The sequence below is a fragment of the Zingiber officinale genome, chromosome 2A (genome assembly GCF_018446385.1).
Source record: "Zingiber officinale cultivar Zhangliang chromosome 2A, Zo_v1.1, whole genome shotgun sequence".
NCBI classification, from domain to species: domain Eukaryota; kingdom Viridiplantae; phylum Streptophyta; class Magnoliopsida; order Zingiberales; family Zingiberaceae; genus Zingiber; species Zingiber officinale.
This window is the reverse complement of record NC_055988.1, coordinates 18,313,277-18,385,365: the sequence shown is the minus strand read 5'-3', so window position 1 is coordinate 18,385,365 and position 72,089 is coordinate 18,313,277. Positions and strand designations below refer to the sequence as shown.

Here is a 72,089-nt window from a genome sequence, read left to right as displayed (position 1 = left end):
GGTACTTACAGAATATAACAATAGTCTTCCAAGAAACAAGGACTTTATCTTGTGATAGTAACTACATATCGCAAGACCTCTGAATCGAAGAAGCTTCTCAAATCCTCCAAATGTAAGTATGAAATGCAATGCTTACTTTGATTTTAGATTAAATGAATCAAATGAGAATGTGAGATATCTTATTTATATCAAATGAAGGGTTATAAGAACCTTTTAGTTCAATTAAATCTCATCCATCCAACTTGAATTGGATGATCTAGATCGCATCCCTTTCCGAGGGACACAGTGCCTCTTTATTTTCATGTCTTCTTTTTGAAATCAATGGTTGAGATTGAGTCATCCAAAGAGGCACTTATGCCTTCTCATTTGGATGAATCTGATTTGTCTATCTTAATCCGGCGATCTAGATTAAGCCAGGTCACCAATCCATGGGAAAATAAAATTTTCAATAATCTCCCATATGAATGAAAAATTAATGCATGCATATATGTTAACACCAAAGGAGAGTTCAATCAAAAGATTATTGTATCAGAAGAGGTAACTTGTGGCTTTGAACCTTCCATAGTAGAGTGTCATCATATTTACTAGGGTTCTCAGTCGTTCATGTAAACCAAGATAATGGTACCTACACAATAATATTTCTCACTTTTTTTTAGAGTTCTCACTATTTTATCTGTTTTAGCTATGGATAACATCTTGGATTCATAAATATTTCATTGAAATGGTCTATCTACATACCTTTATCGGTGACCTCCTATCAAGTGTATCCTACTTTACTTTATTTTTTCAAGTATATGCATCATAAAAAGTTTATAACTTAACCTCACTACATATCATTCCTAGGAATGAGAGTGAAACTAGTCCAAGTGTTCACACAATTTTTTATAATTTTGTTGTCTCATTGAACTAAGATCTTAGGATCTCCAATCAACATGGTTGGATTACCACTATGAATATTCTTATTTGTAGATTTTTAATATCATTCCTTTTGATGTGTAGTATATTTGATCTTTATTCAAACCTTTTGTAAATGGATATGCTAAGTTATCTTTCGATTTGACATAAGTGATAGAGATAATACCATTAGAGATTAATTGACAATTGTATTGAGTCATTGACGAATATTGTTGGTTGCTACTCGGAAAACCTAGAGGTTCCACTATATAAAAATTTTGTACAAAGGTCTGAACCTTTTCCTAGCTACCATGTGTTCTTTTAAATTAAATTTGGATCGCCTGCGGAACTTAACACGTTTGATCCAAAACTTAATCTATTTGTTCTTTTAGGTTTTGACTTGGGTCTCCTGCGGAACTTAACACGTTCGACCCAAATCACCTTAAGTTATTAATTCCATTAAATATTAATTTCCATAATTGGTTCCCAGTACTGACGTGGCGAGGCACACGGCCTTCTTGGATATGGGAGTAACCACCACCGACTAGACAAAACCTTTTATAGAAAGCTAATATTTAATTTCCTAAAATAACTTTAGGTTAACCGAAAAGAACAATCAAATCACAAGGAAAAGAAAAAACAAAAGAACACAACATCGAAAAACATATTCGAAATTCTAGAATCGTAAACCTCTTGTATTTGGTATTATTTTCATAAATAACTAGTATGATGCGGAAAGAAAAATTACTAGTTATACCTTGTAGAAAAACCTCTTGATCTTCTACCGTATTCCTCTTCTAACCTCGGACGTTGTGTGGGCAACGATCTTCCGAGATGAGAAACCACCAAGCACCTTCTTCTTCTCCTAGCTAGGTTCGGCCAATCACAAAGAAGCTTCACCAAGGACGAAGAACAAAACACCAACCAAGCTCCAAGGGATACAAGCTTTCTCTCCTCCTTCTTCTTCTTCTCGAAGTAGTATCGGGCCACCACAAAAACTCCAAGCAAGAGATAAGTTTCGGCCACCACAAAAGAGGAAGAAAGGAAGAGGATGGCCGGCCACAATAATTTTCTTCAAGGATGAATAATTTTGGCCACCACCAATGCTCCAAGGGATGCTAGAGATGAGACTTGCTTTCTCTCCTTCTTCTCCTTTCTTGATCCGACCACAAACAAAAGCTCCACCAAGAAGATAGGTTTCGGCCAACAAGAGGAGAAGAGAGAAAGGGAAGGGCCGGCCACCACACCAAGGAAAAGAGGGAGAAAAATAATAGAGGTTGTTCACCATGAAGGCACCCCTACCCCTTCTTTTATATTCCTTGGCTTTGGTAAATAAGGAAATTTATTTATAATAAAATTTTCTTAACTTTCCTTGACAACAATTAATTAAGAAAAAATTAAATAAATTTTCCTAATTAATTGTATGTGGCCGGCCACCTCATGTAGAGCAAATATGATAATTTTAATGAACAATTAAAACTTCCTTTTTTGTCTTTGGAAATTTTAAAAAATAAAATTTCCTTTTAAAATTCCTTCATGGTTGATAAAAAGAAATTTCTATAATTTTAATTTTCAACATGTGAATAATTTTTCAGAGAGAAAAAATAAAATATCTTTCCAATCTACAAATAAGGAAAGAGATCTAATCTCTTTCTTTTAATCTTTTTGTAGATCTTTTTAAAGAGAGATATTTTAATTTTAATTCTCTGTAATAAATTATATCTTCCACATAATAAAAATTAAAATTAAAATTCTTTTTAATTTAATGGGGGCCGGCCACCTAAGCTTGGGTTCAAGCTAGGGCCGACCACGCTTGGCCGGCCCTAGCTTGAACCACAAGCTAGCTTGGCTGGCCCCTTTCTCATGGGTATGAAGGTGGGTATAGGTGGGTATAATACTCTATAAATAAGAGGCTACGATAGGGGCCGAGAGGAGGAATTGGTTTTGGTCTCCCGATAAAATTAAGCATCCCGTGTTCGCCCCGAACACACAACTTAATTTTATCAATAATAATTCATTCCATTAGAGAACTATTATTGAACTACCGCACCAATCCCAAGTTACATTTTTGGGCTCCTTCTTATTATGAGTGTGTTAGTCTCCCTGTGTTTAAGATGTCGAATGTCCACTAATTAAGTGAGTTACTGACAACTCATTTAATTAATATCTTAGTCCAAGAGTAGTACCACTCAACCTTATTATCATGTCGGACTAAGTCCACCTGCAGGGTTTAACATGACAATCCTTATGAGCTCCTCTTAAGGACATTATCAACCTAGTATCTCTAGGACACAGTTTCCTTTTATAATCAACAACACACACTATAAGTGATATCATTTCCCAACTTATCGGGCTTATTGATTTATCGAACTAAATCTCACCCATTGATAAATTAAAGAAATAAATATCAAATATATGTGCTTGTTATTATATTAAGATTAAGAGCACACACTTCCATAATAACCGAGGTCTTTGTTTTTTTATAAAGTCAGTATAAAAGAAACGACCTCAAATGGTCCTACTCAATACACTCTGAGTGTACTAGTGTAATTATACAGTCAAGATAAACTGATACCTAATTACACTACGACCTTCCAATGGTTTGTTCCTTTCCATTATGGTCGTGAGCTACTGTTTATAATTTATAAGATACTGATAACATGATCCTCTGTGTGTGACACCACACACCATGTTATCTACAATTTGAACAACTACATTTATCATAAATGTAGACATTTGACCAATATGATTCTTATTTCTAGATAAATGTTTATACCAAAAGCTAGGCTTTTAGTATACACTCTAACAAATATATCATGACTTACCATTGTACATGCTATTTTGTGCCATTGTAATTATCGATTAATTATCACAATGTATCATCATGGCAGGCATTGACTTTGCCCAACAAAGGATATCCTTTATAAAGTTACGAAGCCATTTAGTTTCTTTTGTGGCTTTATCTAAGACTATAAACTCAAATTCCATAGTTGATTAAGCTATGCACGTTTGTTTCATGGATTTTCATAATACCGCTTCACCGCTAATGGTATATACATATCCACTAGTTGATTTATAATCTTTTATATCATATATCCAATTTGCATCTCAATACCCTTCTAATACCGCTAGATATCTTGTATAATGTAATCCTTACTCTAAGGTGTATTTCTGTTACGAACCGTAAATACACAGTTACGTCGTCAGTAATATAAAAGATATCGAACTCACAGAGACTGTTGATTAAACACTAGTTAACTTCACATAGTGAATTATCTAGACAATCGAAAGGTGGTTCATAAACGCTAGGAAAAGAAAGAGAAGAGAGGGGGAGAGAGAGAGTAGAGTAAAGAGAGAGTACAGAGGGAGAGAATGAGCATAGTGAAGGAAAGGATGATAGATTCTAGGATTTCGGTTTTATTATGATGATAATTGATATCCCTATGCATTGTTTATTTACCAAACTTTATGCTTATACTCGTGTAGGACTTCTAACTAGAGTCCGGTACAACCCAGAGAAAGTCACACCAGAGAGTCTATCCAAGTTCTAACATCATTAAGTAAAGAAGCTACTCTACAAAGTCCAGTTAAAAGGTTACCCTCTGTCATAGGGCCCTCCGATCATACAATCGCTAGAGTTATCTAATGTATTTTCTAACGGTAGTACTGAAGTATCTACTCCAATTAAAATGTCCTAACAAGGATTAGTCTCTATGTTAAGATATTTTGACTCTAGAAAGTGGGTAAGTATCAATGCCCTCTGTAACTAAGGGCATATATGTCCAGTTGAATGGGTATCCTCTGTCACTAATGATCCCCGGTTATCCAGTCTAGTAGCAACCTTAACATAGAGACAAATCCCTCACATCTATATAAATTAACCTCACACACATTTCTTCAAATACATATAAGATGCAACACACATAGAACATGATATAAATACTTCATTGCATGAAAAAAATATCCAAATACATAATTCATATATCACATCACATTGTAGTTACTTCTTGCATCCTAGATCTAGAGAACATACTCCATTACAAGGAATTACAATTCAAAGACGAAGAAAGAAGCAAACTACAACTCAATATATGGAGATAGAGAGAAGATATGTTTATCTTTGAAGTGTAGCGTCCTTGGAAGCGCTCCCTTACTCCAGAGAAGGGCAGATCTTGAAAAATAAGAGATTTAGGATTTCCTCCTAAGGGGAGAACTCTTCTCCAAGGAGAGGGACGAAGTCCCCCAATCCAAAGATAACTCAAAGAATGGGGTTCTTGACCCTTTTATACCTCCTCCAAACTGCCGAGGAAAATTAGGATTATAGGGGTCCGATAAATCAAGTTTTTCACCAATTAAACCCAGTTTTCTCATTGTTCACCCTGAACTAAAGTTGTATCTCTTGAAATTATCTACAATATGATATTTGGATCAAGTCTTGGCTCAAACTGAGCTAAAAGTTATAGTGGTTCACGACCGTGGCCTGCATGGTCTCTGCCAGAGAGGCACAATAGTGTGAATTCACACAGCCATGCTCTTCTTGTTCTCTGAAATTCCACACGCCCGTGTGAATTCACACAGTCGTGGTCTGCTTCTACTCTAAAAAGTCCACATGCCCATGTGGATTCACACAACTGTGGTCTTCTTCTCTTCTGGAGTGGGGCACGGTCGTGTGAACTCATAAAGTTAAAGCTTGATTTACCACGAGAAAGATCACACAATCGTATGGTTTCACACGGCCTGAGCTTGATCTTCTCTATGTTCACTCCAATGTGCATTTTTATTCCATTTTCACTTCAAACGACATCTTGTCAATCAAAACAAGCAAAGAGAAGATCTCTGAATAGAATATAATGGAAGTATGGCATTATAATGAAATAGGGTGTAATAAACATAAATTATACTAATAAAATACAAGTAGATGTGCTTCAAAACATATATAAAAGTGTATATAATTTACGCATATCAATCTTAAATATTTAAAAATCATTATTAATAGCTTCCAATGGTCATCATTTGTATTACTTGTAAATCTACTTAATTTGTTGACTGCATAGGTAATATTTGGACACATACAATTAGTGATATATATCAAACTAGCAATTATCCTTGAATATTCTAGTTGGAATATGGATTCACCATGGTTCTTAGTCAAATGCAAGCTTAAGTCCCAAGATGTCTATATAGGGGAATGACCATATACATTAAATGTTGAGAATACAATCAAGGTCATACATTGGAAATACATAGAAAAAATTATGGGTTTAAAATATGAAAGTTATCTTCATTAAAATGAGACCTTTTGGGTAACATCTAAAATAAAAAATATAAGGATTTATGTCTAAAATGAACAATATCATACTACTGTAGAGATATGTGAATTCTTTTGGTTATAACAAATGGTATCAGAGTTATGGTCCAGATCGGATGTCATGTGGGGTGACCTTAAATGAGGGGATATCCAAAGCAGGTCAAGAGTGATCGGATACTTAAGAGAGGCCCACGGCAGGTCAAAAGTGACCAGATACTTGAGAGTAGGCTAGGAGAAGGTCAAGAATAATCGAATGTTTGTGGGAAAGCCCGAAGAAAGTCAAGAGTGATTAGATGCTTAAGGATAGACCTGTGTTATGTCTAAAGATGTTCACATATTTCCACAATAGCATGATATTATCCACTTTTGGCCTAAGTCCTCATGGCTTTGCTCTTGAGTTCTACTCAAAAAGCATTATGTCAATGGAGATATCATACATCCTTTTAAACTCATGATCTTTTCTAAATCTTTTTAATGTAGGACTTTGTTTGCAACCATTGCGACCTAACAATCCCCTCCCCCCTCAAATGAAGGATCATCCCATCAAGCCCATCCGCTTGATGGGAGCAACCTAACAATCCTCTCCCACCCCTCAAATGAAGGACCATCCCATCAGGCCTTTTTGCTTGATGTCATCTGATCCTTGACCCACCAAGACTTTTTTGTCCCTCGGTCCAACCGACCTACTAAGACTTCTTTACTACCTACTAAGACTTCCTTAGCTAACCGTAACTAAGATTTCTCTGTCTGATATCTGGTCTTCTTGATCTAGATATGGGGGCCCCTACTTGCTTTCTTAAATGTTAATATTTCATTCACATGGCTCGATTGTGCCATGCCTCTTATGCACAGTCAGCGGTTAGTTCTTTTGGTAGTCCGAGCTCTAATACCAATTGTTGTATTCAAAGGATGTTCACATATCTTCATAATGATACGATATTATCTACTTTGGGCCTAAGCCCTCATAACTTTGCTCTTAGACTCTATCCAAAAGGTCTTATGTCAATGGAGATATCATACATCTTTTTAAACCTATAATATTTTCTAAATCTTTCGAATGTAAGACTTTGTTTGCAACTATCGCAACCCAACAACCTGGAGTAGGTCAAAAGTGATCATATACCTGTGGAGAGGCCCAAAGCAAGTAAAGGTTGACTAGATGCTTAAGGGGAGACCCGAAACGAGTTAAGAGTGATTGAATGCTCGAGGGGAGATCCGGACCATAAGAGTAATGGTGGTCCTCCTTTTGAGGAGAGGATTGTTGGGAATACAATCAAAGTTTCACATTGAAAATACATTAAAAAAAATCATGAATTTAAAAGATGAAATATATCTCAATTGGAATGAGACATTTTGGATAGAGCCTAAAAAAAAAATCCATATATGCTTAGGCCCAAAGTGAATAATAAGATCATACTATTGTGGAGATATGTGAATTTTTTTAGTTCTAATATTAAATTTTCTCAGTACTGTCTCAATATAATGAGATAATAAAAGGATAATTCCATCTAATATCTTATCAATCTTAATCCCGAGTATAATATTTTCTATATCCTATTGGATTGCAAGGTTCCAAACAAAGTCTCACATTGAAAATACATAAAAAAGATCATAGATTTATAAGGAAAAGATATCTCTATTAGTATGAGGGCTTTTGGGTAGTGCCCAAAAATAAAACTATGAAGACTTAGGTCCAAAGTGGATAATATCATGTTATTGTGGAGATATCTAAATTTCTTTTAGTCCTAACAATTGGTATCAAAGTCCAAACTGCCAGAAGGTCTAACCACTGACTGTGCACAAGAGCTATGGTCTACTTGAGTCATGTGAGTAAAATATTAACCTCAAACAAAGGAAGTGGGGGCTCCCGTATCCGAATCAAGAGGACCAGACACCGGGCAAAAAGACCTAGTTGTGGCTAGGCAAGGAAGTTATAGTAGGTTGGGTGGATCGAGGGGCAGAAAGACCTGGTGGATAGAGGATCGAACATGGAAAGCCTGTGGTAGTTCGTTTGAGGAGGGATTGTTGGATTGTAAGGTTGCAAACAAAGTCCCATATTAAAAATACATGAGAAATATTATATATTTATAAGGGAAAGATATCTCCATTGGTATGAGACCTTTTGGGTAGTGTCCAAAAATAAAACCATGAGGGCTTAGGCCCAAAGTGGATAATATCATGTCATTGTGGAGATATCTAAATTTCTTTTGTTCCTAACATATCTTTCATATCAAAGTTTTTGGACAACATCTTCTTAATAGTTATGATTATATCATGATTATTTCCCATGATGAGCATATCATCTACATATAGACAGATGATAACAAACGAGTTAGGTGTGCCTTTGATATATATACATTTGTTATACTCATTTATTTTAAATCCATTGGACATCATAGTTTTATCAAATTTATCGTGTCACTATTTTAGTGCTTATTTTAGCCCATATAGTGACTTCACGAGTTTGCATACTTTATTTTCTTATCGTGGAGCCACAAACCCTTCAGATTGTTTCATCTATATTTATTTCTCTAACTCACCATTTAGAAAAAATATTTTTACATCCATTTGATTTATCTCAAGGTTATAATTGCATTAATAACAATGAGTACTCGAATGAATGTAATCCTTGTTGCTGGTGAATAGGTATTAAAAAGTCAAGACCTTTCTTTTATTTGAATCCATTTGGCACTAGTCTTGTCTTGTACTTATCAATAGTTTCATTAACATTATATGTCTTATTTAGGATCCATTTATATCCTAAAGGCTTAAGCATAATTTTGCATGATGGAATCTATTTCACTATTGATGGTTTCTTTCCAAAAGAGAGCAATCGGGACTTAACAAGACTTTGCTTATTGTCCTTGGTTCATTTTTCATCATATAAGTCATGAAATTAGGATCAAATGAATTTACTATTTTAACCCCCTTACTGTGCCTTGGTTCTTCATTATTTCTAAGATTATCCATATTCGCAATTTCACAAGTTCTTTTATTTGAATTATTTTCTTTCCTTCCTTTGCAAGGAAAGATATCTTCAAAAAATACAACATTCGTTCATTCAATTGTTGTTCCAACATGTACATCAAGAACTGTTGAGCTTTTCACCAAAAATTGATATGCACTACTATTATTGGCGTATCCAATAAAAATACAATCAATTGTCATTGATCCTTTTGGTTTGCTTTGTCTTAGGCACTTCCACCTTAGCTAAATACCTTCACACTTTTAGATATTTATAAGAAGGCTTATGACCCTTCATAACACATAAGGAGTTTTGTTCTTTTTTAGAGAGATTTTATTGAGAATATGATTTGCTGATAAAATAGCTTCCCCTAATAAATTTTAGAGTAAGACCAAACATATCAACATAGCATTCATCATTTTTTAAGAGTTCAATTCTTACACTCAGCAATCCCATTTGATTGAGGAGAGTAAGGAGCTATCATTTGATAAATAATGCTAGATTCTACACAAAATTCATCATATGGGTCATCATATTTTCCTTCTCGATCACTTTGAGTTCTTTTAATTCATTGACCAATTTGATTTACAGCTTCATTCTTATAATTTTTTAATGCTTTTATGACTTCATTTTTATCTTTCAATAGATACACATAACAATATCTAGTGCAAGCATCGATGAAAGTAACAAAGTACATTTTGCCTCATTTAGTTTTCATGAATTTTAAATCACATATATTACTGTGAATTAATTCTAGAGGGGTCATGCTTTTTTCCACTGAATGGAAAGATAACTTTGTCATTTTAGTTTTAACATATATTTCACATTTATGTGTTGAATCAACATTAAATGTTGACGATAAATTTTAATTCACAAGTCGTCATAAAGTGTTATAATTTACATGTCCAAATCTAACATGTCATAAATTAGAATACTCGACCAAATAAGTAAAATTTATAATTTTATTGTCATTAAAGTCATGATATATAGCCATTACATTCATTTTAAATATATCATTTTTCATATATCCTCTGCCTATGAATTGACCATTGTTTTATTAATATATATTTATTTGACTCAAATACTGGCCTGAAACCAACTTAGACAAGAGCTGACCCTGACACTAAATTTTTTCAGATGTTGGGAACATTAAGCACATCAATTAATATCACTTCTTTGCTTGACGCCATCTTCAGTACTATTTTGCCAAGACTAATAATGTTAAAAGTTGTAGAATTGTCCATGATTAGTTTCTCCCATTAATAGGAGTATAAGTTGAAAATTGAGCCTTGTTAGAGTAAATATGTTGTGTAGCACCAGTATCGACCCACCACTACCTTAGATTGTCGACCAAGTTAGCTTCAAATACAATGGCAGCCCGGACTAATTCTAGCATGTCTAATGACACTGACTTATTTTTAATCATGTACACTTGAGTGACTTTCTATGGACATCGACAGTCTTTGGCCTTGTGATTTAGTTTGCCACAGTTGTGGCATGTAGAGCTATCAGATAGACCAACCTATGGCAGGGTGGGTCGGCCGATAGTGGGACAGTCATTTGGCGAGGTAGGGTGGGTTGGCCCGTCATCTTGGAGAATTGGAAAATCCTCAACCCAACTCAATCCAAGGCGGGTTGCAAGTTAGCGGGCTAACCTGCGGGCCCATCAAAAGTTTAAAATAAAAAATAAAAAAAGTTTCATACCTTCAACGTTTTACTTTGAAAAGATTTCATCTATCAATTATATCCAAAAATAGATATTTTAAAAATAAATGAACACAAACAAGTGCACATGTTTGATAAAAAGTACTATTTTTATTTTAAAATTATAATAAAAAAAGATAATAAATTAACATAAAACTTAGCTTACATGTATTTTTCAATCCACGAGCCAACCCAAGCATGTCGCGGGTCGACCCGACAGCAGACTTAGGTTGATAAAATTATAACTTAATCTGCTTAAATTGTTTAGCGGGGTAAGCCAACCCGACGGGCCCAACCTAAACTTACAGCTCTATTGGCATGTTCCTTAGAACTTCTTGGCCCTTCCTTGGCTCTTCCCTTTGCTGGGATACTTTCTCTTCTTATTAATGTTTGGTTCCATTAGATTTACCTTTGCAAATATAGCATTTTTGTTGATTCTGATTGCTTGTGATTAACTTCTTCAATCAGTCTTACAATTAGATCCTCAAGTTCCATCTCCTTTCATTTGTATTTTAGATAATTTTTGAATTTCCTCCACGAAGGTGGAAGTTTCTCGATTATCACAACAACTTGAAAGGACTTATTCATTGTCATGCTTTCAACATGCAAATTGTAGCTTTGAATCTTTCATAGTAGAATGCCATCAGATTTACTAGGTTACTTAGTGAACGTGATATCTTGAACTACTCATCATTCATGTAATCGAGATAATAGTACCTATATAATAACATTTCTCACTTCTTTATAGTTCTTATTGTTTTGTCCATTTTGACAATGGACAACATTTTCGATTCATAAGTGTTTCATTAAAGTGTCTCGTCTTCATACTTATATAGGTGACCTTCTATCAAAAGTATCTTACCATACTCTACTTTTTCAAGTATTTGAGTCATTAAAAATTTATAATTAACATCACTACATATTGTAGGTAGTATTTTTCATCCTAGGAATGAGAGAGGAACTAATTCAAGTGTTTACACGAACTTTCATAATTTCGTTGTCCCATTGAATCAAAATATTGGGATCTCCAATCAATATGGTTGGATTACCACTATGAATGTTCTTATTCAAACCTTTTGTAAATGGATCTGCCAAATTATCTATCAATTTGACATAATTGACATAGATAACTCGATTAGAGATCAACTTAGTTAAAAAGTTAAATATTATTAAAAAGATCTATTTTATAAAATTAATATTTTTTTTTTAAATTAAAGGTTTTAATTTTTTTTTACATATGGCCTCGAAAATGATTGAAACGACTCGGCTACCGATAACTACTATAACGTATAAAAGTTACCTAGTAGTAACTACAACTATTCTCAAGTGTTTTTTAAAAAAAAAATCAAAATGATGCCTTATTAAAAAAATGATTCTTAGAATATCCCTTATCTAACGATGTTGTAGCAAATATTAGCTAATTTAATGCGAAGAAGCTACTAGGTAGTTGCTATAATATTTATAAGTAAACTAATATCTATTACAAGTGTTTTCAAGTGATTTTAAAATTTAAGATTTAGAATTTAGAATTTGGGATTTAACTACAACTATTTTAAAATGATTTTACTTAATTTAAAATAATTGTATGAAATTTAAATAATTTTAATCAAGTTGATAAATATAATTTTGATATAATAATAATTTGTAGTATTAAAGTGAATAGTTAATGTTTCATATTGTAATAATTACCGAGAAGTTTCTACATGGTGTAGCAGCAACTAATAGTTGATGTAGCAGCTACCGATTACTACACAGATGTAGCTAAATTCTTAAAAATTTTGAATCATAAATTCTAAACTCTAAATACTATTATATCAAAATACTCTTTACCAACTTAATTAAAATTATTTAAATTTTATCAAAATTATTTTAAAATAGTTACAACAACTACTTAATAACTTCTTAGCTAAAACTAGCTACTATAATAATATTAAAAATAAAAAATAATATTATAATAATTACTGGGTAATTTCTATATATTATAACATAAAAGCATTTAAAAAAAATTGATTGGGTAATTCAAAGGGTTTTTTTTTTTTAATATTGTCCATTTGTTTAGGCTTAGATGGAACTGTTTCACCAAACCGAGGGGGATCCGACACTCCAGCAGAGGAGTTATGCAATTTCGCGAGTTCCAAGGCAAGAGGGCATTGTTGTTTGTCGGTCACATTTGCATGTCGTGGAAGACAAGCGAAACGGTGCAGTACTGCCGCGGTTGAAATCCCGTTTCCTAAATTTCTATTTATTTCTTATATATTTAATTTTCATACTTTTTAAAAGAAATATTTATTTTTTATTTTATTTATTTTATTCAATTACAACAATAGTACGTTCAAATTTTCTTTAAAAAAAAAACATACCTTAACTTCGGTCATCTACCCAACCGATCCACAGGCGTATGTACCACAGTCAGGAGGGAGGTAGAAAAGGAAATCAACCAATTAAATAAGTCATTGATCCCGTCTGAAAATTGAGTCGGATAAAGATCGATCGTGCTGTCAGCCTATCACCAGGGTTGACGGAAAGTCGCTACGAAGCCTGGTCGATCTGGCACCCGTCGGAAAAGCTTACACGAACGGATGACGAGGGGTGATGATGAAGCAAGGGCCCTGCGCACACTCGGACGAGCCCACGAGTCGTTAGAGACCATAAACCAGGGAAAAAGTCCCCTGGTCAGGCCCTCCGACGCTCAAGTCGGGTACTTTTTCCCCAGAAGCACGGAGAAAAGACGAAAAGTGAAAGACGAGTGAGCGTACCTACGTAAGGGACAAAGCATCCCTTTTTATATCGCAATGGGTGCTTCCAGATTCTGACGGGTGTCAGGGAATGTCGGATGTTAGGTTTTGTCTGGCGGTGAATGACACGCGGTGCCCTCCTATAGATCTAGGAGGAATCAGCGGGCAGTGAGCACCAGACCGTTAGCATATTCTCTGACAGGCAGTGATTATTCCTTAACAGGTTGTTACGATTCCCTGACTTGCTTGTCGTGTAGTGTATGTCTACCCCGATCTATTAACCCTGGACTGGGTCCCTATATCTGCCGGCCTCGACCTGTGGGTGTAGACCTACCTTTCCTGACCCGCGTTTGTCGCTTCACAACTCCGGCTTGCTTGTCGTATAGTGTACACCTGCCCCGATCTGTTAACCCTGGACTGGGTCTCTGTATCTGCCGGCCTCGACCTGTGGGTGTAGACCTACCTTTTTTGACCCGCGTTTGTCACTTCACAACTCCAAATCTGTGTATCCATCCCTGTTCCGCGTGTCCTATTTTGTGAACTCCTGACCTGCCTTACCTTGTAAGTCGTGACCTGTTAAGTCTTAGTCTGGTTCTGCTTATCCTGAATCTCGACCTGTACGCCTCAGTCTACTTCCGCCTATCCTGAGTCCCGACCTGTACGCATTAGTCCGATTCTGTCTATCCCGACCTGTACGCCTTAGCCCGATACTGTCTGTCCCGACCTGTATCCTTGGCTTGCACATCCCGACCTGCACGCTTTGGTTCCACTTATCCTGTATCACTCGGCTATAAATCCTGACCTGTATTCTCGGTTGGCACATCCCGACCTGCACGCTTTAGTCCCTGTGTCCTGTGCCGCAATGTTATAAGTCCTTACATGTATCCTTGGTTGACACATCCCGACCTGCACGCTTTGGTCCTTGTATCCTGTATCGCAAGGCTATAAGTCCTGACCTATATCCTTGCCTCTGAGTTCCTACTCGACACGTAGGTCTAACCTTGGAACGCCACTTGTGCCCGACTTAGACCATCTTGTGCTCGGGCCCTTTGAACTCCACGTAGGCCGGACTTTTGACCTCCATGTAGGCCAAACTTTTGACCATCACGTAGGCCTGACATCTGACCGCCAAGTGGACTTGACTTATGACCACCGTGTAAGCATAACTTTTGACCATTCCATAGGTTTGACTTCCGATCACGTCATCTCCCTGACATCATAATTATGTACCGTATCAATCATCATACGAGAGAAGATATTTTTGTCGGCTAATGGAGAATTGATTCTTATCTATTTTTGTAAATCTATTATAGGATGATCGATTCAGCTATGTCTAAGAGTTATACTAGGTTAAAAAAACAATATCATTGTGCAGTGTTAAATTTAAAAAAAAAAACATCAACGTGTACTGTATTTTAAAAACACTAATTTGATATTGATTTAGAATTTATACAATATCAGAAAGGAATTGATTTTTTAAATGAGTACTAATTTGGTCTTGAATTTTAAAATTGTGAATCATACTAATATACTGTTATTTGAATATAACTTAAAGGTACTTAGTTATCTTCTAGATATCTAGAATTCGATTTCTAACTATAACATGTTTAAAAGAATTTTTTTTTTTAATAATACTTGCAATTAAGAGATATTGGACTTTTGATCGCCTATCATAAATATTTCTTGATTTATCTTTATGACTAATGAAAAATTTTTATAGGATCAAATTGATCATCTAAATTAGACGTAACTCAATCTAATTAATCAATACTTTTTATTATTTGAATATAACACTACAATAATATTATTATTTTTTCGAATGCACTATCATAATCATAATTGATGGGAAAAATCAAATATAAAATAAGTGCGTTCTATCCTTTAAATCTAAAAGAGTAAAAGTTAATGAGAATTTATTAAAGGAGACACTAAGTTTTTTTAAATTAATCAAAAGATATACTATATGTTAGTAATTATCCAAAGGTGTACTAATTTATTTGATCTTTTTATTCTATCTCTTTGTCAATTGCATGCAACTTCGACATCTCTCTCTACTCATAGAAAGTACATCTCAAACTCTCACTCTTTTATCTATCGATTTTTATTCGACTAGAATTCATTTTTTCAAAACATCACTACTAAAAAAGACTAAAAATAATACTAGATGATATATTTGAATTCCTTACTATTAGACCCGGTAGGTCGACTAGAGGGGGTGAGCAGCTTTCGATTAAAATTAATGTTCTTGAGCTAATTTACTTAAGCAGAGACACAATGTTAGTTTAACAGAAAAACTATTAAAAAATATAAAAAAAATACTCAGAAATTATTTAGTTATAATCTAGATAGTTGTTAATCTAAGGCAAATGAAAGCGCATTAAAATTCTTCTTCATTAAAAGTGGAGAAACCTCTTACACTCTTTGATAGCTCATAAAGTAACTAGAAAGTGAATATAGAAGTTGTTATTAGATTCCTAGCTCCAGGAGATTTTTTATAGCCTTCTAGAATATGTTACCGTTGGTTGGAGGTACCTCAAGAGGGTCCAGGATGCCTACAATGAGGATAGAGTTTTATCTGAACTCCAACGATCATCCAACAGTAACCAGCAACTCAAGACGCCTCTATTGGAGGCGAAAGGGTGCCTCCAACAAGGTTGGAGGCGCCTTCTACAAAAAGGCGTGAGGAGTGAGAGAGGGATGCTTGGGTGATGCTTCGACCATACGGAATTGAGCTCACCCGAAACCAACTCTAACCTTTTCCTTAAGCAGGATTCCTCTTCAGCTTCTCGCCCCTCAGATATACCACGTGCGCCCTTCTCGTTTACCGGTATACTCTTCTGTAATTTCTCATCCCTCGGATGCACCGAGCCCGTCAACTCGCTTCCAGTGTCGTCCTTCTCGTCTGCTACGTCTTCCGCTCAACTTCCTATGTTTCTAAGCTCATGTACACTTAGATACAAGACATCAAATACTACAGAACCTAACTTGACTTGGTTTACCACATTAAAACCAACCCAGGGTACTTACACATGCAACCTCATAAATTCACAGGATCTGAAATAAGTTCACATCATGCCCAACGTGGAATTTTAGTTGATTCTTTCAATAACATTTTAACACATCCGAAAAAACCTAAATAAACAATGGATGACATATTTAAACTCTTTGCATCTTCAGAAATTCACAGGGCCTAAAATGAATACAATCAATGCTCTATAGGTCAATGAGTGAGTTTTGAAACCTACTAATTGATCTAGAGTGTTCTTATTGTATCCATTTCATGTCATGTGAATTTCTAAAGTTACAATGAGTTCAAATATATCATCCATTATTTGTTGGATCACGACGGCCGGCTAGAAGGGGAGTTGAATAGCCCTGCGAAAATAAAAAACAGCCCTTCTCGAACATTCAACAAAACACTTGTATAAATAAATTAACTAAACATAAAGTAAAAGAAGAGGCAAAGGGTTTATATTTGGTTACAACCGGGGAGGTTGTTAATCCAAGGAAAGTGTCGCACTAGTTGTTGGATCGTGATCGTTCGATAAAGGGGGGGGGGTGAATATTGAATTAAAATTTTGTCGAGTAAACATAGCGGAAAAGAAAAAACAATGCTAATAGAGTCAATTTACTTGGTTCGGAGCCTTTGACGACTCCTACTCCAAGGCTCGCACGCAAGGGTGCGTTCGATGGGCAATCCACTAGCAATTAGAATATTGATTACAATAAGTACAGAAATGCTAGAAAGAAAATACCGACAATAAACAATAAGAAGAAAAAGAGCAGAGCTTTGTCGGATGACTTTCGTAACGTCGTAGGAGCACAGGAGAGCAGGTTTTTCAGTTGTTGTTCGAGCTTCAGCCTTGACCCTCCTTATATAGGAGGATTGAGGAGCCTAGAACCTTCAGGGTGCCTTGAGCATGACGTAACTGAGTCAACCAGTGAACTCCACATGGCACAGCGACATTGGGGATAAAACTTTGCCTCCGGGCGCCCGGACCTTGATTTCCAGTAGCTTCCTTCCTGCAAGAAAACGTTAGTCCAAAGCACTTATATCTCCTGCAAAACAGATTATTAGCACAATTATAATAAACAGAAATAGTATTAATTAGATTTCGTCTCTCCGAGACCGGAATCTAGTCAAGATATCGACTTAGAGTTCCCAAATGGTTCTAAGTCAGATTGGTGCCTAAGTTCCCTTCCCGGGAACGTGTCCTCACAGTCACTCCCCTCCAGTGACTTACCTTTACTTACCTGCCAGACGTTAGGTCAGCCCTTCGACCCGTTTGGACTTGGTGCCAGCTAATTGGTCAGTCCATCGACCTAGCTGGACTTCGTGCCAAACGTCCGGCCAGCCCGTCGACCCATTTGGACTTCGTACTAGTTATCCGGTCGGCCCGTCGACCTAGCTGGGCTTCGTGCCAGACATCAGGTTAGCCCGTCGACCTGTCTGGATTTCTCCTGCACACTCGGTTAGAGTGTTAGATCAACAACAAAACTAATTTAACTTATTTTGTCATTCATCAAAACCTGGGTTAGACCGTTAGTGCTAACCGCAGCAACAATCTCTCCCTTTTTGACGGAATGACAACTTGGTTAAGTTAGTATAAAATGCAAGTGAAACAAGCATTAACAGGTTTTTAAGTTAGTTTTTATATTCACTTTGTTTTAACTAACTTAACCACCTAACCCTCCCCATTTGACATTCATCAAACAGAAACATGGATCAAATAAAAACATTCAAAAAGAATGCAAACACAAATCAAATCGACTCAGGGGAGTTAAATAATTAGAAACTTTGCTTAAAAAGTATCTCTTATCCTTTTCAAAATGTCTAAGTTATAAGAAAGATAACTTAGAAAGAGTAATTTTTAATAACTTTTCAAAATGGCTAAGTTTTGAAAAGTCATTAAGTTAGAAAAATAACTAATTTAGTAACATATCTTGCAGATTTATTTTCAAAAGATAATTATTGCAATCATAAATTTATAAAAACTAATAAGTTTATAAGAGCCAAGTTTAGACATTCTAATTTTTAAACATAAGTGTAAATATGTTTGAAACAAAAGGGTCCAGTTTTCAAAACTGAGTTTAAAAGATAAAGCACATTTTTTGTTTTAAAGATAAATTTTAACTTTCAAAACTAATTTTTAAAAAAATTTAAACACTTAGTTTTGAATTGTTAAAAAATATTTTGTAAAAAGTAATTTAAAATAAGTAGAAGAATAATTAACCTCTCCCTGAACCTGACATTACCACCTCTGTCTAACCAGTTAGCTACTTACTAACTATTCAGAAGATAGCAGCTTTCAGTTGGTTAGTCAAGTTAAGTCTAAGTATCAGTTAGTGTTTGACTATACTGAGTGACTTAATTTGATTAATATTTATTTGGTATTTAACGCCCAGACTTATATTGATGCACTGATATAAGCATCTTAAGTCCAGACAATCTGCCTATGCATCTCACCCCTTTCTATGTTTGGCAATCACAAACAAGGGAATCCTAGGGTGTTGGTGAAATGCTCAAGTACTAGCCTAGGGGAACATGTTTTCTAGGGAATTGTTCTAGTCTAAGGCTAAAACTGTTTTGAAATTCTAAAAATAGGAAATTTTGAAAACATAAAAGTATTTTACCTTAGAATTTGAAAATAACCATTTTTGAAAACCAATTTTAAAATTCCTAATCTATTAGGCACATCTCTAATTTTCTACGTAGATTGCTAAATTCACTTTCAGGGAGGAGTTTAATAAATATGTTAGCTAAATTATACTTTGACTCAATACTTGAGTTCAATATCTCCTTTAGTGACATGGTCCCTGATAAAGTGATGCTTAATTTCAATGTGTTTGGTTTTGGAATGATGCACTGGATTTTTTGTTAAATTAATAGAACTAATATTGTCAATTAATACTTTTACATTTGTAAGGTTTAAGTTAAAATCTTTTAAAGTGTGCATCATCCATAGTAATTGTGCAACATATTCTCCTATGGCTATATATTCTGACTCAGTTGTAGATAGTGTGACACAGTGTTGTTTTCTACTTAACTAGCTAACAAGTGATGGACCTAGTAGTTGACAACCACCACTTGTGCTTTTGCGGTCTAATTTGCACCCAGCATAATCTGAGTCAGAATACCCTATTAATTCAAAATTATTAGTTCTAGGATACCAAATACCTACATTTGTTGTTCCTTTAAGGTATCTAAAGATTCTTTTAACTTGAGTCAAATGTGATTCCTTGGCACAGGTTTGGTATCTAGCACACATACTAACTACAAATAAAATATCGGGTCGACTTGCAGTTAAGTATAGTAGGCTACCTATGACACTCCTACAATATTTTAAGTCAACCAGTTTTCCATTTGGGTCATTATCTAGGATTGTGTTCACGGCCATAGGCGTTTTTATTTCTTTAGTATTTTTCATTCCGAATTTTTTAAGTAATTCTTTAGTGTATTTTTGTTGATAAATATAGTTTCCCTCATTTGTTTGTTTGATTTGTAATCCTAAAAAATAAGTTAGTTTTCCTACTAAACTCATTTCAAATTCTTGTTCTATTAGACTTGTGAATTCATCTAAAAATTTTGAATTTGTTGACCTAAAGATGATATCATCTACATAGATTTGAGCTATGAAAATATCCTTTTGTATTAACTTAACGAATAGGGTTGGGTCAATTTGACCTTAGTTGAACCCTTTAGAAATTAGGTAAGAAGTTAGTCTTTCATACCATGCCCTAGGGGCTTGCTTGAGTCCATATAAAGCCTTCTTTAATTTAAAGACATAATCAGGGTGTTCTAGATTTTCAAACCCAGGCGGTTGTCCTACATAGACTTCTTCTTTTATCAGTCCATTTAGGAAGACTGACTTAACGTCCATTTGGTACAGTTTAAACCCTTTGTGAGTTGCATAACTAAGTAACATTCTAATGGACTCTAGTCTAGCCACTGGGGCATATGTTTCATCATAGTCAAGTCCTTCTACTTGACTGAACCCTTTAGCAACTAGTCTAGCTTTATTTCTTGTGATTTCCCCAATTTCAGTTAATTTATTTCTAAATATCCATTTTGTTTCTATTATCTTTTAATTTTTGGGTGGTGGCACTAAATCCCAAACTTCATTTCTTTCAAATTGGGCTAGTTCTTCTTGCATGACAATTACCCAGTTTGGGTCAAGTAATGATTCAGCCACTGTTTTAGGTTCAATTTTTGAAATTAATAAAATTTGACTTGGGTTTCTATAGGATGAACTAGTCTGAACACTTGAGTCTGGGTTACCAATTATTTGACTAGTTGGATGATTTGGGTTGACTCTAATGGTTCTAGGAGGTTGACTCTCTTGAGGTTCTTCTTCCTCTTCATGATTTAGAAATTGATTGGTTCCTTCAGAATTAGTATTTTCTTGAACAAATTCAATTGGTTGAAGTTGGGTTTGTTCTTGGTTTTGTTTGGATTCTTCAAATTTTACATTAGTAGTTTCTTCAATTCTTAAGGTAACCTTATTATAAACTCTGTAACCTCTACTATTTAGGGAGTATCCTACAAAAATTCTATTATCTACTTTCAATGTGAATTTTTCTAAGTGTTTTCTTGTATTTAAGATGAAGGTTGGGCACCCAAATACTTTAAAGTATTTTATATTGGGTTGTTTATTATAATAGAGTTCAAAACCGATTTTATTATGTGTTTTATTTAATGTTGTTCTATTTTGCACGTAGCAGGTTGTACTAACAGCTTCTGCCCAAAAGTACTTAGATAAGTTGTATTCATTCAGCATTGTTCTAGATGCTTCAAGCAGAATTCTATTTTTTTTTCTACAATTCCATTTTGTTGGGAAGTTTTTAGACACAAGAATTCGTGATGATAACTATTTTCGAGACAAAATTTATTAAAGTTATGATTTTTGAATTCTCCCCCGTTGTCACTTCTAATTCTTTTGATTTTAAGGTCTTTTTCATTTTCAACTTGTTTACAAAAGTTTGTAAATATTTCAAAAGTTTCATCTTTATTTTTTAAGAATTTGACCCAAGTGAACCTAGAATAGTCATTTATTATTACTAGACAATATAAACTTCCATTTATTGATTTGACTCCATAGGAGTCAAATAGATCTAGGTGTAGAAGTTCTAGTATTGAGTTGGTTTGTGATTAATTAGTTAGCTTGTGAGTAGATTTTGTTTATTTACCTTGTTGACAAGCATTGCATATGGTTGAGTCTAAGTTAGGTAATTTTGGTAGTCCTCTAACTAATCCATTTAGTCTGCTTATATTTCTGAAATTTGTGTGTGACATTCTTCTATGTCATAACCAAGTTTCTTCTTTTTATGTTAAGTAACACTTAATTGAAGAAGTGGTTAAGTTGATTGCATAGATGTTGTCTTTCCTGAACCCTTTTAGACTTATTGTGGGGTTTTCTAGGTGTTTGATTGAGCATTCTGAGGATAAAAACCTAACCTTATATCCAAACTTATACTAAGAAGATTATACATGAATTTTTCAACCAGTAGTACATTTGTAATGATAAAATCAATTTTTAGCTCAATATTACCTATACCAATTACCTTGAGCTTGCCATTGTTTCCAAAGGCAACTGTTCCTAGACTTTTGTAAGTAAGTTGAGTGAACTTGGTGTGATCTCCAGTCATATGTTTGAAACAACCACTGTCCAAAATCCACCTGATTTTCTACAATAGGTAGGAATTAAAGTTAGTCTAATTTTATAGTTTTAAGATCATTTTCAAGGTTGGTCATTTTATGTAAGAATTTGAGTTAATTTTCAAGCAAACGAAATTTAAGTTTAATGAATTTTTAAGAAAAAAGGTTTTAAGTTACAACAAAAATAATTAAGTTTTAATAGAATTAAGTTTTATTTTAAAATAAATTTTTAAGTTTAAGAAAATTAAGTTTAATTAAAAAAAATTAAGTTTAATAAATTTTTTAAGTTAAAAAAATTAAGTTTAATTTTAAAATAAAATTTCTAAGTTAAAAAAAAATAAGTTTTAATTTTAAAATAATTTTTTTAAATTAAAAAAAATTATGTTTAATTTTTAAAAAAATAAGTTTAATAAATTTTTTAAGTTTTAAAAAAATTAAGTTTAATTTTAAAATAAAAATCTTTAAGTAAAAAAAAAATTTAAGTTTAATTTTAAAATAAAATTTTTAAGTTTAAAAAAATTAAGTTTAAAAAAAATTAAGTTTAAATTTAAAAAAAAATTAAGTTTTAAAAAAATTAAGTGTAATTTTAAAATAAAATTTTTAAGTTTTAATTTTGATCTTAATTTTAATTTAGTTTTAATATTTTAATTTTATTTAATTTAATATTTTGATTTTATTTAATTTAATATTTTATGTTAATTTAATTTTGATTTAAATTTAATTTAATATTTAAATTTTATTTAATTTATTTAATTTAATATTTTTATTTTTATTTTAATTTAATATTTTTATTTTATTTAATTTATTTAATTTAATATTTTGATTTAAATTTAATTTAATATTTTAAATTTAAATTTAATTTAAGATTTTAATTTTATTTAATTTATTTAATTTAATATTTTGATTTAAATTTAATTTAATATTTTAATTTTATTTAATTTATTAAATTTAAAATTTTATTTAATATTTTAATTTTATTTTATTTTATTTAATATTTTAATTTTAAATTTAATTTATTTAATTTTTTAATTGAGTCCTCAGTCATCTCGATCTATGTTTTCAATTAGGGAATCCTATAATTTTGTGAGATGAATTAGATTCAATTTTAGGATTTGGTTTAATTTTGTGTTAGATTCAGGTTTAGCTTTGGGTTCAACAAATAGGTATTCTCTGGATAAACTTCTGGGCTATGGTGAGTCACTTGGACATCATTAGAGTAACCATGCCTTCGAGGTTTTCCAAATAGTCCTATCCACTGGACTTAGTACAAAATTTGGTCTAACTGGTTAGGATCTATAAAGGGTAGCTTCGGTCAGTTCCACTTAGCCAAATGCACCAGGTCTAAGCCATATCTTCCTAGACATGCATAGACAAAACTTCCCTGACGTACTATCATCCAAAACTTCACCAGTATCATTTTTCAAGTTAAACTTGAACCCCTTTCTAATTAGTCCCAAGTACCCTGCAGGTAGATTAGTTTGGGTTACCCTGTCGGGTAGGTTAGTTTTGGATGTACCAGCTATTCTGGAGTCTCCCCCTGAATTATTGGCTTTTAATTTAATTTTTCATTCTAGGTTTATATCTATTTCTTTTATGGTTATAATTTACTTGATGATAGTCTAAGTTTTGATGAGTTTTAAAATATTTAGATTTTGAATTCTTTTGTCTAGGTTTGTATTCTGGGTTTTGATTTGATTTATTTGACTTTACGTAATATATTTTGTCTTTAGGTATGTAGTATTGGTTAAGTCCTACTTGCGTGGTTAAGCACGCTTTCGGAGCCCAAGCTTTACTTGTTGGTTTGTGTTCGGTTATTAATGATTTAAATGTTTTATTTGAGCTTGACTTATAGCCAAGTCCGGTTTTGTTGTAAATTACTTTTTGGTTATTTAAGATCAGATCTAAGTTCTTAGATCTTGTTGTAAATTTTTCTAACATATCTTTTAATTTGTTAATTTCTAATTTTAGGGTCAAATTTTCTTCCTCAAGTGTTAGATCTTGAGTTGGTTTATTATTTGTGATTTGTTCCTTGAGGTTTTGGTTCTCCTCAAGGAGCAATTTGTTTTCATTTTCTGATTTAACTAATCTACTATTTAAACAAGAAATAATTTTTAAAAACTTTCTATTTAAATTTAGGTATATCTCTTCGGGACCTTCGGAAATGAGTATGGACTCGTGGCTTGATTCGGGTTCAGACCCGTCTTCCGATTCGTCCTCCGACTCTGCTTCGCGGGCCATCAGCGCGACGTAACATTGGTTCTTCTGATCTTCGCCCTCCGATTCTTCCGAAGACGACGTCCCACGTTGCTTTGAGGGCCTTCTTTTTGGTCGGCTTCGTTTTGTCGTTCTTCAATCTCGGGCACTCGTTCTTGTAGTGGCCCTTCTTGTTGCATCCGAAGCACGTCACGTTCCTCGGTTCGGTTGGAGAATTGATCTTTTGTAGATCCTTCTTGCTGAAGCTCTTCTTTCTCCTAGTGAACATTTTCCTTACCAGGTTCACCAGGTGCTCTTCGTCTTTAGAATCCTGGTCAGAATCTTCTTCAGGTTCAGGCTTGTTTTTCTTTTCTTTGGTGGAACCTACAAACAAAGAAATACCTTTCTCGGCCCTAGCGTTAGTTTGCTCGTGTAATTCTAATTCACAAAATAGTTCATCTAATTTTAATTTCGATAAATTTTTATAAATTTTATAGGCATCCACGATAGATGCCCACAAAGAGTTACGTGGAAAAGCATTTAACGCGTACCTTATTAGATCTCTGTTTTCCATCTGGTGGCCTATCGCGTGGAGCCCGTTGAGGATGTCCTTGATCCTCGCGTGAAGCTGACTTGCCATTTCTCCTTCCTGCATTTTTATATTAAATATTCTATTTAATAACAAGTTGTGTTTCGTTACCTTAGCGTCACTGGTTCCTTCGTGCAGCTCGATCAACTTGTCCCATAGTTTTTTCGCATTCTGGTGCGGTCCTACCCGGTTCAGCTCTTCCCTTATTAGTCCGCATTGTAGCGTGTTGATTGCCTTGTTCCCCGTCGATGATTTCTTTTTTATGTCCGAAGTCCATTGTTCCGGATAAAGTAGATTTCCGGAGTTGTCAACTAGTGCTCTGTAGGCTTTTGTGACGCTGAGCCATTGGTCGAAGTCCGTTTTCAGGTAGACTTCCATCCTTTTCTTCCAGTACGAAAAATCATCCCCGTTGAATAGGGGAGGACGTACCGTATTGAAGCCTTCGATCTGAGGCATGATGATCCTGCACACAATAAAGCAATGACAAACAAAATCCCAAGACTTGGTCTTGGATTAGTAGTGCGGGAAGAATTAAGAATAAAAAAAGAACTAAATTGTTGTTGCACCAATTTAGATTTAATTGCAATGAAAAATTCTTCCAAAAAGGTAATAATACAAGTTTGGAATTATGCGAAAAAATTGAAAGCTGAAAACGAGTAAAAGGAAAGTTTCACCCCCTTGTCTGATTGGTGGTTGCACAAAATCAAAGCGGTACGGGCTCTGATACCACTTGTTGGATCGTGATCGTTCGATAGAGGGGGGTGAATATCAAATTAAAATTTCGTCGAGTAAACACAGCAGAAAAGAAAAAAACAATGCTAACAGAGTCAATTTACTTGGTTCGGAGCCTTTGACAACTCCTACTCCAAGGCCTGCACGCAAGGGTGCTTTCTATGGGCAATCCACTAGCAATTCGAATATTGATTACAAAAATTAAGTACAGAAATGCTAGAAAAAAAATATCGACAATAAACAATAAGAAGAAAAAGAGCAGAGCTTTGTCGGATGGCTTTCATAACGTCGTAGGAGCGTAGGAGAGCAGGTTTTTCAGTTGTTATTCGAGCTTCAGCCTCGACCCTCCTTATATAGGAGGTTCAGGGCGCCTGGAACTTTTAGGGCGCCTTGACCATGATGTAGCCGAGCCAACCAGTGAACTCCACATGGAACAACGATGTTGGGGATAAAACTTTGCCTCCGGGCACCCGGGTACCTCCCGGGCGCACAGACCTTGATTTCCAGCAGCTTCCTTCTTGTAAGAAAACGTTAGTCCGAGACACTTATATCTCCTGCAAAACAGATTATTAGCACAGTTGTAATAAACAGAAATAGTATTAATTAGATTCTGTCTCTCCGAGACTGGAATCTAGTCAAGATCTCGACTTAGAGTTCCCAAATGGTTCTAAGTCGGATCAGCGCCTAAGTTCCCTTCCTGGGAATGCGTCCTCACAGTCACTCCCCTCCAGTGACTTACCTTTACTTATCTGTCTGACGTCAGGTTAGCCATTCGACCCGTCTGGACTTCGTGCCAGCTATTCGGTCAGCCCGTCGACCTAGCTGGACTTCGTGCCAAACGTCCGGTCAGCCTGTCGACCCGTTAGGACTTCGTGCCAGCTATCCGGTTGGCCCGTCGACCTAGCTGGGCTTCGTGCCAAACATCAGGTCAGCCCATCGACCTGTCTGGACTTCTCCTGTACAGTCGGTCAGAGTGTTAGATCAACGGCAAAACTAATTTAACGTATTTTGTCATTCATCAAAACCTAGGTTAGACCGTTAATGCTAACCGCACCAACACTAGTATCTCCTTCAGGCGGAGAAGCCTCTTACAGTAGTGAAAGCGCAAAAAACAGAAGCTAAACTAACAAGGAATCACACAAGTGTTGGAATACAGAATTTTTGAGTTGATTAAAAGCTTCTGGACCAAGGCTGTATTTATAGCCTTGGTCAGGGCGCCTAGAAGGGTTCCAGGCGCCTGGGAGGGGATAAACTTTTATCCCCTTCGCAACGGATCGTGTTTGACGCGATATTGGTCAAAAGTCAATCACGGGCGCCCGGAATGGTTCCGGGTGCCCGGACCAGTAAAGTCAACAAAGTTGACTTTTGTTCCAGCCCCCTCTTCTCTGGTGCTGCTTGCCTCGATCCGGGTCTTCCGCTCTGGCTCCACTCGCTTGGATGATTTCAGCCAACCAAAATAAGGCTCACCCGAACCCAATTTCGGCCTTCTCGAGCAACCTTCTGTTTCGACTTCTCGTCCTTCAGAAACGTCGCCCGCCTCCTTCTCGTCCACCCGCGTACTCTTCCGCAGCGCCTCGTACCTCAGACGAATTGAGCCCGTCAGCTCCGTCTCGTGTCGTCCTTCTCGCTAGCTGCATCTTTTGCTTGACTCCCTGTGCTCCTAAGCTCCTGCACACTTAGACACAAGGTTAAAACACGACAGGACCTAACTTAACTTGTTGATCACATCAAAACAACCTTGGGATTCCAACAATCTTCCCCTTTTTGATGTGAGCAACCCAAGTTAAGTTAGGGTAAATAGACATAAAAATGAAATAACTAATATTGCAATAAAGTGCAAAAAGATAGAGAAATTGTAAAAAAAATTGATCTACCTCCCCCTAGACTTATACTTTTCCTTCTCCTCCTTTGATCACATAAAAAATAGAGTTTCAAGAAAAAATCTAAGAGTTTAAACTTAGAAAGTTTTGAAAATTATTTCAAAGATTTTCAGAAAATATTTCTAAATAAAAGAAGATTTCAAAGAAAATTTCGAAGTTGAAAACAAAATCTAAGTTAGACAATTTTGCATGAAAAAATATTTTGAAAAAATTTCTATGTTTTCAAAATTATTTGAGAATTTTCTAAGCAGAAAACTTAAGCAAAAATATTTTTGAGAAAATTTCTAAGTAAAAACTTAAGCAAGATTTTTTTTAAAAAAAAATATTTCAAAGACTTTTTAAAGTATTATTTAATTTTAACTTTAATATTTTATCAGAAAGTTAATTAAACATTTCATTTCAATATTTTGGCTTTCAGGCAGTGGCGAGGTACTAGACCTTCTTGGTTATTGGAGTAACAACCACTTTCTTAGACAAAGTCTCATAAAGAAATTAATTATTTAATTTTCTCGCTGAAAGAGCTAATTTTAATTAATAATTCAAGTTAAACAAGATTTTGGAACCCAATATAGGTTCCAGCCTATTGAATTAACTAGAAATTTCTTAGGGACATACCTTTTTGAAATTTTTCTGATTTATCCCTGGTGATATCTAAAATATCAATTTAAATTATTATATTTTCTAAAATTTGTATTCGATGAACAAGTATGATTTTTCAAGTTATTTACTTGTATTTTCAAATTTTCATTTTCTAATTTTACTTTATCTAATTCTTCTAATGGGTAAGATTTAGCTAAAATTACTTTTAAGTTTTTATTTTCTTTTTCTAATTTACAATAATCTTTTGTTAACAATTTAATGAACTTAAATAATTTGTCGGGAGGAAGAGATCGTACCTGACTTACTTTGTCGATCTCGTCATCCATAGCTCCCCCTGAACTACTGCTTTCTTCCGACGTAGCTCCCCCTTCATCGATACTCTCGATGCTCATTTTGGAAGAGCTTGAATCGCAGTCGTCGTTTTGATGACTTACCATTAATGCAAGTCCAGAGAAGGCCTCGACTTCTGATTCGGACGACGTATCATCCCGCGTCGCCTTTAAGACCTTGCGCTTTTGGACAGACTTCTTACCTTTGTATTTGTCCTTGTTCCTTAGCTTGGGGCAGTTGTCCTTGACATGCCCTTCTTCGTTGCAGTGGTAGCAGCGGATCATCCTTTTCTTTCTACCCTGCGGATGGTTAGTATTTCTAGACTTACATAGTTTCCTAAAACGTCTTACCATCATAACCATTTCCTCGTCGTCGAGAGAAGACTCTGACTCAGGTTTGTCTCTCGATACTTTGAGGGCGACGTTGTGCTTAGACTCCTTCGTACCTGCACATCTTGATTCATGCACTTCAAATGTCGAGAATAATTCTTCCAAAGTAATTTTTTCTAAGTCTTTAGAGATGTAAAAGGCATCTACTAGTGATGCTCATTTCGTATTTCTAGGAAAAGAATTTAATGCGTACCTTAGCGAATCTCGGTTACTTACCTTTTCTCCGAGATTCGAAAGTTCAGTGATAAGCTCTTTAACTCTCGAGTGTAGATGCGCAGTTGTTTCATCTTCTCCAAGTCGCAGGTTGGTGAGCTGGTTGTGAAGTAGATCCCGTCTTACGAGCTTGGCTTTGGATGCCCCTTCATGTAGCTCAAGGAACTTCTCCCAAAGTTCCTTCGCGGAGTCGTAGTTGCCAATTCGATTGACTTCTTGTGACGGAAGAATGCTCAGCAGATGGTACTCTGCTTTACCATTTGCCACGTAGTCGGTTGCTCCTTTTTTGTCCACTGATATTTCTCTTTACCTTCGAGTGCTATAAAACTGAATTCCATAATTAATAATAACTCAAAATCCGTTTTAAAAAATACTTGCATTCGCTTTTTCCAGGTAGTGAATTCCCCTTCGAACTTCGGCGGGTATATGCTCAGTCCGGTCATTGTCTTTGCTTCGATCGGCGGTTAGTTTTCCTGAAGCATCCTGGCTCTGATACCACTTGTTGGATTGCGGCGGGCGACTAGAAGGGAGGTTGAATAGCTCTGCGAAAATAAAAAACAACCCTTCTCGAACTTTCAACATAACACTTGCATAAATAAATTAACTAAACAGAAAGTAAAAGAAGAGGCAAAGGGTTTATACTTGGTTACAACCGAGGAGGTTGTTAATCGAAGAAAAGTGTCGCACTAGTATCTCCTTCAGGCGAAAAATTCTCTTATAGCAGTGAAAGCGCAAAAAACAGAAGCTAAACTAACAAGGAATCACATAAGTGTTGGAATACAGAATTCTTGAGTTGATTAAAAGCTTCTAAACCAAGGTTGTATTTATAGTCTTGGTCAGGGCGCCTGGAAGGGTTCCAGGCACCTGTGAGGGGATAAACTTTTATCCCCTTCGCAACGGATCGCGTTTGACGCGATCCTGGTCAAAAGTCAATCCCGGGCGTCAGGACCAGTAAAGTCAACAAAGTTGACTTTTGGTCCGGGTCTCTTTGCTCCAGTGCTGCTCGTCTCGGTCCGGGTCTTCCGCTCCGGCTTCATTCGCTTAGGTGATTTCAGCCAACCAAAATAAAACTCACCCGAATCCAATTTCGGCCTTCTCGAGCAACCTTCCGCTCCGGCTTCTCATCCCTCGGAAATGCTGTGTGCCTCCTTCTCGTCCGCCCACGTACTCTTCTGCAGCGCCTCGTACCTCAGACGCACCGAGCCTGTTGGCTCCATCCCGTGTCGTCCTTCTCGCTAGCTGTGTCTTTTGCTCGACTCTCTGTGCTCCTAAGTTCTTGCACACTTAGACACAAGGTTAAAGCACGACATGACCTAACTTAACTTGTTGATGACATCAAAATAACTTTGAGGTTTCAATATTATTATTTTCAATCTTCTCTAATGGTGGTGTTTTAAAAAAATGAATTCGAATCGAATAAATCAATAGATGAGAGAAAAGGAAAAAGAGATTTGTTTTCGAATGGAGAGAGGAGGGAGAGTGATATTAATGTTACATGCCATTAGTAGGAGGGATAGAATTAGAAGACCAGATAAATTATTACATCTTTTTGATAATTACTAAAGTATATTATATCTTTTAATCAATTCATAAAACTGGGTGCCTCTTTCTTAAATTACCGAAGAGTTAAACTTAGTATTAAAATTTTCACAATTTTAACTCTATTTTTTTAATTTTCAGCGAGCTTACTGTACTTTTATTCTACTCCCCTATCCTACTTTCAAAATTTTCATCCCGCCTTAAATTCGAATGTCAGCTTATTATTATTATTATTATTATTATTATTATTATTATTATTATTATTATTATTATTATTATTTGATATGACGTGTCGTGGATGATACAAAGAATAATATGGAGTTAACAGTTAAGATAATATGATCGTCAAAAATCACGAGGAATTAACCATCAAGGTCAAGAAATATATATCCGAACGAATCATTTTCTCCAGGACTTGGCTCCCCTGCCTCATGGTCACAACTCTATGTTCACACCCGGTCTAATCGCGCGTCGATTGAACCGCCGGACTCAATCTCTCACTTCTAATGGGAATGATCCTTATTCTACTCCCAATCGTCCCTAGCACTGGTCGAACCCCCAGAGCTACTCATCCCCTCACTTCACATGGGCACAACCCTCAGTCTACTCTCGATCAGTCCCCACACCAGCCAGACCCCATGGCTTAGCTCCTCACTTCTCATAGGCACGACCCTTAGTATACTCCTGATCGACCATAGTTCCAGTCAACCCCCCAGGGCTCAGTCTCTCACTTTTCATGGGTACGACCTTCAGTCTACTCCTGATTGGCCCCCATGTCAACCGGACCCTAGGGCTCAGCCCCTCACTTCTCATGGGCGTAACCCTTAATCTACTCCCTATCGATCCCAAAGCCGATCGGACCCTCGTGGCCCAGTCCCTCACTTCTCATGAGCATGACCCTTAGTATACTCCCGATCAGCCCTGACATCGGTCGGAACACAGGGATCAACCTCTCACTTCTCATGGGCACGACCCTCAGTCTACTCTTGATTGACCCCAGTTCCAGTCGAAGTCTCAAGACTCAGCCCTCACTTCTAATGGGCACAACCCCCAGTGTACTCCCGGTCGGGCCCCATGCTGGCTAGATTTGCAGGGCTCGGACCCTCACTTCTCATGAGCACAGCCTCCAGCCCACTCCCGATTGGCCCCAGCACTAGTCAGAGCTCCAGGACTCAGCTCCTTGCTCCTTAGGAGCGTGGCTCTCAATATACACCTAGTTGACTCATCCAGTGCTGGTCGGACTATCACCCGAAGACAACATTGTTAAGGAATCACAACCACCTATCAGATAATAACGGTTATTCGTCAGATAATATTCCGATACTCTGTCACATGCATATCATAGAATATTTCTCTATCTAATGAAAGTCTTTCGTACATCCTCCATCACCCGACATACTCTAATATCAAACATTCTTTGATGTCTCATTATTAAGGAGGTTATGAGCGACAGTATAAAAATAGGATGCTCTCTGTTAACTAGATATGCACAGATACACACATCTATTACCGTTCTTCATCTTCTTCTTACCACACTTTTCATTCTACTTCAGTCCTAACTTGAGTGCTGTAGTATGTATGCAAGAGATCCCTTTTTATTTCTTGTACTAACGCTCCCACCATGTGCTCTCTCTGTGATATGCGTAGACACATGAGTACCACTTTCATTTGTCTTTTCTTACCTCGCACGAAGATTCGAAGTCTACCAGACATTCACATTCTAACCTCAAGTCTTCTCTCCGCCAATATTTTTATCCTCGTCCGAATCAGCATTCAGACGTGATCATTATTATTTTAGTATCCACAAAACGTGTTCTATAGACAAAAGTAATAATTACCCACTAATTCAGTAAATGAAAAACAGTTTAGTTTGAGTTTTTTTTTTCCTCTGTTTTTTATCGATGGCAGAGGCACAGTCGATCTTTTCAAGGACGCAGGAACACTTCACCCGGACATCTCTATCGACTCATTTATTTCGAAGTCTCTATAATTTCTCTCTCTTCCAGAAGAGATCATCAGGAGCCGTCCAGATGAGGATTTTTTTTTTTCTAATTTATTTCAACGCCTCCCAAATCCGTGCCCACCGATCTGATAACACACATGAATTCATGGCACGCCACAGATAGGTACGTCACTGTGAATATAAATAAATAAAAATGATTTTTTTAAATAAAAAACGAAAGGAAATTACAAGGAAGCAGTAAACGTACGCGATGAAATCAGCGCCACCCACCACCGGATGCCGGAAGGGTCGCGCTGACCGCCACGTGTCCGTGGTGGCCAAGGTACCGTCGCCGGCGAAGCGACGTGGACGTGCCGTCATTATATTTACATATATATACACAATCTTTCTATCTTGGCGTCGTAACATTAATTAATTAATTAGTTAATGGCGTGACGAGTAAACCGCAGTAGCAGACGAGCATTTCTGTCTAAATCAACCCGGTCGAATCCGACAAGAAGCAACGTTTTCTTGGCATTTTCTCCGACGTATTTCCGTTGAACTTTTCTGTAGAGAGAGAGAGAGAGCCAGGAAGAATTCATGCATCGTTCCGACCGATTGATTGATGGATTTAATAAAATTATTATTATTATTATTATTGATTTAAAAGATAAAAGAGTTAATGTGCATCCGCGTGGCTTGTTCGTCTTTGATGGCTTCACAGCCACGCCCCACGCGTCCTCTTCGTTTATATCCGCAACGTGCGGCTGCCGATTCGTGTTTATGATTGAGATTCTATCTCGTCGATCCTGCAATTAATCGAGCCATTTTTGCCCGTATCGATCGATCTCGTGATCATTCATGGCGTTGCAGGCCCAGCAGCTTCCCTCCAATTTCTCCTCCTTCCCGGCGGAGTTCGGCGGCGGCGCTGCGATGGAGGAGCTGCTGATGGTGGAGGAGTTGCGCCGCCTGCTAGGCGTCCGCGACAATGTCGCCGTCGGCCTTAGCGACCCCCCGCGCAGCGAGCTCACCGGCAACGGCTCCGGCACGAGGGCGAAACGGGCGCGAGAGGAGGAGCCGACAAGTAGCCATCTCGACGGCGGCAGTCAATTCCTCGGCGACGCCTCCTCGGAAGCTGCTGGCTTCCGTAGCCTTTACACCTCCACCAGCGGCCGCCCCGCCGAAGCTCCTCTCTCGCAAGACCTTGCCTCTCTTCTCTGCCAGCAAAATATGGAGATCGACGCCCTTCTGCGTCTCGAGGTAACGAATTCATCTCCGTCCTCTGTTTCTTCCTCCGTTGGTTAAATCGATGTCTGCGCGTGCAGACGGAACGAATGAGGAGTGGGTTGGAGGAGGCGAGGAAGAGGCATTACGGGGCCCTGATTTGGGGAGTGGAACGGAGGGCCGCGAAGCGCCTCCGGGAGAAGGAAGCGGAGCTGGAGAAGGCGCGGCGGCGGAACGCGGAGCTCGAGGAGTGGGTTCGGCAGGCGAGCACGGAGAGGCAGGCGTGGCTCAGCGTTGCCGAGAAAAGCGAGGCCGTCGCCGCCAGCCTCCGCGCCAGCCTCGACCACGTCCTGCTCCAGAACGCCGCCGCCGCGCAGGCTAAGGAAGGGTACGGCGACACCGAGGAGGAGGAGGTGGAGGACGCCCAGTCGACGAGCCGGGAAAGATACCGCGCAGCATTTCCGGACGCCTCCAGGCTGTGGTGCAGGTCGTGCCGGCGGGAGGAGGCCTCCGTCCTGCTGCTTCCCTGCCGCCACCTCTGCTCGTGCCGAGACTGCGAGGCCGAGATTCGCACGTGCCCCGTGTGTGGATCCGACAAGAACGCCTCGCTTCAGGTATCCACGTCGTGAAAAAAAATTATATATAATTATTTTGTTCATGGTGTATTTTGAATTTTAATTAATGGACATAATGGTATATTTGTTATTCCTGATCCAAAATTAATTAGCCACGAATAATATGAATGCGTGAAATGGTCCTTGCGATCTTAATGTCAGTCAAAAGGTTGACTATTGTACAGTGCGGTCAGCACGGAACGCATTCAAACGGTAGGTGCCAAACCCTGCCTTCCCACCAATTATTTGGTTTTTTTTTTAACTCCATTCAATTTTATAAATTATTAAATACTACATCAAATTGTCAAAATGCTCCTTCGCACTTATATTTATGGTGATATTCTAGTATCCCGGCTAAGTGTAGTTCAAATCCTTTGTCTCTATTTCTCTTTGTCCCTGTATCTCATTGTCGATTGAACGGATCAGATTAAATATCAAGGCATCATGACATCTTTAAAATATATACAGTATTCTCGTGATGTACAAAGTATCCTTGAGATTTAATCTGATCCATCCGATCGACAATGGGATATAGAGACAGAGAAAAATGGGGACAGAAGATCTGAACTGGGCTAAGTGTCGATGAATCGATTCTAAAATATGGAGCAATGGAGCATGATATTTTAATAATAAGTTTGGGATATTAGACTTCACTACTAGCATTTTAAAATTTTTTTAGTTATTTATTTTTTAGTTATTGATACTAAGGATTTTTTAGTTATTTGGTACTAACTAAAAAAACTCAATGTTCTACTTTGACACGTTATATAACACCACTACTTCAGTGGCATATAGGATGGTCAAAGTGTGAACACTGAAAGGGGAATTAGAGGGATTTGAGATATCATAGGCATATTAAAAATGTCAATCGATAAACTAATGATTTTTAATGTTAATCAGAAAGATCTACTATTTTTTTTCTAGTGTTTGTTCCCAAATTTTCTCAGAAAAAAAAAAATTCCTTCCACCATTTAACCACATGTAATCGGGAGAATAAAATATGAAAGGCGTCTTAATTTACCTAATAACCATTAAAGTAGACCAAGAAACAAACCTTGTCAATTCCAATGCATCACCATTCACGAGTCGATCACATTCTAAAAGTTTGTTCAAAGAGAAAAGCAACACGACGAAAGACAACGCGACAAGAACAAGAATTCTCATCGCGTAGTCATGGCTGATCCACACGGCTCCCCTCCCTCACTCCCTTACGTACGTTGTCGTTGGGACTGACACAGTGCGAGACAGAAAAATAATGAATGAATTAAAGTGGTTCTAGATGGGGACAACTAAAACAGGCTCGCAGACTTTGTGACGTGAAGAAAAAGGTGTTCTCTTTTTATTCACGAAAAAAGGTTTTCAAATATCATTAATATGACGTCGATCGGTAACGTGAACACAACACTCGGCAAAAGCTACAAGCTACAGAAGAAGAAGAGAAGACTTACAAAAGGAAGAGGCAGCCGGTCAAGTCGACAAATCCCTCCGTGCTGAGTTTGAGACAACCTCAGCTGTCTGAGTGGCCCCATCCACTCTAGCTACCGTGCAAAAACTCCCAAGGGTTTTGTCTTCATCTCAATTCTCACACAGTGAAATGGCATTAAATTAAAGGAAGAAGTTAAGATAATAGGTGGTGGTTCACTGGTTCATCACATGGCCTGGGGCCCTGGGACATGTACCATCGTCAGTGGTGCACTGGCAGGAACTGAAGGAAAGTAGAGGGAGCTAGTAAAAAGTTAACGCGTTCCTCGGCATGGATTGCATAATGCATTCGTGTCTTTTAACATGTTTAAACTGTGATCAACCCAACACTGTTTTGATCTAGACAACTCTTTCCTATATTATTTTGGCATGTTAGTAGTTCTTGTATAATTAGATTCATTGAAGTGCAACATAAAATTAATGCTTGATAGAAATACAAGAAGAGCTTCACTACGTCCAATGTAAGGAGAGTGGCCCGAAAGTCCTTATAGATGATGTTTAGGAAACACCAATGCCCTTCAGCTGTGATAAGAATAAGAAATCAGTAAAATCTATAGCAAAAGGGGGGGGCATATTTGTTAGATTTCGTTTACTTACGATATTGTTCTCAGGTTCCCTCAAGTAGAACCCCTGGATAAATAAAGGGAAGATGTTGCAACCTACTAGAATGTAGACCATGAGTGCATGCGTCCCCAGCCATTCTATGGCCAAGGTTGGCTTCCTGTAGCCATAGACGTCGACCAGCACGTATACTCCAGTAAACATGACCCCAGCAGCCCCAGCAGTGATGCAGGTGTAACTCGGCGTGTATAAAGCCTTGTTCAGATGCATTCCTACACCAAAAATTACCATCTCCGTTTAGACATCCAAGCGACTCGAAAATCAAATTGGCACGACAGAGAGAAAGACAATCTTGTGAGTACCAAAGAAATCCAATGAAAAGGCTAGTGCTAATAGACAAAAGGAAGGAATCATCCACTGCACGATCCTCTCCTTGTGATCCTGCAGTTTGTTCAGCATTATGACGTATGCAAATACAACGGATAGCGAATAAAGATCAAATTCCCAATACCTCAAAGTGTATGATGACATGCCCAAATTGCAATCCAATCAAGCAAGTGACAATTGCCATCATAGAACTGCAACACCAACTAGTTAACATTTAGCATCGTGAACATAGCAAATAGAACTGAGAAATGGTAGTAAAGCGTGGAATAGCGAACCTGAGTAATCCTTCAGGATCAAAAGGAGCTTGGCACCATGAAGGAGCATCAGGTGGAAGAGGACCACTAGCTGGTGAGTTTATACTGCATTGCTGAAAAAGAGTAAATTAATAGGTCATGATGTAGCACAAATTCAAGGGATCAGTTAATGTAAAATCAGTGTATATAATACCTCAGTTCTTTCATACACAGGGCGTCTGTGTAGATGTTGGATGCCAAAGACTCTGCGGTCAATCATGCCAGCAGAATTGCAAGCAGGTCCTGTGTCACCTCTCATACCACATTTAACCTACAATGAGTGTTAAGAATTCATCGACAAAATTATGATAGATATGACCAAGTAATTAAGCATCAAGCAAGCAGAGTATGTGATGAGAGATATTGATTTTACTGAGAAGGTCCTCAATGTGGAGCCAGTCACAGGTATCTGATACTCCCAATCAGGAACATATAGACCATAAAGAAGAACCATGTAAATGGATGTTAGGGCAAGACCCACCAACCTATATGGAAGTATGCCAACAAGTATCAGGCAATTAGAATTTGCTAAATAGATTATTTTTTTCTAGCCTTTTCTGAGTGCTGATCCTTTAAATTTATGAAACCAAGTTGAATTACTCTATATGATGCGGGAGGAATCTAACATTCATCATACACACTTACAGAATAATATCCAACAAGAAGAGAGATATTTACAGTTGCAATCGGTATCGTCGGACCAAGGAATATCCAGACTCCACATCTTGATCAACTCTAAGCCAGATTTCAGATATTGCAGCTAACAGATATGCTATTGCTATTCTCTGTGAGAAGAAAAAACACACTTGATTTGATTAACTACCCTCTGAAGGCATTATGACTAAGTCAAAATGAACAACTCCATATTGTAATTTCAACATGGTTTACGTAATCTTTGGCATCATGTTAGCAGGTAGGTTGGACTCTCATAGATTACGATATTGATGGTGGCATCCTCAGCAATAATCTAACTATATATGTGCATGTTTTTGTAGTTTATAGATTTTTGAAAATATGTTGCATACCTTAATCTCAATGTGACTCTTCATTTCTTGTTCCACTTATAAAAACGGTCATCTAGATGAAAAGCTAGATATGAAAAGCTATCCAGTATTTTTTTTCTTGTCTCTTTTACAGCTTCACTTTGAAGCTACAAATTGTCCATTATCAATCTATTGTTTGCTTTGATTGACCTTCACAACTTGGGGAAACATTTTTACTAACTTTATTGCTATATGATCATAATACTGGATACCTACCTGTAAGATACCCATCCATCGTATTCTCAAAATATCAACTCCATATGTTAAATCATAAAGACCATGGAAATAGCCACCTGACAGATTAATATCAAGTTAAGAAGTACGATAAGTGAAGAGAACAATTTTCCTCATATGACAGTCCTTATTTTAGAGTAGTCTAAAATAGCAAGTTGCATACCTTGAACTACAAGACCAACAAAAAAGAGCTTCATTGCTCGAAGTACTGCTTTTTGGGTTGCCATGGCTTTGTTTGAGATTCTCTGAGCAGGAATTGTAAAATAAGTCATTCTTTTGAGCTGAACTAAATAAACACATTCATTATAATCTTAAAGATTGTTTGAACTCAGAAATTCAATTACCAAACCTTATAAGTCAATGCAAGAGCCACTCCAACTATAAATAAGAAAAGTGGCATCACAAAATCAGCAAGGGCTACACCATCCCAGGGAGAGTGGTTGATAGCAGGGAAATATGAACCGACGTTGTCTACAAAGATCATGAGCTAGAACAACATATAAACAGTTTAGAGGAAAGAACACGACATTGCTAAAAATCATACTCAATGTCACTCTAAAGAAATAAAGAAAAAGAAAGTACATTAAGGCATACTTATGTGATTTTCATTGATATGAAAATCGTCATCAATTGCAAAATAAATTATCCATCTGTGTAGGATATACATCTAGCCATTTTCATGCCTCTGTATACTTGAATGGTTTATTTGCTCTGATTTACACAAGAAACTTAAGATCTGAAGGTTTAGTATATGTCAATACAATTGAATCAATGTAAAGCTTAGTAGTGCCTCCTATTTGATTCAAGAATTTAGTTTGTTTTCATCTTTTGAACTCAAGGTTCAGCATAAGAAAAAAAATTTGTCCCTTGTTAATAAGAAAAATAAAATAATAGAAAAAGGTAAAACTGTCCGTCAATTTTGGTATCCCTTGTAAGCCTAGGAGATGGATCCGGAAATCTATATCAGGGTCTTTCAGACATTGACTGCATAAATTTTCAGTTTCTTCAAGATTCAGAAAACAGTTCTGGCCAATTTTCAAGGTTAACCCTGAATTTTTTTTTTGGATATCGACTTCTTTTTTAGAAAGCTAATGGCCTGAAAAGCTCAAGCACAATGCTGATGATCTATACCCCATATTCTAAACATAGTTAGTTGTGATGCACTAAGCAAATTTCACACCGTTAATTTCACATATATGCATGGAAATTGTCAAAATCCTACCGATTCTGCCCAAATAAGTTTATAAACCAGTTCAACTTGGAGCAGTGACGGACCTCTCTCACAAAAAGTAAATTGTGTTCCCAAATCCCATTTCAAGCACCAATTTAAGCAAAAGCCTATTCGCAAAAGCTTCCAAACAAGACCAGGTTTTGAACCGGTCATCCCACTGGTTTCCAATTTTTCCATCTGTAACAGAATACAATCTGCCCAAGCAATTCAACAAGACTGGATGGAATGACCTCAGGGTTGCCAAGTAAACCAACTGTTCTGTTTTTTAATTTTATCACTGATTTCCAATGCACTAAACCCTAATTTTTTTGGTCAATTGTGTGTTTATTTTCCGAATACAAATTTTATTTTAGGTGATACAGACCCGTAAAAGCAACAATATCTATTAGATTAGGCATACAACTAGTACAGAAGAGGCAAAGAGTAACCATATAAATTTTGATTGAACAAAATACTTCCATTTTTAATTAGCACACAGACACTGCAGGCTTCTGACAAAAGAAACTAATTGCCCCAGTGAAGCTATCCTCCATTAATACCTACCTTGCACAAATTGTGCTAAAAAAGTCATAAATATCATATTAAAAACAAAAAAGAAGGAACTTAAGTGGGGGAAGCACCGACCTAATAACTATACATGGTATAGACGTGTGTGCCACGCCACGCATCAACTGATATTTGTGTTAACGAAACTTAATTGACTATTATGTAATTAAAAACCGCTAGAAAACTTGGGTAGAATGCAGTGAATGAAAATTAAACAAGGGTTAAGAGGCTAAACAACAAATGGCACCATGAGTGCTAAGACACTGAGATTCTTTAAATCTGGCATTTAGGCACTCATGACCTACTTCTCTACTCTACTGTCTGCTCACCCTCCTCTCTGTGACAGCAACTTGATTCCCCCGCTTAACTCAAGGTGCAATTACTCTGTACCAGAAATTACCTGAAGCGATTGCAATGTGTGAAACTGTCAACAATTGCCTATCTTGTGAGAGAAATGAAGTCACCAGTCACTGAGTATGTGTTTGGAGGATGTCAAAGTATGTGTTTTGGAGGGAGAAATTGGAAAAGAATTAATGGCCTAATAATCCAATGTGTTTTCTGCTAATTGTTATGTAACTAGCTAAGATTACGACCACAGATAATGGAGGATAGTGCCACCCTTCACTGAATAGAGCAACATGGACATGAATAAACTCGTCAAGTATACACCACCTCCAAAAAAAATCGTCAAGTATATTTTGACCCCAAAAAAGTCTAATTATATACGACAACTAAAGAGCTTTAAAATATTGTCCAACTCTTCTTTGTTTATTTTTTTGTCGCAATACAATAATGGTCTTGTATTATGGGAGGTTTGTGCCATATATAATTTATATAATTGCGTGCATTGTTGGATCGCCCACTAGCAGATCTATCTTGTAAACTTTTTTTATTTTAAAAGGCAAAATAAGAAGAATGCAAGCATTTGCCCGCATTAACTCGCAAGAGTAAGAACTGAGCCCTTTATTTCCGTGGTAAGCAAATGAATTCAGAATCACGCAAGGGAGCACAGAACTTTTTGACAAAGTTTAGCTGAACTAGATGCGCAAACGATGCCCACCCACTTAGAACAATAAAATCGATGGCGATGGATTTAATGAACCAGAGTAACCATAAGCAAAACTAAGATCGATGCAATGCCAAAAAAGAGAGAAAATAAATAAGAATCTTTAGAAAGTAACGGCGATCAGGACAGGTCCGGAAAATTAAACTGAGGCGGGCCGAGCGTACATACCGCGACGGTGAGGCCTCGGAAGACATCGAGCGACACGAGTCGCGGCGCGCGCTTCAGAGCCGTGGACTCGGCCTTACCCGGCGGCACGACGCCTTCTCCGGCGCCGTTTTCCAGGTCCCTCTGACTGTCGACGGCGAGGGAGAGGGCTTTGTGGTTTGGATCGGCGGCGGCGGAGGCGGCGCTTCCTTCGTCGGCGGCCTTGATGAGCTCGTACACCGCCATGTTCTGGATCTGATCCCGATGCGGAGGAATGCGGGTGGGTCGGGTGCTGCGAACCGCTCGTTTTATTGCGATTCGTGGACCGGCACGATGGCTTCCCTCCATCTTCCTACCGCTCCGCAACGCTCGCTTTTTAAAGGACAGGAAGCGGGCGAAGAGTATAATCATAATAATAATAATAATTATTATCCAAAAATAAAAAATACACATATCTTATTTATTTATTTATTCCTATCACTCTAATTTTTCTTATTTAAATTACTTTATGATTCACTCAAAGTATTTTCATTTATTATCGACAGACATATATTAGTAAAAAAAATCCTTTATCTTGTTAATTAATTTAGTGGTTGAATATAAATTAATCTTATAATTTATATGAAGTGAAGGGTGAAAAATATAATCATCGTTTACTATTTTTATTTAAAGAAATACTGTAGGTTCATCTTTAGAGGTTAAATCGAGAATAAAAGAATATTTAAAATAAAAAATTATAGATAGAATATTTTTAATATGACAGAACACTATGAGGAATATATGCAATTGGAAAAATTTATGAATAAAACGAAATAAAAATCATTAATCAAGAATAGTATTCCTCGTGCAGGTAATAGATCTACCGTCGAGGAGCCTCAACGTGGAGCGATGGGACTTCGTCCACGTCGATATTTGTAATGTTGATGTTGGAATATATTCTTAATTTGTGTCCTTCGAATTAAAGAATATGAATAGTTTGTAAAATTTGGCACGTGCTTATTCTACTGAGGGGATGTTATTGAAAAATATTTGTTAATTTTATTCTCAATTTATAGTTTTTTACTTGATTGGTGTAATATTATATAGTGTAACAATTTTGAAATATTAATATCATAGTTGTTTTAGCTAAAGTGATTATAATATAAAATAATTTTAATCAAAATTATTCTGGTGTTAATTAAATTGAAAAGTGATTGCTTATCTATTTATTTATTTAAATGAAATTTACTATATTAGGTTTGCATTAATTGTTAATTCAGATCATCACAAAATACAAAGAAAGTATCCAATTTACCTTATTATTAAATAGTAAAATGCACACCAAAAAAATATCTAAAATTAAGTATAAAATAAGTGAAAAAAGAAATACCAAGTGAGCTATTAGACAAGTAAAATGATCTTAGAACATAAATGATCAAAATGGTAATATTTGACTATAAGGTTTATATTTTAATATTTAAACTTTTAAAAGATTATATTTTCAATGAAAAATAACAAGACAGGCACATCAAAATTACTCCAAACAAAACTACCAACCACCAAAATTGAGTAGTGATGTGTCTGTTGAACCAATGTAAAGTTTTGTGGCATCCATTGGAGAAAAGAAAAGTTTACCAATAAAAATAAATGATTGGTTCTTATTATTTTTTATTTGTAATAATGATTATCGGTAAAAAAAAAGAATTACGAATAATCCTTGGTCAATAAATATGAATCCCCTATCATTATTTGATCTTGTTTGAGCACGAGATCGTTTTTTCTTGGTCCGCCTCCTAATTACATTCAGATTCCTTACAATCTCTTGTTAGATTCATCTTTCCATCTAAATTATAATTTTGGATTGAATCAAGTGACCAGAGACTGGCAACTATAAATAAGTCATCTCCTTCTTAATATCATATAGTTCGTCAATCACCTATGGTCTTCGATCGTTTGATTTAATCTAAAAATATAACCTAAGTGGGAAGGTGAACTCAGACAAAAATTACAATCAATTATGATATGCAATCAGATTTTGACTGTAATTACAAAGTGAACCAAGGATCCCTTCTCTATTATTTTAGTCTGTGTCTTTTTTTTTTAATTACCCAACAAGCAAATGACTAGTATATTTTAAAAAAATAATAATAATAAAATATATATTTGATTAATAATTTTTTAAAAAAATATTGACTAAATATATATTAGTCGATAAATATTTTAAAAGTTTACCAGTTAATATATTTGATTGGTAAAAATTTTACCGATCAATATATATTTTGTCAGTATTTTTAATTGACTTACGGATAAAAATATATTTGAATGCTAAAGTTCGAAAACACGAAGACTGAACTACTTTTATCTATCATTTACATAAAATAATAATAGATAAAAAAATTTAAAAAAAATAGTTGTAAATTTTACCCAAAGTATTAAATAATCCAAAATTATAAAAAAAAAATATCAAATAACTAATAAACGGCTACCATAATAAAAGTTCTAAACAAGGTATCAAAACTATTTAGATCATCTTCTCATTTATAAATAATTCATTAGGTTGGTATCACATGAAGAACTACTGTAATATTTCTTGTGTCTTGACTTCTAAGTTGAACATGTAACTCTTACCTCATCATTATTTCATATTTTATAGGAGATAGGGACCATATTATCTCTATGAATTATATGACGACTAATCAATTATTAAAAACAACATAAAAGTGAATGAGGGTCGGTTAAGTCTATTTGAAGTCTTATGTGGAAATTTTTTTTTTAACCTTTGTTGTTGTTTTTAAAAAAAATCTCGCATTTTTTTTCATTTAGACTTAAAATCGAAAACAGTGCATTAATTTTTTTAACAAATTAAATAATAATTTTAAAAAAAATTATACAATTTAATTTTCTCACTTTATTAATTAAATTTTTATATTCAAATTTTAATAACCTAATTAAGATAAATATAAACTTTACTGTATTAAATAGAATAATATTATTAGATATAATAATGCACCTAAGTAGATAATAAATTTACAATTAATTTAACTAAAAATAAATGTATTAAAAATTATTTAAAAATAAAGAAAGAGAGAAGTACATCTAATTATTTAAATAAAAAATAGATAGAACAATCTTAAAAAAAAACAAAATTGAGGAAATAGGATAACAATAAAAAAATTTTGCTCCCTCTTGTCATCGACGAAGCATAAAAAACAAATAAATAAAAAATAATGTACAAAATGATAAAACTGTATATAATCCTTAAAAAATAAAGATATCAACCATTATCATTTATCAAGAACTAAATAGAAACCTTTTAAGCACTAGGTAAAATTAAAGAAAAAAAAAACCATATTTTCATTACTTAAACCAGAACAATTATAAATGATAGAATGAAGAAAAAAAAAATCGAATAATTTATGACTATAAATATATCTAAATAAAAGTTAAACTTAATATCTATCAAAGAAGCGAAATGGCAAAGGTATCTAACTCGTTATTACTAAAAAATAATAAAATATTTTATTTTAATTAGGCACAATATGGATGAATACATGAACATTTGAATTTAATCAAGTAAGGAGCATCGTAACATCGATCGGATCAGCATGTTAATGTTAGGTAGAGACGTGGAGTTTCTCTTCTCGAATCTTAATGAGCAAGAGAAGAACATAGAGGAGGAGTTGGAAAAGGGAAAGAGGGGGAACTTAAAAAAAACTAACATTTTTATTTTGCACTGTATGGATAAGATAAAAAATTTCTAATTAATATTCTTATTCATAAAGATAAAACATCACCAACTAATGAGAAATATAATGAGAGTAGGTTATGATTAAGAGATATTGAAGAGAAATTGATTAAGTTTTACAAAATAACATTCATAATTAAAAATAAATTTAATTTGTTAAAAAAAAAAGTTCCTTTATTACTCTATTGGAACTCTAATGAAATCTTTGCAAAATTTGAAGATAGATTGAGATCGCGCAAATATTTAATTAGATCCTATTCTTTTCTATTATCTTAAAAAAAATATACATAAAAATATATTTAATATATTCATGATCCTAATTTTTAGAGAATGAGATTGTATAAATTTTTATTATGTGGACCTTATTTTTATTTTTTTTTAAATATTTAATATATTAAAAATAATGAATCCCAATAAAAATTAAGAGCGACATAAGCCTTAATGATCTCCTAAAGTTGGCCATGAAGTCAATTGATAGGATAACAATGATCTGAATTCTATCAAATCAAAAAGAAAGTGTGATTAAAAAAACATGAAAACTATATAAAACATTAACACTGACAGTTAAATCACCAACATCATAAGTTATGATTCCACTGTTGTTGTATGACAATTGTACTCTATATTTTTATATATATATAACCTAGATACAGATGAGAGACATCATAAATAAATATAATTATTTTTTACTATAATCTTATATTAGAGATTGTACCATTAGTTGAAAGAATGCAAATGAGAAAAATACATTATTTTTGATAATATATCTTGAAAGCAAATATTATATTGTTAGCAGACCAATGGCTAAAAACAAAAACATAAGTTAATAAAAAATATTTAATTAGAGAGGAATGAAAATAAATAAAATTATAAATCAAAATGTCTCATTATCATAAATATGCCGATCAAAATATCGATTGCTAATTAGTGACTAAGAGTACTTAGCGACTGATAATTTTGATCGCCACCGATTAGGGAGAGAGAGTACTGTAGGACAAGAAAGACGATCAGTGAAGGACGAATAGCGAGAATTTAGTAAAGTAATAATGAGAATTAGCGATAAAAAATTAATTCTATCATTAAATTAGTGACCGAAATTAATCGGTTGCTGAATTAACGACGGAATATTAATTCTATAAACAGTCAAGAATGTGATGCACAGCAGGAATTTCCAAATTTGAAATTAATGATCGAATTTTAAATTCTGTCACTATTTAACGATGGAATTAAAATCCCTTTCTATTTTAGTAACTCAATTAATATTCTATCATTAATTAGCGATCAAAATTTGATTAACGATCGAAATAAATAATTAGCAATTAATAAAATTTTGGTCATTAATTAATAATAAAATATTAATTTTATTATTAAATTAGCGATATTTTAACAACCAAATTAATATTCTATCATTAATTAGCGATCAAAATTTGATTGATCATTAATTAATGATCGAAATAAATAATTAGCAATTAATAAAATTTTGATCGTTAATTAATAATAAATTATTAATTTTATCATTAAATTAGCCATTGGATTATTAATTCCATCGTTATGGGAAGGTTTTCTTTCATTGTCGTAAATCAACTCAAAATAATTTAATTTTTCTAATCAAAACATAGAAATATTATAGAATATAATTATATAGAGATAAATTATGATATATAAAGATAGTTTTATAGTGCTTAGACTAAGTAAAATAGCTATACGGATGATGTTTTGTTTTTCTTTTGAAATAATTAAATGTTCTTACACACAAGTATTATCGTGTCAAAGGATATGCTAAGTTTACTAAAGATACGTTGTTGTCAGATTAATTAATCATTTTGGGGAATCTTTCATTGTTAATATTACGGTTTCAAAGAATAAATTATAAAATATCAAATAATTTTATTTTATTTATAATATTTTTGACGTCCAAAAGTATGTAAAAGTTATTATGTCATTGTGCAATGAATCATGACATTGAAATTTAAAAATTTTACTTAACATCCTAAGTCTCTTGTTTTTAGTACTTATTAATTTATTATAACATGTGAGGGATTTGTTCCTTTTTAGTTTTAATCATTATTTAAAATTTTTATTTTTAATAATTCATTATTGCTTGAGCTTCTATTTGAATAAATGTGTTTTTAAATGTGAATCATAATTTTTTTTTTTAAGTGTATATGTTAATCTTATCATATGTGCTGAAGAAATCTTTGATTCTTATCACATAGCAAAATTACCTAATTAGTTTATCTTCCAAATTAAGTATTTTCTTTTATTTTCATGACTAAGTATGCTTACATTTGAACTATTTGTTTAACTGTTTTTATTATTTGTATATTATTTTAATTTTTGGTGCATAAGGGTGAGCTAGTTCATACATCTTTGGGCTTCGATTGTCAAGGAATAGAAATAGTACAAATAAAAACCGAGGATTGAGATTCCATTACTGTCATTTCATATGTATATGATTATAATTATTTACATTCCCAGTGTACCTATGATGTAACACCGGGGGGATTTTTAGCCAATGTGTATCATCTTACGAGAATAGAGTATGATATAGATAAATCCGAAGAAATATGCATAAAAGTATTCGTCAAGTTATCTAGATATCTTTCATGCCCATAAAGGTTGATAAATAAGGTAAAGAAAAATTTAGATCTAATGGGATCCAATGGCACAACAGTGTGACCGAAATATGAATGTGATACACATCTGCTTTTTATTTGGGCCTAAGAATGCTTTTTACGTGCAACGAGATCATTAGTAATGGCTAAATCGATTTGACAATCAATTTTGTCATTTCTAATTGATTGATTAAATTGATTAGACAGTATTTAATTGATTGGGAACTTTGAAAAAGAAATTTACTAGAATAAAGATTAAATTGATTGGTCAATTGATTCAACTATTATTAATCGATTGGATAGTAGTTTATTGTGAAACAGTAGAATTGATTGAGGCAATTGATTCATGCATTCCTAATTAATCAGGGCAATTGATTAAGAGATAATTCATGAAAACCAAGAGAATCGGGGAATTAATTGGTCAATCGATTTAGCCTAAGTCAATCGACTAGGAAGAGTAGAAAAGAGTCGTTGTGTGGTTTGGATGGTTGGATTTGATTTGATTTAACTTGGCAATCAATTGGGAGTAAGATTAATAGATTATGAGCCTTAAATTAGCGTGATATAAAGGATTTTATGAAGATTCAAATCATTTATTCTTCTTCGCTATTCTTTACCAATTCTTGGATGATTCAGAGTGAAGTGCTAGTGCATTTCAGTAGTTAAGAGCAATAAGAGATTAATAGCAAAGTTCCTCATTATTGTATTTACTCTTTTTTTTTTTATTTTGTTGTATCTTTGTTGTATTTCTCGTTATATTTCATGTGTTGAGATTGTACGAGACTTCTCTGCCTCTAGAAAGAAGATTTTCATAGTGCATCTGTGAGTGAGGAGAGTGGACCCTTAGATTAGTCACTTCAAGAAAGTGGATACCAAATAAATTCAAGGGTGTTAGCATTACTTCAAGTTTTCACTGCAAATCAACAAGACGAAGTGAAAGAAGCTATTTACCCCCTCTAGCTCTTCGAGTGTTCTAACAAGTGGTATTAGAGCGAAGCCACTCTTCTTAGACTAATCGTCGAAAGAGCAATGAGCTAGAGGAAGAATAAGAAGAAATTGAAGCTTGAAACCATGATTTCAACGAGTCAAAAAATTATCATTTAAGGAGCTCAAGTTCAAAATTGAGTGTCAAGATGGATTCAGATACGATATCCAAGTACCTCCACCATTCAAAATTAGAAGCTTCAATCTTTGGAAATCAATAGTTAATTTCTTCATGATGGAGATAAAGCAATGATTTACTCCAATTGATGGAAACGGAAAACTCCTCAAGAAGAAGAAATGAACCGAGGAACAAGTCAAGAGGTGTGAGGCAAATGATAAGATAACCAAATTATTGGTTAATTTATTGCCAAACACTGTATTGTGTAAAATTAGAGAATTTCAAGATGCCAAGAAGTTATGGAGCAAATTGGTAAAGCATCATAAAGACTCATCCTTAATGGAACACAATGACAAAGGCAAAGAGGGAAACTCTTTGTTTCATGTGCATAAGGATTTAGAAGTTGAGAGGTGCTCAACATATGAGATTGAAGTTGAAGAGACATCCACCTCAAGGATTGAGGGGGAGCATCAATCATTAACACCTGAGCAAGAAGAAGCCTCTACATTTGGGTCAAATAAAGAAATATCATGTGTCACCCCTACAATCAAAGGTATAAAAATTTTAAATAGAAAAAATAAAGATCATATCATTCTCTTTGAGTATAGGAAAAAATGACACTATAAGAGCAAGTGTCCTAAATTAGGGAAGAAGAAAACCCAAGTGACACCTAAGATTAAGGAGAAACCAGAGAAGGTTGGCCCCATGATATGAAAAAGTAAGGAGCACATTGTGTGCTTTTATTGTAATAAAAAAAAGACATTATTGGAGTCAATGTCCAAAAGGGAGAAATCTGACTAAGAATAAAAGAGGAAACTCAAGTCAAGGGGGAGTTTCCAAGGGCAAAATTAAGGTACCATTAGTTAATGGTACTTGTTTAAATAATGATAAAAAATATTCTAGAAATAATTTTATCATTTTAATACTATTTATCATGAAAATAGAAAGCAAGAAAAATCTAAGGACAATTACAAGCTAATGTTTAGAGATTATTGGTGCAATCGTCCTCAGGTCAAGGCTGACCAATTGATTAAGCACGAGTGAGTCAAGCTCGAGTTTCAATATTTGGACAATATGTGGGACAATATGTGAGATGAAAGTTCAAGTGGGGCTATGAGGACCGCACGTTGGCAACAGAAATCCAAGTGGGTCAAGCAGGACTGCATGTTAATAAGAGAAAAGTCCCAATTGTGGTTAGGTAAAAGAAAAGTCCAAGTGTGTTTGGGAGGGCTACATGTTAGCAATGGAAAACTCCTTGTTGGTTAGTCCTAGGAAAACGTACTGGTTCTACTGTACAAAATTTTTTTGTACAAGTGTCGAATCTTTCCTTAAATAACCTATTGTGTTCTTTAGAAGTTAAATTAGGGATCACAAACGGAACTTAACATCATTGATTCCAAATTTAACTTATCTGTTCTTAATGGTTTAAATTTGAATCGCAAGCGGAACATAACACTATTGATTCAAATCCACCTATGTTATTAATTTCATTAAATATTAATTTTCAAAATTAGCTTCCAGGACTGCATGGCGAGGCACATGACCTTCTTGGATATGGGAGCAACCACCACCGCCTAGACAAAGCCTTTTAAGGAAAGCTAATATTTAATTTCCTTAAATAACTCTAGGTTAACCAAAAAGAGCAATCGAATCACAAATTCGAAAAAGAAGAAAACACAAACTCGAAAAACTAATTCGAAAAACTAGATCTAATGCCTCTTGTGTTTGGTATTTCCAAAAATAATTATACAAAGAAAACTAGTATGATGCGGAAAATAATTACTAGATATACCTTTTTTTGTAAGCAAATAACCTCTTGATCTTCTGCCGTATTCCTCTTCTTATCCCGGACGTTGTGTGGGCAACGATCTACCGAGATGAGAACCACCCAAGCCCTTCTCCTTTCTTCCAAGTTTCGGCCACCTTCTTTTCTTCAAGGGATGAAGAACTTAGACCACCAACCAATCTCCAAGGGATGCTAGGAAACAAAGTCTCTTTCTTCTTCTTCTTCCTCAAGTAAAATCCGGCCACCAACCAAGCTCCTAGAGAAGTTGCCGCCGGTCACAAGAAGAAGAGAAGAGGGAGAAGCTAGGGCCGGCCACCAAGGAGGAAAAGAGAGGAAGAATAGAATAGAGTCGTTAGCCATGAAGGCACCTCTACCCCCTCTTTTATAATCCTTGGTCTTGACAAATAAGGAAATTTAAATAAAAACTTCCTTAATTCTTTTGTCATGATTAAGAAAAATTAATTAATTAAAAAATAATTTTCTTTTCTTAAACATCATGGCCGGCCACTTTAAAGCTATAAACAAGGAGAGTTTTAATTAATTAAAACTTCCTAATTTGTCTCCGGAAATTTATAAAAAATTTCTCCGATAATTTTTTCCCTTCACGGTGGATTATAAAAGGAAATTTTATAAATTAAAATCATTCTTTTAAACATGTGGATAATTTCCAAAAATGAAAGTTATCTTTAAAAATTAAAATCTCCTTTCAATCTACAAATAAGGAAAGATATCAAATCTTTTCTTAATCTTTTGTAGAAACTTATAAAAGAGATATTTAATTTTTAAACTCTCTTTTAAATCATGAACATGGTTAAAAAAGGAAAGTTTTCTTAAAATTAAACTCCACCTTTCAATCTACAAATAAGGAAAGATTTCAAATCTTTTCTTAATCTTTTGTAGAAAGCTATAAAAGGAAAGATTTAAATTTCAAACTCTCTTTTAAAACCATGATATCCACATAAGAAATAATTTTAATAAAAATCCCTTTTTATTTTCTAGTGGCCGACCACCTAAGCTTGGGACCCAAGCTTTGGCCGGCCACCTAAATTTAGCTTCACCATTAGCTTTGGCCGGCCCTAGCTTGGGCTCCAAGCTAGCTTGGTCGGCCACCTTAAGGTGGATAGAAAGGTGGGTATAGATGGGTATAATTCTTTATATACAAGAGGCTACGATAGGGACCGAGAGAAGGAATTAGTTTTGGTCTCCCGATGAAATTAAGCTTCCCGTGTTCGCCCTGAACACACAACTTAACTTCATCAATAATAATTCATACCACTAAAGAATTATTATTGAACTACCGCACCAATCCCAAATTACATTTTGGGCTCCTTCTTATTATGAGTGTGTTAGTCTCCCTGTGTTTAAGATGTCGGATGTCCACTAATTAATTGAGTTACTGACAACTCATTTTAATTAATATCTCAGTCCAAGAGTAGTACCACTCAACCTTATCATCATATCGGACTAAGTTCACCTGCAGGGTTTAACATGACAATCTTTATGAGCTCCTCTTGGGGACATTATCAACCTAGATTTTTAGGACACAGTTTCCTTCTATAATCAACAAGACACACTATAAGTAACATCATTTCCTAACTTATCGGGCATTTTGATTTATCGAGCTAAATCTCACCCTTTGATAAGTCAAAGAAATAAATATTAAATATATGTGCTTGTTATTATATTAGGATTAAGAGCACACACTTCCATAATAACTAAAGACTTGTTCTTTTATTAAATCAGTTTAAAAGAAACTTTCCTTAAATGGTCCTGCTCAATACACTTAGAGTGTACTAGTGTAATCTATTAGTCAAGACAAACTAATACCTAATTGCACTATGACTATTCCAATGGTTTGTTCCTTTCCATCTTAGTCGTGAGCTACTGTTTATAATTTATAAAGAACCGATAACATGATCTTCTGTGTGTGACACCACACACTATGTTATCTACAATATAAATTAATTGAACATCTACATTTGGTATATATAAATGCAGGCACTTGACCAATGTGATTCTTATAAATGTTTATACAAAAGCTAGGCTTTTAGTATACACTCCAACAGTCCTAACTAGTGGTTACGTAAAGAAAAGTCTAAGTGGGTCAAGAAGAACCACACGTTGGCAAAGGAAAGTCCTAATTGCGATTAGGCAAAAGAAAGCTTAAGTGGATCAAGGAGAACTGCACATTAGTAAAGAAAAGTTCTAACTGCAATTAGGCAAAAGAAAATCCAAGTAGCCCAAGGAGGACCGCGCTGTCCAAACAAAAGTTGGCAAAGTCCAAGTGGGTCAAAGGTTGACCAAACACTTGGTGCGAAAGTCCAATAGGTCACGGTTGACAAGAGGTTGGGTAAGGGAACCTTAGACTTAAGTTAAGCAAAGTAGGGTTGGAGTAATCGATTGAGTAATTGATTGACACATGTTCAATCAATCAATGGATCGATTGGGAGTGTTATCGTAAAAGAGGAGAAGGCTAAATCGATTAGCTGATTAAGCCTTCACTAATTGATTGGCTAATTGATTGGGGATCTAAATCGTGAGCACAAAGAGGTATATCCCTCCAATCAATTAGGCAATCTATCAGGGTTTTTTTTTTGTCACGAGAAGTTTATTCGATCAGGTGATCAATTAGGGGTTCTCGCGAGAATAGAGAGACACTTAATCGATTAGCTAATTGATTCAAACCTCTTCAATTGATTGGATAATCGATTGAGAGAAGAAGAAAAGAGCCATTGCAAAATTTAGATGGCTGGATTTGCTTGGATCTGACGTGGCAATCTATTGGGGGTAAGGTCAATCGATTGAGAACCTTAATCCATGGGATATAAAGGCATTCGAAGATTCAAATCAACAATCCCTTCTTTTCCGCTTGGAGACAAAGTGTTGCTGCATTTTCCACCACCAAGAGGCAAATACAAAAAGGAAGAAAGCAAGCTAAGCAAGAGTTCATTGTTGTAAATCATGTTCAATTTTCTTTATATTTACTTGTGTTTATTCTTGTTGTATTTCTCATATTGTGCTTATATAAGGCTTCTCCATCTCCATGAAGAAGGTTTCATAGTGTATCTGTGAGTGAGAAGAGTGGACCATTAGATTAGTCATCTCAAGGAAGTGGATACCAAGTAAAATTAAGGGTGTTAGTATTGTTTCAATTTTTCCGCTGCAAATCATCAACAAAACAAAGCGATTGGAACTAATTACCTCTCTCTAGCTTCCAAAGTATCCTAAGAGTTATTTCATGCTAGGACTACCATACCTAACGGTAGGAAAGTAGAAAATGATTTAGGCAAGAAATCTAAGAAAATTAGATATGTGCCTAAAAAGAAGAATATCCAAAGCAATAAAGAAAATTCAAATTTGAGGACTTAAGGATAGAAAATCAAGTCTTGAGGTCAATACTTAATAAATTAGAGAAGACCCTTAAGAAAATGATAAATGAAGTCTTAGGGTTAAAGAACAAAATATAGGTCAAAATAAACAAGAGTCATTCAATGGCAAGAGAGGTTTGAGATACAAATCAAAAGCCAAGGAGAATGTGCCCTCTTATCATAGAGTTCTATGTGGTTATGGAACTAACCCTAGGTCTAAAAGTCAAGTCAAGATTATAAGGGAAGTTATTGCTAGAGTCGATTTTGAGGATACTAGTGTGACTAAGGTTTCTAAGAAGCTTACGAAAGTCATTAAGAAGGTATCAAGAAAAGTTATCCCTAATGAATACATAGAACACCCAAGGAGAATCATAAATTTTGGGTTCCTAGAAGTGTGTTCTCTACACTTTAGATAGGTTTAGAGTGTGTCAACTCTAATTTGAAGGGTGATTAATCTAACCGTGATGAAGTTGGCACTTTTGGGGCATTTTCAAGGTAATGTGACACTTTAAAAATGAAGAGTTGATTTTAATGCTTGAAGAGTAAAAGTGTGCTAATAAATTTGAGGAATTGATGACTAAATTGACACAAATAGGTTAGAAGTCAAAGAAATACCAAGTTAAGATTTAGACATTTTCTTAGGGAGATAAGGACAATTTAGGTTTATTTTTGGACTTAGTGATAAATTAATGATACTTAGATAGAAGAATCTAGATATTTTATTTATGCTAAAAATACGAGGATTGTGTGGCCTATGACATGCCATGACATCATATTTTTATATTTATATTTTTTATGAAAATATTACATATCATGTCATACATACAGCATCTAAGTCAAGATATGATAGATTTCTTTTTGAAAAACACTGATGATGTATGCCATAATCATTCTCATGCATTATTTTTAATTTCTTAAAATTAAGGACAATAACATCAATTTACATCCTAGGTTGGATGATCAAAGCTTAAATTTAGTCCATAGTTAAGAAAAACCTAATTTACATCTCACAAAAATCATAAGGTTGACTTCTATGTGTATTGAGACACATTAGATACAAGTGAGATATTAGGAAGATGAACAAAACTCAAAATATTGATTTAGTGTATCCTTTTGAGTTTTAGTATCATAAAAAAATGATTATATGAAGTTCAATCATTGGAAAAACTAATGTACAAGTCATATGCATCTAGCTCAAAAAACATGGTTGGAAATTTATTTTAAAAAACTTTGGTGAAAACTATCTTTTAATAGGGATTACCATTGATTAGTTAAATACAAATTAGAGTGAAATATTAAAGTTTTTTAATGATTTCTAATTTTGTATCAATTTTTTAAATTAAAAATTATTTTCTTATAAAACTATTTTTTCTTGATGGGGTATATGATATAAGTAATGTCTACCTAAAATTTTATAATTTTTTGATAATCATAGAATTATTTATGATTTTTTGAAATTAAATCTGAAATTATTTTTAGAAATCAAAAAATTCAGTAACGGGTAATCAATTGAGTCAATCGATTATCTCACGTCAATCGATTGAGGTAAATTTTCGCAAACATAGAGGCTCGTGAAATTGATCAAGTGATCGATTAAACGTCATAATCAACTTGATTAATTGATTAAGACAGGCGTAATCGATTGAATTCCAACTTCAATCAATTCAGAAAAGCTATAATCGATTGGTAGCCTAAACCAATCGATTAAGAATATTGATTTTTACTGAAATGGTTTGATTTCAGTCCATTAAGTCATGTTTAGTCGAGTTAACCATCCCTAACCCTCTAAAGTACTGTGATAAGTAATTAAGAGTAATTTCTTAATGAAAATAAGAAAGAAACGGTTAAAAGGGATTAATTTGGAGTCTAGAAGGAGGTTTAGACTCAAAGTTGAACTTTTAACCTCATGACTTCAATTTTGGATTTCCTGAAGGTTTAGAAACTTCAAATCATTGTTGGTGCAATGATAAAAGTTTGGACTATGTTTTGAAGGGAAGTTTCTTCTTAAAGGCATTATTTATTTTAATGAAAAGGATGAAGAGATAATGGAAGATTAGAAATCTTCATTGTGATGGATATATGCTCAATGCCGAGCATAACATACAATGAAAGGTACCAAACTTTCATTGGGGTGTTTTTGAACGAATTGACTCTTAAGGTGAAGAATTTTTTTTATGTGTGTCGAAGGCGGAGAAAAATGTAGGATTTAAGTTAGAAACTCTTATTCATGCTTTGACATGAGATGAAGAATGAAGTTGGGATAATATGAGTTAGCCTAATTTAAACATATTGTCAAATATCAAAAATAAAAAGATTGTTGGTGCAATTATCCTTGGATCAAGGTTGACTAGTTTGATTAAGTTCGAATGGATTTAAGCTTGAGTTTCAATATTTAGACAATATGTGAAGAAGAGGTCAAGTATGTTAAGGTTGACCTGATACTTGACAATATGTGAAAGAGAAGTCAAATAGGTCACGGAGAACTGGATACTTGACTAGGAAAGTTCTAACTGGAGGTTAGACAAGATAAATGCCTAACTCGATGGTTAGATAAGGGTAAGTCCTAACTGGAGGTTGTTGAAACCAAGGAGAGCTAGGGGAGAGGGGGGGGGGGGTGAATTGTCGCTCGCTTCAATGAAGATGATCTTGCAGTGGAATACTTGAAGCGAAAAACTCTCCAATGCTAATATGAGGATTTACTTGGTATCCGCCTCCTTGATGTGACTAATCCAAGGATCCACACAGTGCACACATCTATACTATAAAAACACTCATTCTTAGAAATAATCCGGAGGTGGAAAAGCCTCGAGCAAACTCACACACAAAGAAATACAAGAAGAAGAGATTGAGAAGCTAATACAAATGAAATCTTATAAGATTACAACAATAAAACCCTAACTTGCTTTCTTCTTGCTTGGAATCATCTCTTGAGCAACTTGGAAGTGTAGCAACACTTCATTCTAAGTCTCCAAGAAATGGCTATGTGTTGTTGAGAAGCTGTATGTAAGAGTTGTTCTTCACGCCTTCGTGAAAAACCCTTTTCTAGGGTTCACTCGACACCTCTAATGAATTAGGCCTTTCCCTAATCAATTGTCACGCCATTTGATTGTCCAACACCTGTAAAATGACTAGTTTTTCGAACCTTAATCGATTGGTGACTCATCCCAATCGATTCAAAGAGCTTTAATTGATTACCCAATCAATTCTGTAGCTCTCTGTTCACTTGAAAAAGGCCTTAATCAATTAGTCTAATCAATTAAGCCTTCTTAATTGATTGCCCCAATCAATTCCCTTTCCTCATGATAAAATATTGCATAATTGATTAACCCAATCAATTGACCTAATCATTATCCCAATCAATTCAGTACTTTGTCGCGCCCTCACGATTTTGGCTTCGCGAAGCTCCCAATCAATTAGGAATCTATCCTAATCAATTTGAGCATGCCCCAATCGATTACCCTAAACGATTGTCTAACTCTAAGTCACTTGATCTGAGTCTAGGGTTCCTTTACCTAATCTCCAGTCAACTGTGATATGCTGGGACTTCTCCACCAAGTGTCGGTCAATCCTTTGACCCACTTGGACTTTTCTTCTCGTGCCAAGTGTCTGGTCCTCCATAACCCATTTAGACTTCTAAACACCAGGTGTTTAGTCAATCTTTGACCTACCTAGATTTTCTCCTCGTGCCAAGTGTCCAATCCTCCATGACTCACTTGGGCTTCCAAACACCAGGTATCTGATCAACCTTTGACCCACCTTGACTTTCTCCTCGTGCCAAGTGTCCGGTCCACTATAACCCACTTGGACTTTCAAACACCAAGTGTCAGGTCAACCTTTAATCCATCTGGATTTTCCAATGTCTGCTTCATTGATTGAGAGTTTTCTCCACCTAGCTACACTTACTAGGATTTTTTCACCTGGATTCACTCACCAGGGTTTCCTCACTACCTAGCTTCACTCAATATGACTTTCCAACTTCCTGGCTTCACTCACTAGGGCTTTCCATTTGCTTGGCTTCAATCAAGGACTTTCCAACCGCCTGACTTTACTCATCAGACTTTCCATCTGCTTGGCTTCATTCACTAAGACTTTCTAACTATCTGGCTTCACTCACTAAGACTTTCCATCTACCTACCTTCACTCACTAGGACTTTTCTCACTGTTTGGCTTCACTCATCGAAATTTTTTACACCAAGTGTTCAGTCAACATTAACCTATTTGGTTTTTTTCCTTCTAAAAATTATCCCGTTGGTCTTTCCCTTGTGTAATACTCTTATATCAAACTAATCAACCTTTGGCCAGAGGAGACTTGCACTAGTATTCTCCTTAATAGACAATTACACCTACAATCTTCATATATTGTCAAATATCAAAATTCAAGCTTGAGTTAAACTGGTCAATTTTCATATAGGGATAATTACACCAACAGAGGTTAGGCAAGGTAAAGTTCTAACTCGACGGATAGGCAAAGGAAAGTCCAAGTAGATCAAAGAGGACTGCACGTTAATAAAGGGAAGTTCTAACTACGATTGTTAAAAAGTCTAAGTGGGTCAAGGAGGGTCGCACATTGGCAAAGGAAAGTTCTAACTACGATTAGACAAAGGAATGACCAAGTGAGTCAGGGAGGACCACACGTTGGTAAAGAAAAGTCCTACCTGAGGTTAAGTAAGAAGAAAATCTAAGTGAATTAAGGAAGACAACACTTTGTGATCAAAATGTTGGAATGTATACTAAAAGCCTAGTTTTTTGTATAAATATATATTTAGAAATAAGAATCACATTGGTCAAATGTCTACATTTATTTGTTAAGTGTAGTTGTTCAATTAATTTATATGGTGTATGATGTCACACACAGAAGATCATGTTATCAGTTCTTTATAAATTATAAACAGTTGCTCACGACTAAGATGGAAAGGAACAAACCATTGGAATAGTCGTAGTGTAATTAAGTATTAGTTTATCTTGACTAATAAATTACACTAGTACACTCTAAGGATCCGTTTGGTATGCATGATAGGATAGGATTATATTTTCAAAAAAATTTTAATCAAGCGTTTGGTAGAGTTGATTAGAGGTAGGATTGTGAATGATTAGGGGTAGGATTCATAATACCTTGGCCTCAAGAGGGATTATTTATCCTACCTTTAATCCTATCCTAATCAATCCAATCCTATCCTATCATGCATACCAAACGGAGCCTAAGTGTATTGAGTAGGACTATTTGAGGTAAGTTTTTTTTATACTGACTTAATAAAAGAACTAGACCTTAGTTATTATGGAAGTGTGTGCTCTTAATCCTAATATAATAACAAGCACATATATTTAGTATTTATTTCTTTAACTTATCAAAGGGTGAGATTTAACTCGATAAATCAATAGGCCCGATAAGTTGGGAAACGATATTACTTATAGTGTGTGTTGTTGATTATAGAAGGAATCTGTGTCCTAGTTATCTAAGTTGAGAATGCCCCCAAGAGGAGCTCATAAGGATTGTCATGTTAAACCCTGCAAGTGGACTTAGTCCGACATGACAATGAGGTTGAGTGGTACTACTCTTGGACTAAGACATTAATTAAAGTGAGTTGTCAATAATTCAATTAAATTAATGGACATTCAATATCTTAAACACAGGGAGACTAACACACTCATGATAAGAAGGAGACTATAATATAATTTGGGATTAGTGTGGTAGTGCAATAATAACTCTCTAGTGGAATGAGTTATTATTGATGAACTTGAGTTGTGTGTTCGGGGCGAACATGGGATACTCAAGCTCATCGGAAGGCCAAAATCAATTTCTCCTTTAGGTCCCTATCGTAGCCTAATTAATGCCTCAAGTTCATCCATATAAAAGCTCATCTTGGTGTTCAAGAAAGGGGGTCGGCCCAAGGCTTGGTGACCAAGCCAAGGGTCAGCCACCATCTTCTCTAAAGGGGTCGACCACTTGTTTTGTAAAGGGGGCCGACCACAATATTCAAATTAGGAGGGGTGTTTTGAATTTTTAAAATCTTCTCTTTATAGATATCTACAAGTTTTAAAAGAGAGATTTTAAAATATAAAACTTTCCTTATTTTGAATTAGGCCACATGGTTTAAAAGAAAGTTTACAAGTTTTAAAACTTTCCCTTTTTAACCATCCTCATGGTTGTTGGAAAAAAAGAAGGGAGTTTTAAATTTGAAACTTTCTATTTTTGTAATCATGTTAAAAAAGTAAATTTTAGAAGAGAAGTTTTAAATTTTAAAACTTGGTTTTAATTTTTTAAAACTTTCCTTTTTTAACATTAACATTAATTAGGAAATTAAAAGAGAACTTGTAAAATTTTATAAGAACTTTCCTTCTTTGCTTATAAAATTTTTACAAGAATAATTCCTTCCTTTAAAGGGTGGACACCCTTGCTTGGTGCCCAAGCAAGGGACCGGCCAATCATCTTATCATTGATTCAATCAATGATTGAATCAATCAAGAGGAAAGAAAAGGAAAAATAAAAGGGGAAAAGGAAAAACAAGAGGAAGATTTTAATTTTTGTAAAAAGTCTTTTATTTGCCTTGAGCAAGTAATATAAAAGAAGGGGAGGGGAGACCTCATGAGACATCAATTCTTATTCTCTTGTTGGAGCTCTTCATTGTGGCTGGCCCTCTCTCCCTCTCTTTTCCCTTTGCTCTCTTTGGTTCCTTGTTGGTGGTGGTGGCCGAATACTAGAAGGAGGAAGAAGGCTCTTGGGTGGTGTTCATCTTGGAGGATTGTCGCCCACACGATGTCTAAGAGGAGGCGAGGAATACAACAGAAGATCTCGAGGTTATTAGCATACAAAGAAAAGGTATAACTAGTAGTTTTCTTCCGCATCATGCTAGTTATTTTTCTTTGTAAGAATTCCAAACACAAGAGGCATTAGATTCTAGTTTTTCAAATTTGTTATTCGAGTTTGTGTTTTTTTTTCCGAATTTGTGATTCGATTGTTCTTTTTGGTTAAACCTAGAGTTATATAAGGAAATTAAATATTGGTTTTCCTTAAAAGGCTTTGTCTAGGTGGTGGTGGATGATCCTATACCCAAGAATGACTAGTGTCTCGCCATGCAGTCCTGGAAGCCAATTTTAGAAATTAATATTTAATTGAATTTATAACATAAGTTGATTTGGATCAATAGTGTTAAGTTCCGCTTGCGATCCAAATCTAAACCATTAAGAACAGATAAGTTAAATTTGGAATCAATAATGTTAAGCTTTGTTTACGATTCCTAATTTAACTTCTAAAGAACACAATAGATTATTTAGGAAAGGTTCGACACTTGTACAAAATTTTTGTACAGTAGAACCGGTACGATCTTCCTAGGACCAACCAACACAAAAGTCTAATGAAAAGTTGGCACGAGATGAAATATCCAAGTAGGTCAAAGGTTGACCGGATACTTAGTGAAAAAGTCTCAACAGGTCACGGTTGACCAGATGTTGGGCAAAAGAACTCTAGACTTAGATTAAGTAAGTTAAGGTTGGACAATTGATCATGACAATCAATTGGCCCTAAGCTAGTTGATTAGGCAATCGATTATGGCTTAATTCACGATAGCACAAAAGGCGCTAGAATCGATTGGGAAATCGATTCTGATATCTCTAATCGATTAGGCAATGCTGAATCAATTGGGAAGAAATCTCAATCAATTGGGAGCTTTGCGAAGAAAATTCACGAGAACAAAGGCTGAATTGATTAGCTCAATCGATTCAGTCATTGCCAATCTATTGGGCAGTAGTTTGTCGTGAAGCGGTGGAATCGATTGAGGCAATTAATTTTGGCACCCCTAATCGATTAGGGCAATTGATTAAGAGTTAGTTTGCGAAAACACAGAGAGTTTGGAAATCAATTGGCCAATCGATTCAGCCTAAACCAATCTATTGGGGCAATCGATTGGGAGAAACAAAAAAGAGTCATTGAGTGGTTTGGACGTCTATATTTGATCCAACCTGACATAACAATCAGTTGAGGGGTAAGATCAATCGATTAGGAGTCTTAAATCAACACGATATAAAGGATTTAGTGAAGATTCAAATCACTTTTTCTTCTCCGCTATTCTCCGTTTATTCGCTGATGTTTCAGGGTGAAGTGTTGTTGCATTTCCGAATTAACAAGAGGTAATCTAGAGCAATAAGAGATCAAGATCAAGGTTTTCCATTGTTGTATTTACTTGCCTTGTTCTTGTTGTATCTCTCATTGTATTTCTCGTGTTAAGGTTATATGAGGCTTCTTCGCTCCTAGGAAGGAGATTTTCATAGTGCATCTATGAGTGAGGAGAGTAGACCCTTGTTTTAGTTACCTCAAGAAAATGGATATTAAGTAAAGTCAAAAGTGTTAATATTGCTTCAAGTTTCCGCTGTAAATCAATAAGACGAAGCGAAAGAAGTTATTCATCCACTTCTAACTCTTCAAGTGTCCTAACAATGGATACATATTATATATATAATTTTCTTATTCTTTTGAATGTAGAAGAAAAATAATTGAAATACATAAAAAACAAATTTTGAAAAAAAATATTATTTTCCAAAAAAAACATTTATTGATATATTTCACTAGTATTTTCAGATTTATTAACCATTTTTCTAAAAGTAGTTGATCATTTTTTGATAATTATTAATGAAAATTTATTTAATTACCAAGTAATATTTTTAAAAATTATCGATAATTTATTGTCAATAGTTTTTAAAATATTTAATTATCTATCATTATTTTAATTGGCAAATAATAGTTATCAATTATGGATTACGGACTAAACCCTAGCAATATATTTTAGTTGGCAACTAACCAAAAGTGGGATTACTAGTCATTTTCTTTGGTCGATAATCTTATTACTTCTTGTAGTAATATTTGATTCTAAAGTTCAACGTAACTAATAGAAAGTTGATGTGTTGTTATGTGTGGTCTCTTGAGCTAAGAGTGATCCACGCAACGTGTAACTCTTGGAAGATTTTAAAAACATATGAATAGAAAGGAAAATAGCCATGAAACATTAGTGACGAAATAGTTATTCGTCGCTAAATTATATTATGCCATGAACATCGTAAAACGCGGACTAGAGGATGGGCTTGATGGAGAGTGATAACCCCCACTTATTTTACACGTGGAGTCATTACTCTACGCCAATGGTGGAGAGTGGCCCATCCTCTGGTTCACATTGCGGACCAGAGGATCTGAGCTGATTGCTTCTCCTCTACCACGATCACCCGTTGCTTCTCCTCTGTCGCGATCGGCTTTCTCCTTCGCTTCTTCTCCACCACTTCTTCTCTTTCATCGCGATCAGCTTTCTCTCCTGCTCCGACCCGACACCAGTAAGCTTTTACATAGTAACTCTTGCAAAACTTAGATTCAACACTAGCTTAGATTGCTATCTGAGATACACCCCATGCTTCGTATGATATTCCGCTCCTTGCTTGTCACCCTTTTTTTTTTTGTTGCAATGCTCTGTTCTGTGTTCATATGGCTAGCTCTTTATGAACTCATTGCGATCTTATCATGTATTCAATTGTTATTGTACTTGGATAACTATTAGTTTGTATGTACTTATTTTGCCACAATGGATCATGTTTAAGGTGTATAAATATTTTGAAATGCGTGTTTAAGCAAATTGCCCTTGAACTTCTCTTGGAAGCTAAGTAGTGACAAATTGTGATTCTAGATAACAAGCAGTAGAATTACCCAATCACTTCTCACCTAATGCACTGATGATTGATTATATATATGGAATCCATTGTTTATGATACTAGGAACTTAATGAGATTTGGTTGCTTTGGGTTATTTGTGATGTTTAGATGATAATATGAGAGTTTCATGGATATTTTGATACTTAGGTGATAATTTTAAGGTTATTTTGATACGTAGATGATAATTTTTTAGTTATTTTGATGTGATTAATTAATTTAAATTATTTAATGTAAGTTGCTTAATTAATTTCAATGAAACTCATCATCAAAATTATTTATAAGAGCTATTTATTAAATGATATAAATTTTTTTATATTTTTATTCATGTTTTATAAATATGAATATGGATAAAAGTTGGATGATGATTGAGAATCATATTAGTTCTGAATATATCAATGAGTTGAATCAATTTTTGAAGGCGGAGAGAATTATATGATAAGTTTGAATTTATTTAAAATTTATTGTTCATGTCGAAGGTATGACAATTTGTGTAAATATAAGTTGGATTATGTTCGAGGAGATCTTTATAGGTGGGAATTTGATAAATTATATAAAGTTTGAAACTTTCACGAAGAAACTGTTACATCATCTATTGATACAGTTAGGTCCTCATGGCAAAGCGATAATTATGAAGAGAGGGAAGGGCAAAATGGTCATTACACTGTATAGGGCATTAAAGGGGAGAAGGTGCATTGTTGAGAGGGGCGCTTCATGGAATTGACTCGGCCGCCAACAGTTGCTTCTTTCTCCTTCTCACTCGAATCCCTCACCGGCGTCGACGTCGACCGCCGCCTATTCTCCTCTCCCTCTTCTCCTTGCGACGCTACTAATGGACCGACCCGCAGCCAACCTTTCTTCCTACGGATTCTCTTCGTGACGTCACCGCCGGGCAGATCTCACGACGCCGTTACCTGCGCTCGCCGTCACCGGGCAGACCACTGCCTTTCCTCACCTCCTTCGCCGCTGCCGGACCGACAACCCCCCTCTCCTCCTCCCCGCGACGTTGCCGCCGCCGGACCGGCCATGGCTCCTCTCCAGCTTCTCCTTGCGACGCCATCATCAGATAGTTCACAGCCGTTCCTCTCCTCCGCCTCCTCTCTTCTCTCAGCACCACCGTCGGGCAGACCACTGCCCTTCTTCGTTTCCTCCTCGCTACGCCGTCGCCGGGCAGACCACTGCCTCTTTCCGCACCGATGCCATTGTGAGCACTACTGTTGACGCCGGCAGCCACTGCCCTCTTCCTCGTCTTTACATGGCGACCACTGGCTTCGAGGACCCACAGTTGGCTCGGGTCGTCGCCCTCCTCCATTTCCCAATGCACCCTAGCAGCAGCCGTCGGCTGATCCATGGCTTCGTTGACGGTACAACGGTTGTCATGCTCCGATCCACACTGCCGTATAATTTTGACGTCGATCCGGTATCCGATCCACGCCGTCGTGCGCTTTCGGCACTGGTCGAGCCTTCGAGCCATCGTCGTATTTCGTCCTTCGGGAGGTGGTTGTGTTTCGACTCGTGTGCTTATGTTGTATTCTTGTCTGTGTACTGATGTTGTATCCCGGCCAGCGTGCCGATAGTTTATCCCGGTCTACGTATCGATGTCTTAGCCTGGTCTGCGTACCGGTGCCTTGTCTCGGCCTACGTGCGGGTGCCTTATCCCGGTCTGCGTACCTGTGCCTTGTCCCGGCCTGCGTGTCGGTGTCTGATCCTGGTCTGTGTACCGGTGTCTTATCCCGACCTGCATTGTTCATCAGATCCAGCTCTTCATCCTGATCGGGTGTCATCTGCTGTTCCGGATCCTGACAATTCGAGTCGCGTCCCATTCGAGGGCGCCCCCTAGGCCAGGGTACGTTCCTCGTTCATATTCCATATGCATTTTCATTATTTTATGGCTTAATCTGTACTCATATATTCGTTGGATCTGCCTCGAGCATCGGGGTACCGGGGGTCGGGTCAACCCGGTCACTGGCTGCAGGTAGCGTTGACCAGAGGACTTTTGAAGACTTGGTTAACACGGGAGCCATCACAGCACATCCCCCTCCAGGACGTCGTGACTTTGTCAACATTCCATCCACCTCACCCGGCGGTCTGTCTAACTCAGCTTCCGGACCGAATCAATTTGGCGCCGTCTGTGGGAACACAACAGCCTGTTCTGGAACGTGAAGATGGACGACGTCGGGAGGTTCTGTTGGTTGCTACTCGGAAAACTTAATGGTTCCACTGTACAAAAATTTTGTACAAAGGTCTGAACCTTTTCCTATCTACCATGTGTTCTTTTAAATTAAACTTGGATCGTCTGCGAAACTTAACACGTTTGATCCAAAGTTTAATCTATTTGTTCTTTTAGGTTTAGACTTGGATCTCCTGCGAAACTTAACACTTTCGATCCAAATCACCTAGGTTATTAATTCTATTAAATATTAATTTCCAAAATTGGCTTCCAGTACTGACGTGGCGAGGCACATGTCCTTCTTGGATATGGGAGCAACCACCACCGACTAGACAAAGCCTTTTAAGGAAAGCTAATATTTAATTTCCTTAAATAACTTTAGATCAACCGAAAAGAACAATTAAATCACAAGGAAAAAGAAAAACAAAAGAACACAACATCGAAAATAAATTCGAAATACTAGAATCGCATGCCTCTTGTATTTGGTATTTTTACAAAGAAATAAAACTAGTATGATGCGGAAATTAAATACTAGTATACCTTTTCTTTTGCAAGCAAAAACCTCTAGGTCTTCTACCGTATTCCTCTTCTAACCTCGGACGTTGTGTGGGCAACGATCTTCCGAGATGAGAAACCACCAAAGCACCTTCTTCTCCTCCTTGCAAGGTTCGGCCACAACAAGAGCACCTCCAAGGATGAAGAGATTCAACCACCACCAATGCTCCAAGGGATACTAGAAAAGAGGCTTCTTTTCTCTCCTTCTCCTTCTTAGATCCGGCCACCAAAGCTATCTCCACCATGAGAAGGTTTCAGCCACACAAAGGAGAGGAGAGGAAAGAAGGGGCCGGCCACACCCAAGGAGAAAATAGAGGAAAAATAGAATAGAGATATTCACCATGAAGCCTCCTCTACCCCCTCTTTTATAATCCTTGGTCTTGACAAATAAGGAAAATTTAATAAAAACTTCCTTAATTCTTTTGCCATTGAAAAGGAAAATTTATTTAATTAAAACAATTTTCTCTATTCAATTTTCAATGGCCAGCCACTAATAAAATCTCCAAGCAAATAAAATTTTAAACACAAATTAAAACTTCCTTATTTGCTTCCGGAAATTTATAAAAAATTTCTCCAATAATTTTCCCTTCATGATTGGTTAATAAAAAAGATATTTTATAAATTAAAATCTTTCTATTAAACATGTGGATAAAAAGAAAGTTATCTTGTAAAAATTAAAATCTCTTTTAATATACAAATAAGGAAAGATATCAAATCTTTTCTTAATCTTTTGTAGAAACTTATAAAAGAGAATATTTAATTTTTTAAACTCTCTTTTAAATCATGAACATGGTTAAAAAGGATAGTTTTCTTAAAATTTAAAATCCACCTTTTAATCAACAAATAAGGAAAGATTTCAAATTTTAAACTCTCTTTTAAACATGTAGATGATTTACAAATAAAGAAAGTTTTTACCAAAAATTAAAACCATCCTTTTAATCTACAAATAAGGAAAGAAATTAATCTCTTCTCTTAATCTTTTGTAGAAAGCTATAAAAGGAAATTTTTAATTTTTAAACTCTCTTTTTAAAACCTTGATATCCACATAAGAAATAATTTTAATAAAAATCCTTTTAAATATTCTAGTGGCCGGCCACCTAAGCTTGGGACCCAAGCTTTGGTCGGCTACCAACTTGGCTCATCCACTTGGTCTTGGCCGGCCCTAGCTTGGGTTCCAAGCTAGCTTGGCCGGCCCCATTGGATGGGTAAGAAGGTGGGTATGTGGTGGGTATAAAACTCTATATACAAGAGGCTACGATAGGGACCGAGAGGAGGAATTGGTTTTGGTCTCCCAATGAAATTAAGCATCCCGTGTTCGCCCCGAACACACAACTTAATTTCATCAATAATAATTCATTCCACTAAAGAACTATTATTGAACTACCGCACCAATCCCAAATTACATTTTGGGCTCCTTCTTATTATGAGTGTGTTAGTCTCCCTGTGTTTAAGATAACAAATGTCCACTAATTAAGTAAGTTACTAACAACTCACTTAATTAATATCTAGCTCCAAGAGTAGTACCACTCAACTTCATCGTCATGTCGGACTAAGTCCACCTGCAGGGTTTAACATGACAATCCTTATGAGCTCCTCTTGGGGACATTCTCAACCTAGATCACTAGGACACAGTTTCCTTCTATAATCAACAACACACACTATAAGTGATATCATTTCCCAACTTATCGGGCTTATTGATTTATCGAACTAAATCACACCCATTGATAAATTAAAGAAATAAATATCAAATATATGTGCTTGTTATTATATTAGGATTAAGAGTACACACTTCCATAATAACTGAAGTCTTTGTTCCTTCATAAAGTCAGTATAAAAGGAACGACCTCTAATGGTCCTACTCAATACACTCTAAGTGTACTAGTGTAATTATATAGTTAAGATAAACTACTACCTAATTATACTACGACCTTCCAATGGTTTGTTCCTTTCCATCTTGGTCGTGAGCTACTGTTTATAATTTATAAGGAACCGATAACATGATCTTCTGTGTGTGACACCACACACCATGTTATCTACAATATAAATTAATTGAATTACTACATTTATCATAAATGTAGACATCTGACCAATGTGATTCTTATTTCTAGATAAATATTTATACCAAAAGCTAGACTTTTAGTATACATCCTAACAGGTTCTCTGCTATTATCACAATCCCGGAGGATCTCGACGCATATATTATCTTTTATCCTCACTCCATCGGTATTCGGGAGTCGAGGGATCGAGTGGAGCTTCAGTTGGCTGACAGGTTAGTTTTTCCATTATGTTTTTTCCCTGACTCCACGGGTATTCGGGAGTTAAGGGACCGAGACAAACCCTTAGCCGGTTGGCACGGCTTCCCGATCAGGTACGCTGCAAGCTCTGCTATCTTTTTACGATTATAGGAACTGCTATATTTCCCTGATAAAAGAGTAAGAGCCTAGTTCCTTGATCAAAGACTAGAGCCTTAAATTTCTGATCGGACACTAGGGGCCCAGCTCCCCGCTCATACTCTAGGGCACAGCTCCCCGCTCATACACTAGGGACACAACTCCCCGATCATTGACTCGCGGTACCACTTCCCGATCAGGATCTAGGGGCCTCGCTCTTTGATTACAGGCTAGGGGCCTTACTCTCCAATCAGGGACCAAAGGTCTAGCTCCTCCATCATGTGTGCTACAGGCTCTGCACCCTTCACCATGAGGCTCTGCATCCTCTTACTGTTACAGTCTCTGCACCCTTCATCAGGGGCTCAGCATTCTCTACTACTATAAGCGATTCATGTTATTATTATTATTATATGCTCTGCATCCTCCACTTATTTTGCAGCCTCTTATGTCTACAGGCTTTGCTCCTAACACTCGCGATACTCTGCTTCCTTCTATTATTACGAACTCTGCTCCCTCATATAGCTATGGATTTCACTTCCTTTGACAGTCAAGGCTCAGATTATTCTCTCTCGAACTCTGCGGATATTTGGGAGTCAAGGGATCGACACTATTTATCTCACTGACTGTATGGGCATTTGGGAGTGGAGCCGAGCCAGCCAGTTGATGTCACTTCACGATCAGGTATGATAAAAGCTTTATCTCCTCATGTTGCTATCAGCTTTGCTTCTATGGGCTTCAAGGCTTATCCTCCCCCGTTAGGGTCGAGATATTGCCACTGGTCTCGGACCAGAGTATCCCCACTGGTCTCGGATCGGAGTATCGCTAACGATCTCTGTCGAGCCTCCAGATCAGTTCCCAGTCAAGCTTCCAGACCAATTCCTGGTCGGGCTTCCAGATCAATCTTCAATCGGGCTTCTAGACCAATCCACGGTCAGACCTACAGATCAATCCTTGATCAGATCTCCAGAGCAGTTCTTGGTCAGACCTCCAGAGCAGTTCTGGGTTAGACCTCCATATCGATTCCGGGTCAGGCTTCTAGATTGCTTTCTTGTCAGGCCTTAAGACTGATTCCCGATCAGGTCTCTAGATTAAGTCCTGGTCAGATCTCCAGATTAAGTCCTGGTCAGACCTCCAGATCAATTCTTGGTCTCCAGATTAAGTCTTGGTCAGACATTCAGATCAATTCTTGGCCAGGTCTCCCGATTAAGTACTGGTCAGGCCTTCGGACCACCACCCGGTCGGGATTCCAGACTCTCACCCCAGTGCGAGTTATAAGTGAGCATTGCTCTCACGCGCAATCCCCCAATGACCGAGCTGCTCGGTCGGCTGTCCCAGACTCTCGCCCCAATGCGCGTTATAAGTGAGTATCTCTCACACCTCTAGACTCTCGCCTCAGTGCGAGTTATAAGTGAGCATGCTCTCACGCCCAATGACCGGCAGGTCGGGTTCCAGACTCTCTCCCCAGCGCGAGTTATAAGTGAGCTCTGCTCTCACGCCCAACGACCGAGCTGTTCGGTCGACTGTCCCAAACTCTCGCCCCAGTACGAGTTACAAGTGAGCATGCTCTCACGCCCAAAGACCGAGCTGCTCGATCGGTTGTCCCAGACTCTCGCCCCAGTGCGAGTTATAAGTGAGCTCTGCTCTCACGCCCAACGACCAAGCTGCTCGGTCGGTTGTCCCAGACTCTCGCCCCAGTGCGAGTTATAAGTGAGCATGCTCTCACGCCCAACGACCGAGCTGCTCGGTCGGTTATCCTAGACTCTCGCCCCAGTGCGAGTTATAAGTGAGCATGCTCTCACGCCCAACGACCGAGCTGCTCGGTTGGTTGTCCCAGACTCTCGCCCCAGTGCGAGTTATAAGTGAGCATGCTCTCACACCCAACGACCTCTCGGTCGGCGCTCATCACTCACTCGCAGCTCTGCCCGGCACTCATCATACTCATCGCTCCACTGGCCGCTATGCCCGACACCCATCCCACTTGCTTCACTTGCCGCTCTGCTCGACACTTATCATTCGCGTTTCGCTGTTGCCCGGTCGACGTTCACCGCCCCACTCGCCGCTCTGCATGGCACTCAGCTCCTACGTTCTGCTCACCGCTGTTGCTCGGTCGGCATTCATCGCTTTACTCGCCGCTCTGTCCGGCGCTCAGCCCCCACGTTCTGCTCACTGCTATTGCTCGGTCTGCATTCATCGCTTCACTCGCCGCTCGGCTCGGCACTCATCGTGCACGCTTCACCGCTCTGCTCGACACTCATCCTTAGCGCTTCGCTTACCGTTGTGGCTGGGTCGACATTCATCGCTTACTTGTCGCTCTGCTCGACATACTCGCCCCGCTTGCAGCTCTGTCCGATCCTCGCCATTCACGTTTCGCTCATCGTTGATTGCTTGGTCGTTTGCTCGATCACTCGCTGATACCACTCGGCTACTCGCTTTATGCTGATCGGCCTCTCACTTAAGGGTTTTTCTCGGTCGGCACTAGTCCAGTCACGATCTTTATTGTCAGGTCATGATTTACCATCGCTCAGTTGGCACTTTCTCAGTCGCACTCATGATATTGCTCGACTATCGGCTTCCCTATTGCCTAGTTATGATTTACGGTCGCTCGATCAGCACTCGCTCGGTCAGCATTCGATCGGTCGCATTCATGGCTCTGCTGGTCCATCACTCTCTATTGCCCGGTCGAGATATATTGACGCTCGGTCAGTATTTTCCTCGGTCGCGAGTTATTGACACTCGGTCAGTATTTTCCTCGGTCACGAGTTATTGACGCTGGTTAGTATTTTTCTCGGTCACGCTCATGACTCTGCGCATCCATCATTCTTGCCCGATCGTGATTTACGGTCGCTCAATCTGCACTCGCTCAGTTGCGCTCACGACTTTGCGCATTCATCATGCTCTTTATTGCCAGGTTGCGATTCACTATCGCTCGACATTTCGCAAGATCGCTCTTTCGACACTCGCTCGATATGTCTTTTGTCGCTCGGTCAGCGCTTATTCTTTTCGTTGCTCTATCGGTTACTCGTCGTCCACAGTTACTCATTCGACGTTATATGATAAACCCGTGATGTGACTTGGCATTCAGTAGCGATTCTGTTTTTCGTTTAGCTGGGTCTAGTCAGTCGGACTTGCGCCTCCTTCGACTAGATTTGAAGGGGAGGCTTGTGATACGGTTAGGTCCTGATGGAAAAGCGGTAATTATGA

The 72,089-nt window shown here is 36.3% G+C and overlaps 2 protein-coding genes across 2 annotated transcripts; one reads left to right on the top strand and one right to left on the bottom strand.

Annotated features, from left to right (window-relative positions):
• Window positions 1-33,387: 33,387 nt before the first annotated feature.
• Window positions 33,388-34,598, top strand: LOC122040885 (probable BOI-related E3 ubiquitin-protein ligase 2). The gene is made up of 2 exons (XM_042600363.1): window positions 33,388-33,929; window positions 33,995-34,598. The coding sequence occupies exons 1-2, from the start codon at window positions 33,531-33,533 to the stop codon at window positions 34,520-34,522; spliced, it is 927 nt and encodes a 308-aa protein (XP_042456297.1). The 5' UTR covers window positions 33,388-33,530; the 3' UTR covers window positions 34,523-34,598.
• Window positions 34,599-36,368: 1,770 nt separating this feature from the next.
• On the bottom strand, window positions 36,369-41,842 carry LOC122040884 (heparan-alpha-glucosaminide N-acetyltransferase-like). Its single transcript, XM_042600362.1, has 12 exons — window positions 41,519-41,842; window positions 38,857-38,994; window positions 38,671-38,752; window positions 38,490-38,566; window positions 37,909-38,015; window positions 37,604-37,715; window positions 37,385-37,501; window positions 37,213-37,304; window positions 37,062-37,128; window positions 36,913-36,991; window positions 36,587-36,822; window positions 36,369-36,511 (listed from the first exon to the last, which is right to left on the bottom strand). The coding sequence occupies exons 1-12, from the start codon at window positions 41,840-41,842 to the stop codon at window positions 36,488-36,490; spliced, it is 1,455 nt and encodes a 484-aa protein (XP_042456296.1). The 3' UTR covers window positions 36,369-36,487.
• Between the last annotated feature and the right edge of the window lie 30,247 nt (window positions 41,843-72,089).

Coding starts and splice junctions, on each gene's coding strand:
- LOC122040884 (XM_042600362.1), bottom strand. CDS start 41,842: ATGGAGGGAAGCCATCGTGCCGGTCCACGAATCGCAATAAAACGAGCG. Junction 38,995..41,518: donor TCCGAGGCCTCACCGTCGCG/GTATGTACGCTC, acceptor ATGTTGTTCTAG/CTCATGATCTTTGTAGACAA. Junction 38,567..38,670: donor TGTTGGTCTTGTAGTTCAAG/GTATGCAACTTG, acceptor TTAATCTGTCAG/GTGGCTATTTCCATGGTCTT.
- LOC122040885 (XM_042600363.1), top strand. CDS start 33,531: ATGGCGTTGCAGGCCCAGCAGCTTCCCTCCAATTTCTCCTCCTTCCCG. Junction 33,930..33,994: donor ACGCCCTTCTGCGTCTCGAG/GTAACGAATTCA, acceptor CTGCGCGTGCAG/ACGGAACGAATGAGGAGTGG.